The 50,824-nt window shown below is 29.0% G+C and overlaps 2 protein-coding genes and 1 non-coding gene across 8 annotated transcripts; 2 read left to right on the forward strand and 1 right to left on the reverse strand.

The window, feature by feature from the left end:
* Window positions 1–5,064: 5,064 nt before the first annotated feature.
* Window positions 5,065–10,861, forward strand: LOC111036501. Its single transcript, XM_022318528.1, has 8 exons — window positions 5,065–6,021; window positions 6,714–6,823; window positions 6,885–7,079; window positions 7,530–7,706; window positions 8,354–9,027; window positions 9,096–9,261; window positions 9,366–9,443; window positions 9,520–10,861. The coding sequence occupies exons 1-8, from the start codon at window positions 5,457–5,459 to the stop codon at window positions 9,817–9,819; spliced, it is 2,265 nt and encodes a 754-aa protein (XP_022174220.1). The 5' UTR covers window positions 5,065–5,456; the 3' UTR covers window positions 9,820–10,861.
* Window positions 10,862–14,373: 3,512 nt separating this feature from the next.
* LOC111036498 (formin-binding protein 1-like) lies at window positions 14,374–43,990 on the forward strand. 6 transcript variants are annotated; one of them, XR_002604781.1, is made up of 15 exons: window positions 14,374–14,808; window positions 26,560–26,675; window positions 31,656–31,706; window positions 38,212–38,359; window positions 39,019–39,276; window positions 39,846–40,031; window positions 40,645–40,884; window positions 41,841–41,867; window positions 42,484–42,608; window positions 42,675–42,920; window positions 42,980–43,093; window positions 43,156–43,289; window positions 43,374–43,583; window positions 43,654–43,717; window positions 43,788–43,990. XR_002604781.1 is itself a non-coding variant. In XM_022318522.1 (13 exons), the coding sequence occupies exons 1-13, from the start codon at window positions 14,785–14,787 to the stop codon at window positions 43,526–43,528; spliced, it is 1,824 nt and encodes a 607-aa protein (XP_022174214.1). In that variant the 5' UTR covers window positions 14,374–14,784; the 3' UTR covers window positions 43,529–43,990. The 6 variants fall into 6 exon arrangements, 3 of the variants coding, with proteins under 3 accessions (XP_022174214.1, XP_022174215.1, XP_022174216.1); XR_002604779.1 differs by having other exon boundaries at window positions 43,374–43,717; XR_002604780.1 differs by having other exon boundaries at window positions 43,654–43,990.
* A 3,526-nt stretch (window positions 43,991–47,516) lies between these two features.
* Window positions 47,517–47,589, reverse strand: Trnar-acg. Its single transcript has one exon. It is a non-coding gene; the product is annotated as a tRNA-Arg (tRNA).
* Between the last annotated feature and the right edge of the window lie 3,235 nt (window positions 47,590–50,824).

Here is a 50,824-nt window from a genome sequence, read left to right on the forward strand (position 1 = left end):
TGATGGTCGCTTCGAATTTATTTTCTACACGGTGATCTATATTACGTATACGTATATATAAACATGAACATTATCCGTTCTGTGTCGCGTTTTTTTACGTTGCTTGCTCCGACGATTTTTTCGTTTAACCGAGAAATTTCGATTACAAATGTCGGACGATACAATTAGGCGACATAATATAGTGTACGAGCGTCGAAACTCAGCATTCACTTGGCAACAAAAAAAATATGAAATCGTTAATACATCGAAAATTGAGGTGTCTCTACTTATTGGTGATTTCGAAATAATATTAATCCGTACTGATCATACATGCCCGCTAACACGCGTCTAATTGCTATCACCCCAGCAACCGTAATTTCTATCAATTGCAGCCAATCGTCTATGCTTAGTTGGTGCTCTTCATATTACGTTAACGCTCTTTATTAAATATATTAAGTTATAGCGTTATGGTCGCTTTGAATTTATTTGCTGCACGGTGATCTATATTACGTACCTATAGTAACATTGTCACGTCGTCGATCGTTCAGTGGCCTTGAAGAGTTTATGTGTGTTGCAGGTTGCCTATTTTGAGTAATTATTGCCAATTTCGGAGGAGCTTGTGCCACGAATTGCCTATACTGGAAAGCCCGTGCTTCTACATGAGCGGAGCTCCAGAACCGCCCTTTTCATCCTACTCTTTCATAACCACTCCAGCATTCGAACAATGGTCAATATTCTTCTATGAGGGGAATAATGCTAATTATTAACTAGTTTACTGTTATTCTGTTCCACGTACTTCAATAAATTATTTTATTTTTTACCTATAGTTTTTTGTTAGTAACATTTGTTACGTTCCGTGTCAATGTATTATTGTGTTGTGTTTCAATGTTTTATGAAGTTTTAGATTTTTTTATGATTTTTTTTATTTATGTCGACAAGAAGTGTTTGTTTTTCGACAACTTGAAAATGTTATATAAATTCTCCTTAAGTTGTTGTAAGTGAAAATTAGAAAAAAAGTTGATCGTAAAGTCCCATTAATTTTTTATGAGCATTTGAATTTCATATTTTGCGTCATTCTACTTCATTTGTTCTAGTGCGACGTTGCAAATTACTCAGAACATTGATATCGTTTTCTGTGGTGTTTTGGGAGAAATTTAAAATAACTATTCTTGAATACTTTTTTAGAGTATATTATTATATTTTATACACACAGTGACATTTCAAATATAATTTTTTTGTCAATAATTATTTTAATCGATTGTAGTAAGTACTTAATACTTTTGCCTTAAAGTATAATAATTTGCTTTAACTACAATAATATACTATGTAATACACCTTTAATACATCAAATGTACTAAGTAATATTATAGACTGACTGCTGACAGACCGTCTTCGTTCAGAAACGTTACTCTGGTACAATGCTTTGGTATCATTAAAATTTAATACCAACCATTAGACTGATCCATTCGCGGTGGTTTAATTGTCTTTGGTTGTTGGGGCCTTGGGGGGGATTGAATTATTATATACATATGTTTATCAGAAAGCTTCATACAATGTAATATATTTTATCAAATATGAAAGACCATAGTTGTTGTTATAACATTCTGAGTTCACACCCATTTTTGTAATAATACTTTTATTAAAAAACTGAAAACAACTAAGATAGACTTATTGAATATTATTATACTACAACAAGTTATCTTTTAACAATTTTATACAGAAAAATATTAAACTTTTTCATGTTAATGGATTTATTTTGAATGAAAAAATAAAATCGGCACTTGTCGATAGTAATTTGAATCTATTATCAAATATAGGTGTTATAAACTAGAGAGAAAACATAATATGTTGAGACTATAAGCACTAAAATAATTAGTACCAGTCCGTTCTAAATGTATTTTAATAATTCATAAAATCAATAAACCAATATTATTATTAATTTAAGTTTAATTTAACAGCAGAGTGAGAGATCAGCCAACGCCGAAGGACCACTGGAAGCAAATTATTATGTGATTGAATTGCTGCCCAGTGCCCACCTGGGTTCGTTCTGTGGTTAGGCAAGCTGTCGGGAAAAGCGGACGAGAAAGCCAAATTGCAGATCGAGGTGCGTGTGCCCGAATGTGTGTCGGAACCGGAGATGGCGACCTGGGGCCCTATTCTTGAGATCGATCGACAAGAAGTCGTGTGCGACTAAACTTGATTGATTATGTCGTAGTCGACTGCTAAATGCTATTCTCCAAAAGCATTCGACTAAAATTAGTCGCATTCGAGATCACGGTCTTAGAAGATAAGGTCGGGACTCTTTGCTTATAATCATGAACTAAGATATATCTTAGTATATCTTAGTTCATGTTTAGTACTAATTTAATCCACTATTTTGATAGCGCTTCTGTTCCAACTTTCTGTGTTTTTCTATTTACCGGGCATCGGTAGGCGGTATCAGTAACCAGGTAATCTGGTGGCACGGACGCACGCTGGAGGTAAATGGATTTAAAACTGATAGATTTAATTTATAAACATGTTTAAAAGTGAAAACATATACCTGGAGCTGTTTCAATGAAAATCTATCTTTTTAAAAATACCACATATTTCTGTAAGATCAGTTTCATTCTAGAAAAATTATACGAGTTATATTAGAAGTATTATTTATCATATTAAATTACTCTAAAAGATACGTCTGAAGATACCATTTTGCATTCAACATCAAATTTTTGATCATCAGAAAATATTAATTTACGTCGCTTAATATTTTTCACGTCTTGTGGGGAGTTAACACTATTAATAATATTTTTCTAAGAGAAAGTAAATTTAGTGATAAAATGTACTCTAAATGTAATTATAGTAAATAAAAATATGTTTGTATTACTCTTAAATATATGTCTGACGACACCATTTCACATTCAGATTCAACATCATATATTTCATCATCAGATATTAATTTGCGTCGTTGTGCAATTTGGTCTTGTGCACAGTTATTATTATTATTATTATTAATATTCTGAAATATTACAATATATTAAATGCAATTATCATTAATTTATTGTATATTTATAGAGAAAAAAATAATCTGTTGTGGTATAGGTATATCATTTGCTTACTTCAACATTAATAAAATCATTATCATGGCTTGTGTTCACCGATTTACTATCCAGGAGCTTAAACGGAATAGAATTACGTTTAAGCCTTGGTTTAGACAGGTTCATCTGTATAAAATCATGTTTAAAACTGTATATTTTTAAATATCCTTAATACAATATGTGCCAATATTCAATACCATTTTTTGGAAATATTTACTATTTATATGTAGGTCAGAAAATATGAAAACGTTAAAAACATTTTGTAAATTTGATACTCACAGAAAATATAATATTTCCCTTTTGATCCTTTTTAATCACTTGTCTTTCTATATCATTAGAATTAAAATGATTTTCACAAATCACAAAATTATTTTTAAGTTTTATCCCAAGGTTATTTTCCCACTGGGCTTTAAGCTCATCATTTTTGGGACAACAAAAGACAGATAATTTTGAATTTTTATTGCAACCAAAAAAACAAAATAAGTTGGGCATACTAAGTTCAAAGAAACAATTCTTAAAACAAAACTACAATATTACAGTAGTATAATATTATACGAACAACTAACAAATATGTTTGTGAAAACAAAATTCTAAATTTAGTAATTATTAAGAGGATGCCACACCAACATGTGTTGTCTCCGTCTTACAAACGCGTAATATACTCGTATGTTACGTATGTACGAGTTTCAGCGTTTGTAAGACGGAGACAATACATGCAGGCGTGACATTAACATTATTGACATAATTTCGATTTCCATGTATGTATTCAAATTAATTTCTATTTATGGCTCTATATTCTTAGATAGAATATTATATAAATTTTAAATAATATGTCATATATGATATTTTTGATTTCAATTACAATAATAATAATTTATTGTCATATTTATTTTAATTTTCGTTTGCCGCTAAAATATTTTAAATTTTATACATAACCTTCTTCATAAAGTTCTGTTCGAGGCGCCTAATATAATAATAGCGGCAAAAAACTCAACTAAAATGTCCTCTCTAAGCGACCGGATTGTTTAACGTAAATGTTGTCAAATAGGGAAGTGTCCCGACCTTATCCTCTAAGACCGTGGCACTGTAAATGTTCGTTATCAATAACAATTTTTAAAATGACTAACGATTGTTGAATTTTTCATTTTTCATTATGAATTTGATTTGACTCAGGTTAGGTTAGCGTGTACTGTGTACTGTGTTTGACTAATAATTAATTTTTTAAGTACCTAGTGTCTTATAGAGCCCTGTATGGGCCGGGCCGGGCCGTGCTTGGTGTCACCGAAATCGGGTTCGGGCTGGGCCTGGCCCTTCACTTGTATATTTAAAAGAAATTAATCAGGCCGGGTGGCCTGACTGTATATCCAAGTGAAACAAATCGGGCCGCTCCGGGTATCATTGGTAAAATTGTATTTTGGACGGGCTTGGACTTCAAAAGTTAGACCCGTGCAGGGCTCTAGTGTCTTAGTGAAACAGTGCCACAGTTGTGGTACTTTGATGCATATTTCTTTGGGAAACTATAATTAATATTATACAAATATTATACAAATATTATTAATTATTTGGTTTTCAGAGTAAACTACATTGAAGATTATAATAATATGTTGATGTGAGTTAAGATTAGGTATTTATGTTTGAATAAGTAATATATTAACAAAAGCGGCTACAGTTTGTGTTATATAAATTATAAAGTATAAAAATAATATTTGAAATAAAAATTGGACTAGGTAGCGAGCGGAGCGAGCTCTTTTTTTTATATACTTAAAAAGTGTTAAAGTTATAGGGCCAGTCATTATTGTGCCCTACTCTATCAACTATTGAAATGACGCCCCTGTTTTACACCACAGACATGTGTTGTACACAGTTAATCTTGTCTAGTAGTATGAGATCCATGTTTCAAACAAACCTTATATGGCGGGATCACATATCATGGAATAAAAACTGTTGACTGTGATAAAGAATCAACTCTAATCTTCTATTATCTATACTTTTATTGTTTTTTTAACGGACTTTTCTTTATCTCAAGGTTGAATACATACAACTGTCAACTACTACCGTCTAGTGTCTACCAATAACTACCTATTAGCTATTAGTGTCGGGTATACTTGTACTTTGCAATTGCTGTTACTTGAACTTACTGTTACTGGTACTGGAATGCAGTAATACATTACATTTGGATGGATGGAAGCTGAATGACTTTTTATTTAGTTGGACACACGACAAACATTCAATCTCCGAACTCTGATTTCATACGAAATACAAATTTTTGTATTTCTGAATTCGGAGTTCATCTGGCAAGCATAAGAGTTACATTAACTTATAGTGACTTAATTCAATCATTATTATTATTATTATTAATATTATTATTTAACCAATACATAACCGTGTAATTCTTTGGTTATGTCGTGTCCAATTACATATCCTCGTCAAGTATTGCAACGAGTCAGTGACCGTAAAAAAAGGAGACTAGCTATTGACGATTCAGATGAAATATCATTAAACCGTAATTTAGATTTATTCATAGATTCTGAGTTAGAAGTGATCGAAGATTCCCAAACTTCATTGAAGGGACATAGAGACTTGTTTGGTGAACTTATACCGCAAGATAACTTTGTCAGTAACATAAATGATGCTAAAAACAAATCAACTAAAAAGACCCTGGTATCAAAGAAAAATAAACAACAAAATGAAGAAATTGTTGTAGACAGTCCAATAATAAGACCAAAAAGGGTGTTTATTCCTACGCCAAAGTTCATGAAATTAATGAAAGAAGCGCAAACAGAATTGTACTCCTTAATGGGTGTCAACAAGAGTTCAAGTGATATTTCAGTTGTAACAAATGATAGTCTTAATGTCAGTGGAATACAAAATTTAGAAGTCAGTCCTATTACAAGTACAAGAAACGAGTCTAAAACAAATTTGAAAGATAATGATGCTGATAAAGCATCTCGACGAATTCTTGAAGGTAAACCTTCATTACTATACACCAATAATCAAATAATTGTACTACCACAAAATAAGTCCTTGTTCAATAAACCTATTGACCATGTAAGCTTTTCAATTTCTATCATATTTTGTTTAATTCTGAACAAAGTGAGGAGTGGATTGGTTTTACATTGATTTGTTTTCTTTACTAATTTCTCCTACTTATGATAAAATTTTTAGGGTAGAAATATAGAATGAGTGGTGCATTAAATTAAGTGTACCTAGATAATACTTAAAGATTAGGTAGGTAACTGAATTTCTCATGGTTTTATAATATAATGCGTGTAGAAAAGTCGTAACAAATATATCCTCTGATTTTCAACTTGCCTGTTTTAAAAATTTTAGTTTTCAATTTATCAGTTATTTATATTAATTTTGAATAACCATATAAAATACGATGACATTTTTGAAAAAGTCGTATTTTTTGAAGTTCTGTGAGTTTTTAACCGATCAAAAATATTTAAAACTGTTCCCATTATTCTTACATTAAAATATTACATTTTTAACCCATTTTTGCTTGGGTTTAGATTTTTGTATGTCTTATTTTATACATGTAAATAATATATAGAAATTGTTGACTTTATATTTGTTATTGTTAATTGTGTTAAGCCTTTTGCAAACCTTTTTATTTTTATTTTTATGCTCAAAATAATGTATAATTTTATGATATAGGTGTTGTTGCATTTGTTGATTACAAAATTGACAATGATCGCAGTCCTTCGAGCATTATTCATCGCCTCATTGAGTTGGGTGCCAAAGTTGAAAAAACATTCAATAAAAAAGTTATTAAATCAGTTATTAATCCTTAAACAATTTTTTAATATGTCTAATTTTTGTTTTTAGGTTACCCATGTGATATTTTGTGATGGTTATCGTAGTACATACAATAAAGCAATGAAACTTAACATCCCTCTAGTATCAGCAAGGTGGATAGAATACAGTAAATTAGCTAATAAGATGTTAGAACCAGCTGATTATCCACCTGTTGATATGGAAAAATACTCAAAAATAACATCAGTAAAAAATATTAATATTCCAGTAAGTACCCAATTTCAATATTTAATTTAGAACTAAACATTAATACTCACTGCCCCCGTCAAATTAAACTTTGTTCTTGTAAATGTCTATAATACATACTAATATGTAAGATTTAATTTATAATATTATTATAATTTTTTGACTTTTGCAGATATTAATCAGACAAAAATTTTTTAATATTTGATAATTCTAGTTATATAAGCTTAATTTTGAAATAGGTATTTAATTAATTTAAAAAATGTAAAAACATTTTAATGTTGATATTTTTAATTCTGAATATTGTATTATCTAATGAATTTTTAAAATAAATATTGATTGTACTTCAATTAATTTTTTATTCAATTCATACTTTATAGTTTATGTATATTATTATAAATAGTGTATTCAAAATTGTGAACTAATCGGCCAACTACATGAACTATGAAATTTATATACATTATACATTTTCAGATAAGCCAGACATATAAAAAATTTTTAAGACCAAGTAATATTGAACGTGACCTGATGATTAAATTCAAATGTGATCAAATTATGGAAAGATTTAACAACTTAAATATGAGGCAGAATAATGAAAATGAAGACTGTCTGATCATTGAGACTCCCAAAAAAACAATTTTAAACAAACCGGTAAGTCTATGAACCTCATTATAACTACCTACACCAGCGTTTCCCAAAGTGTGTTCCGCGGAACCTTAGGGTTCCGTGGGACTATGTCAAGTGTTCCGGCAGATGTATGAGATTATTAAGAAAATTATGTTTATTAATTATGTTTGTTATTTAAAATATTTTTGATTGAAAATTTTTTTTAACTAAGTTTAATAATGAAAAGTCATTAACAGTATCATTAAAATATTATTTAGACTTGAGAGTTTAAAGAATTGATTTTCATTTTTTTATTTAGAAAAATTGTAGTTGAGTTGGATTAGACATTAGGGTTCCGCGAAACACAAACAATTTTTTAAGGGTGCCGTGGTCGTAAAAGTTTGGGAACCGCTGACCTACACTATATTATATTCATTGGTGCAACTAGAAGGATGCCAAGTGGCCTATATCACCAAGTCCATATGTTTTCAAATTTTTAGTATGTTTTAGAATATTGTAAAGGATTTATCCGACATTTAAGAAAAAAATGACCAAAACCTATAACATTTGTCATCATGTTATTTTTTTGTGTAACATCAAATATTTTTGTTATCATGTTTTTCCGAAATACCAAAGTACCAACCCTTTACAACCGTTAGATGTATATGTTTTAATATTAGTTTTATTTTTAGGACGATCCTTGCAAAACAAATGATATTGTCAATATGTTATCTGATCAATTATGTAAAGTGTTAAACAAAATTGACAGTCCAGTACCAGATGATCAAATTGATGACCTATATATACCAATGTCACTTAAAGTATTAAGAAAATATCTCACACCTAATGGAAAAGAGAATACAACTTCTACAGAACTAGATAGTGAACTAGTTAAAATTGAAGATCGGCTAAATTTAAATTCTCAAGCTAGGCAACGATTTCGTAAGCTATTATTTCCCTCCGATAAGAATTTGAATAACATGAGTGAAGTTAGTGATTTTCCATCACCGTCACCTGAAAAATTGAGAATTAGTGCTCCTTCAAGATTAATTAGTACAAAGAAACAGAAAGCAATAATTGATAATAAAATATTACATAATACCAAAAACTTAAACAGTAATAAAATAACACCATCACAAAAAAATATTAAAATCAATCCCTGTAAGTGGGAAATACCATCAGATCTACGTCCTAAAAAAACTAAAAAAATTACTGCTCAAAAAGTAAAAAGTGTGAAAATAACTCAAACCAAAGACCCTTCTAGTTTAATTTCCAGAAAGTCATCTACAATTTTCCAGACACCAAAAGCATCTTTAGCTAGCCCCGTAATATTGCAATCAATTGCATGTAGTGGGATGACGAAAAGGTGAAATTTAAAAAAAAAAGAATTATATAAAACAGAATATTTTACTATAACATTTTTTGTTTAAGCAGTGAAACAAACATATTAAAGTCATGTATACAAGACTTAGGAACATTTATTTTTCATCCCAAGGTGGAACCTTCGACCACTTATTTAATTACCAAATCTCAACCAAATCGAACATTAAATGTTGTATTTGCAATGGCTTATGGATGTTTCATTGTTTCTGAAGATTGGGTAAGACATGTCACAAAAACAAGTTTAATAATATTATTAATTTTGTGACGTATTTAATCGAGTAAAATACTATTGAGAAAACTAAAAGTTGATTAATTATTTAGGTACATGAATCACACAAAATCGGTAGATGGCTATCTCATCATCAATATTTGATCTCAGATATGTCTGAACGAGTCAAAGTAAAAAATTTTGATTCACTTGTTTTTTTAAATTTAAATTAATATTTATAAATACATCTTTATTTTTATTTTATAGGAATTTCAAATACGTCGTCATACATTTGGGTCATTGATGACATTTCATATATTCGATAATGTTGGCAAGATATACATATCAAATACCTGTGATCCCCCTGCTAAGCTTTTAAGACGACTGGTGCGTGCATGTGGTGGCCAATGTACAAGCACTGAGACTAAGGCTAATGTAGTGGTTGGTTACACACCACAAATGAAAGATAATATTCATGCAAAATGGATTTTGGATTCAATAACCCAAGGGATATTGCTAAATAAAAATCAATATATGATAGTTAATACTAATGACATTATGACCTGAAATAATTGTCATATGTGTTGGCCTTTATATTCATTTTTTACTTTCTTGTTTATTCTAAAAACTAATCTTTATTTCTTTGATCTTTATTACAATTTCCCATTAAAATGTTTTAATATCTTTTTATCATAAATAATTCTAATTAAGTTAACGTATTGAAGGTTATCTATTTTCTATCTGTTTTCTTTTTCTTTTAAATAGTATTAATTATTTAATTCAATATTCAAATCTTTCTTAGAGCAATTATTTCTGACTTTCGTATTAATAATTATTATAAAAAAATGTAAGACATCAAGTTGTTTATAGCTTTATGTACTCAATCCAAAAAGAGAACTCGTCAATTCTGCACATAGAAACTAGTTCCCCTATGACAGGGTGTAGTGCAGAAATGCTCCATAGAGTAATAATATCTATATACTCAGAAAATCTGATTTTGGTAGGCCTACATTGTGTTCTCTCAGTGGCAAATTATAATTATGATATTTTTAATTTTATTGTATACATGTACTAGCTATTTCTTGTAGCTTCACTACGAAATATCAGTTTTGTTATGAGGTAGTAAGGATGCTAGTTTGATACGGCCATGTTCTCTCCTCAACCGTACACACTGCCACTCAGACCTAAGTGGAAGGATACCGAAATTAATATGATAGATCTGGTTTGTTGTAATCTCCATTCACAAGAATCTGGTCTTTAATGGTGCAATTTTCTGTTAAAATAATATTTACTTTGGTTGATGCTTACATCGTCAAGTTTAATATACTGATTTTGTAGAAAATAATTAAAACCAAGTTTTAAGTAAATTTAACTTTGCAAATATTTTTTCAAATCAACACACTCCAAATTTCTATTCATTGACTTTCAATCACATTGGAATTATAATACTTATAATTAAATATATATTCCAAACATCCAATCCTAGACAAAAAAAATGTCTGTCATTTGTGACTCTATATTCGATCAATTTTACTGTAATCTAAAATCTCGATAGTTGGATAACCAAAGAGTGAGACAACAAGTCATGGAAATAATGTTGTTTGAAGTAAATTAATTTTTAGTAATGGATGCATATCGTACAAAACTAAAATAAATACATTATATGATTGAGTTGTGTTAAAAATGTTTGTATTGTAAAAAATATTTTTTATTTAAATTATGCTTGTTTTTTTTTTTCTAACTTCTATTATTATTAATATATAGTAAGAAAGACTAATGAAATACCTTTTGTTCTAATCAATATTTCTTAATTGTTTTTTTTTTTTTATAGAAATTTATTTATTCTTGCACTACATGTATTATGTACAATATAACATTTTTATTTGATAATACTGAAAATAAAAAATTAAAGTCTAATGTAAATGTATTTTTAAACTCTAAATAGCCATTATGTAAGGCATGTAGTTTATTTTTACAGTTATATAAAGGTTAACTCAAGCTGTAGTCCAAGCTAAGCTATCAAATTTTCACACTATAAACAAGAGAAAATTTACTGTACAACATCGTTTTTATTTTTTCGATATCACAAATACAAGAAAAGTTATTCAAGTTTGAAATAATTAATTTATAAGCAGTAAGAACTTTTCTAGTATTTGTGATATTGAAAAAATAAAAACGGTATTGCACAGTAAATGTTCTCTTGTTTATAGTGTGAAAATTTGGTTGCTTAACTTGGACTACAGCTTGAGTGTTTCTCAGTGGCCGTGCCAGGAATTTTATCTGGGGGGAGGGGGCATTGGTGGCCTTTGAAAATTTGGTAGGGCCTAAAAAAGTTCCAATCCGTGGTCTTTTTCCCATTCATAGGCTCAGTATAAGGTAGGGTAATGATTGTGTTACATATACTAAGTTTTCACATAATTATTGGTTTTCGTCTTAATTGATAATAAATATCATATAGGTATAGGTATATTATTTAATATTTACACACTTAAACATTAGATATAATTTTCAACAAACTTAACTTAAAAATTCGTACTTTTTTTTTTACTAGATTAAATAGAATATTTACAATCTGTAATATTTATATTTATATACATACAATAAGTAAATTTGATAATAATAATAAGGAACAACATGAATGGCATGAGGATGGAGGCCTACCAGTGTGGATACCCTCTAGCTTGGGGGAGAGAGGGTTATTATTTTAATTAGTGCAGTTCGGGATTCAGGAGATCGCGACACCATTGTCTTTTTAGTCGACGTGGGGGGTTATTAGGGATGAAGTCACTAGCCAAGTTGGAAATCAATGGATTTGTGTGGTTAGCTGTTTTGGTGTGTACATTTTTGTAGTCGTTTTTGGCTGTTCTAGACTGTTTCAATTTTAAGATCCTTATATAGTGAGAGGTTTGAGACGTACCATGGCGCAGATGTTATTAGGCGAAGAGAAATGGACTGGAAGGTTTGTATATAGTCCGTATTTGGGAAGGATTGGCACATCCCCAAATTTGGATGCCGTAGGCCCAGAAAGCCTTAGCATTGATTTGTATATTAATAATTTGTTGTCAATAGAGTTTGGACTTGAAGGCATAGGCCGTAAAAGGTCTGGTGTTAAGGGTCTTTTTTTAATTTTGAGGTGTGGGCCACAAGTTAGACGAAGCCTCCACAGCTTGCCTTTCTCGCTCGGTGGTTGTTCGATGACTCCTACGTTTGGACGTTATTGTTTGTTTCATCGATAAGATTTTACAGTTTCGAAAAGTTACAAACGATTTATAGTTATTTCACCTGATACTTGCATGACGCAAATTGTGTCGAACATTTCGCCAGGGATCCGTAGGTATATACTCAAGTTTGAAGATGTTGCTTATTTCGTTGTAATTAAAAGACATAATTCATGAATCATGGGAACATAAAATTAAACATATATTATTTACTTTTTTTAGTACACACAATGACATTTTCAAAATATTTAGATTAATTTTAAGAAGATGTCAGGGCACTATATTTTTCTCTTTCAGCTGGCTACTGAGCAACGTCGACAATTTATTTACGCAGAATCATTTTGTTTTCTATTTGAGTAATGTTAAAGAAAAATCACCTATTACAAAAACGATAGAAAATAATAGAGACTTTTTGAGTGGATGACAAATGTATTTGTCTAAATATTGTCTCAAATCAATTTGAATATCATTTAAATAAAATTTTTTATTTATATGAGTCAAATACAAAGTCAAATAATATTAAAATATAAAACCGATGTGTTATACCTAAAAAATATTGTCCTCTATAACTTTTTAATAAGTAAAATCAACAAATCACCCTAAGATTACAAAATCATATTACCTAAATCATTTTAAATGAAAGGGTTTTATCTTTTTTACTCGTGGTTCTGAGAAAGAAAACAAATATTGCGCTGACATCCACTTAAGATATACTACCTATTTATACCATGGATCGATGGATCTGTTCACATTTTTCTGCGGCAAAGATAACCTAGTTTTACATAATAGGTTAGGCACCTAACCTAGTCAATTGGTATTGACTTAAAATTAAATAACAATATTATTATAAAATGTCTTAACCTATTTAGAATTTAGATACCTAAACCTAATGGCTAATACTGAATTTATTAGAAATTAATTTTTTTCTTCAATGGACATACACATTTTCTTGCGATATAGGGTGTAGGTACATAATAGAAAGAACTGACTAATGCAATAACTTTTGTCATAGTGAACATTTTAAAAAAAACATTTTTTTTTTATAACCACTTGCGCTATAGGTATTTATATTTTATACTTTGTTGTATAGGTACCTACATTTAAACATTTTTCATTTTTATTTCTTGAACAGAAATTTAAAATTTAAAAATTTGATTCAAATGTTTTTGGAAAATGTCTAGTTTCCAATTTCTAGTAAATTTTTTAAAATATTATACTTTTCTGAAAAATTCCTACAAATTTAAAATATTTGTCTGATTACGAATATTCAATTATATAGGTATCGTCTAACTCACGGTGCCCTCCCCCAGTTTATGTCTATCCTCTCCAGTCTCCTTAGTGCATAGAATAAAGACTACCCCCATGACAATTTAAAAGTATGTGGGCATGAGGATGACACGTCATCATGAGTTCAGATAATTTTCTATAATATAAAGAAATTCTTAGATTTTTGTTTACAATAATGTCTTGGATTATTAATTTTTATTGCATAATTATTAAATATAAATCTACAATACAGATTGAAAAGTATAAATGTATAATGTATAAACTCGGCTAATTTCTTAATATTTAAATATCTAGATATCTAATTTCACGATCGGACCATTCGGACCACGGTCAGACGGTCTTAGAAGATTCGGACCATCATTTGCAATCTATGATCGAAATTCTAACATTTATTATTTATGATTCCGATTTCCGACTATTCGGAGTATCGGTCAATTCGGTCATCGGATTGATGATAAGCGACAAGTGATAATGGTTCATGGAATAGAAAAAAATAACGGCGGTAGCTGTGCTATGGAAACAAAACTAATGGTGCGGCATTGCTACCGCCAGACGTCGTCGTCGTTTCGCCGCCCGCGGCTGACGTCGTACGTTTTTAACATTTTCTTTTTCTTTTTTTATGCTTTTATCAGTTTGTTCGTCGCACCCGTTTCGCGCACTTGTCTTCGTTGTTTGTTATTTATTTCAATTTTCGACAGTCTAGTGTCTACCAGTTTCCTCTTTCGCCGTTGGGTTTTTGCGGTTAATTTTCTATTTTTTTTGTGCGTCAACGACCGACAATACTATAATACATTTCATTCAATAAAAATATGTCATTTACTCCTCTTGTCATCTGCTACCGTCGGCGTCGATTTCAGTGACGAATTCGGAACCACCTTCGTAGTGCGTCTGCTCACCGTTCGGTTATCTTGTTTTACTCCCAAACCGGGTCGAAGTAAAAAGAATTAAAAAAACCCGTCTCCAATAACTACGTGGATTATCGTCTGTGACACCTGTTTGGTGGTTTGATGTGGAAAAACAGCGAACGATGAGTTGGGGAACGGAATTATGGGTGAGTACTGCACCTGTTAAGAGTACTACACCTAAGTCAGGTCTTCAGGGTAATGCGTAGGCGGTTGTGATTGCATTGCTCGTGTCCAGTGATACGTTATCGCACGATTCAAACAATTTTCCGTGAAAAATGCTTGACTCTACGACCTGCGGGAACTTTGTTTCTATGAATAGATGGTCAATTGTCATTTGTCACCTTAGGTACACTCGCGGTGTTGCTTAACTTGTTGAAAAAACACTATCGAGCTAATATATATTTTATGGCTATTATCGATTCCCGCATGATTCATTTTTTATAAATATTGAAATCATCTCTTAATTTTAAGTTACGAGGTGATTGGTTTGGCACCGCTAGAGTGAGGCCCCTAAAGGCTGTTTGGTTTTACTATTTTTTTTGTAAAACTAGGTATCTAAGTATATCTTATCAATATATTATGATGAATTAATGTATCATGTATGTTATACTTTTTCATTAGGTACTTATAAGTTATACCATACAAATATAAAATAATCTATCATATATTTGAACAATAAGACAGTATATTTTAAAGATGCTGATAAATTTCTATTGTTTTATTCATAATTTCTACCTAGGTATAATATTGTGTAAAAATATATTATATCTATGTATAATATTTATTTAAATAATAAAAATAGGTAGGTACATTTTCATGTAATATTTATAATCTATTTGAAGCTGTGTTTTGTGAAATCAGTAATTTTTGTTACTGTTAATCCAAATTTGAATGAAAAAATAAGTTTTATTCTAAGCTATGTTTTATTTTATGACACTTAGGTACCTGTGGTCAATTTATACTGAGAACATCTGGATAATGTTTATGTATATCTAACATTACTACTCAAAGAAAATTAAAAAAACATAATAAATGTCAACTAAGTACTTCATTAATTAATAAATAAGTTTCACATACCTAAGAGTCATACAGTCTTAAGTACTAGTACCTATAATTAAATATGTAGGTACCAACTACAAATTGTATATTTAAGTGTATTAAAACCTCGATTAAAACGTATTACTTGTAATCACATGTAAAAGAAATCAAATAGGTAATTTCGGTTACAAGAGATAAAAGATACAAACTAAACATTTTATTATTGTATTATATAATGAAAGAAACATTTTAGGTTATTAATTCTAAAAGATAAAAGGTACCTATAAACTAAAAATCAATTTTGTCAACAACTGATGTTTTTTAAATATTCGTTTTTCCCTTTGAATTTGATAAGTTTGTCCTTCGGTTTGTCCCAATTATTAAGAAAATTTGTTAGAATTTTTCACGATTGACATCCCGAGGTGGAAAAATATTGTACTTAAAAAAATAAAAATACACTAGCACGTATTGAACTTAAGACCTCTGCAAATATATTATGGTCATGGTCATTCCCAATTAGACTAGAACAAAATACATTAAGTGGCAGTTGAAAATTTAATAAAATAGGAACTAAAACGTCATATTTAAATATTTTGATATCTAGTCTAGTACAATTTAAAATTCAGGATATGACTAGTAGGCAGGGCCGGGGGGTATGGTGGGTCGTCACACCCTCCCTGTTGAATTTTTTTGTAATTATCAGTCGGCAATTTCAGGGAGCCGTTATCCGTTGGAAATTATACTTTTTGAAAAAAAAAAAAATTTATATAGGAATGGGTCTCGGCAGTTGAGAATTTACCGATTTAGAAATCTAAATACTGCCGACTGATATTGATAGCTAAGGAGTAAGGATCCATATTATAAACTATAATACTATAATATATATTTGTTTTTGTACGTTGTACAACGTTAAGTCCTTCGGCATATCATCGCCATCGCTAATCGGTATTCAGCAATCCCTATCTCAAGTACCCGTGTATAATCTATTTTCTTAAATAACATGATGTACTGCCATCTGCTGTCTGCTAAATTAAAAAAAAATTTTATTATTTACTTAATTTTTTGAGTTATTGACAAACACTGATTGATTTATATTCGTACATGACTTATTTTTTAGATCCTAAAATAGTTCTGACAGCCTTGTATCTTTACATCTGAATGAAATACAATTTAAAATGTTTTAGTTTTATACTTTGTTTTTGTTTTAACTATTTTACTTCATCTTAAAACAGAAAAACCAGGAATTTTTGTACTTCACGTATTTTTTTTTTTAGAAATTTTGAGTCGGCATAAATTAAATTTGAGTCGGTAATACTTGATCTCAACCCCCCCACCTACAAAATTGTGTAACGCCGGCCCTGCTAGTAAGTATTTCCATTAAGTTATTTTTTGAACCACAAGTTTAAATTCGACAAAATGACTTTTAGGCTAGTGACAATATACTATTGGAAGATGGGATGGAGGAGGACTATGAGTTTTTTTAAAAACAAATTTAACTAAAGATTGTACTATCTATATATTGTTGAATTTGAATAATGTTAAATACAAAAATTGACATTGTAGTTAATAGTCATATTGTTGTTTTTAACAGACTATAATTATTGATAAGTGGTTGATAACAATTGATTATGATTTATGATAGTCCTCAGTTGTTGTAAACATAGAGTATTCTATGGTAGTAATCTTTTATTCCTTTATCCTTACCTTGTCTTTTCACAAGGAAACAAATGCAACTACAAATACTATTTTGAAATTTGGACTACCAATGTTATTGACAGTATATTGTAATTTTTGTAATTTTCTTTGTATTAATTTTTATATTATTTAAAGTGAATTGTATTGTTTAAATTATTTTAGTTACTTAACTGTTTAACTAGTTCATTTAGATAAAATATAATAAGTAAAAATAATGTTAATATTATTATGGTTTGGTACAACATTATTATTATTATTATGTTTTCAATATTAAAAATAAAAAGTTAATCTAACCCAGACTGTGTTACCAGATGGACAAAAAAAATTTTAAATATAAAATATTTTTAAATTATTACATTACCAATTGGTTATTTGAGTTATTACCTACATACTTTTATTAATTTTATGTAAGACCAGGTATAATTTATTTTTTGTAAGCTAGTTAAATAATTTAAAATTAATTTAAGTAAAGGTTATCTACTTGTATATAATTATTTATTCACTTTTTAATTCTATAAAAAAATAATTTAAGTAGTTTTCACTTAAAAGTTATAAAAATTATTCATAGTTACAATTTTATTTATAATCACACAACTTACTATTAATAATAATAAGTATCACCCATTTTTTTAAAATCAGAATTAACATATTAATATAAAAACCTAAAGGTACGTTTTACCTGCTTTAGTATAGTCACCACATTCCTGGACGCTGCTAGAAAATGTACCTTAAAATCACCTTTTTTAAATCCTAAAAAATTGTATTGCTTTTAAAGTTATACTGTGATAAAAATTTGAAAATATAACAGATGGATACCTAAACAATATTAAATCTTATTTAACTTTCATTGATATTACAATCAACAGTTATAAATTATCAATAATTAATTAATATCTATAGAAGATAAGCTAATTATAATATAACATAAATCGGTTAGATATTTANGGGGGAGGCGGCTCAGAAGGTTTTAATTTGTATTAGGAATATTTTTATGATAGCTTAAATGATTATTTTATCAGCACTTGAGAGTTTGAGGATTGTTATGAAGAATACTCATCCCTACGGTAAAATTTAGTCAGTAATAGGTACAAATGTAAAATATAAATACTTATATACTTATTATAGCTAAAATAGTTATTAATTGTTTAGAATTTGGATTTTGGGATCCTATTATTGTATGAATGAAAAACTTTGTTATAAATAAACTGCCCCTATTTATTATGAAATAACTATTATGTTAGTTTTTCAGATTCTAGTCCATTTTGAAGACATTTTAAAGTTAAATTGTGATTCATATGAGACGTTATTAAGCTGTTTAGCTAACTTAACTAGTATAACTTAACCACTTATATAGATTTATGCTTACTATGTATGTATATTAATTGCCAATTATTGTAAATTAATAGTTTCAATCATTTTAAATCTGATAAATATTAGGTACAGATTACCTAACAAGGTACTCATTGGGGTATAAATATAACACACGAGCGAGAGTAGTGTTGAAACACTTCCAATATTTCTGATTTTTTTTATTATAAATTGGTTCTTACACCTTTTATTTTAATGTTCTAAAATTTTATATTACTCTCTCCCTAAAAATATCTCTTATCTACACCTATATTGTAACTAGGACAAGGAATAATACCTTTAAATACTTAATAGATATTTTTAGAATAGTGAATAGTCTTGTCTTACTAACAAAATCTTGAAGACAATACAATAATTTATAATATTCATTTGGTACCAAAAATAGTATTGATTAATTTGTTCAACTGAATATTCGGTTAAATTATACGGTTAAACATTAACATATTCGGTTAAATTTTAGCATTAATAAGATGAAAATTATTTGATTACCTAGAATGACTCATTTATTAGTTATTGTTATACCTGCATATTAATTTATAATCCATGCATTATTTACACTTAAATAATTGGTAGGTTCCTAATACTTAATTTTTAGTAAGTGTTTTATTACAAATTTATTTCAAGTAAAAATTATTCTAGTTTAACTTTAAATGTCGTCGGGCTTCTATGTAAGATTAGATTAAAAAAATGCCGGCTTTTAACTTTCTTATGTAACTTTAATTGAGTTTAAAATTGTAATCCTAATTCCTATTCTATAGTTTTTAGCTATGAGCACATGGTAAAACTGTTCTTCTACCATGTATCCATGTGTATAGGTAACGTTGAGTCTTTCTTAGCTTATACAGTGAACCCTTCCTAATCAGACACCTAGAAGCAAACATTTTTTTTAAGAAAAAACTACAAACTTTTTACAAATTAAACCCTTTGATCAGCAGACAACATTTTAGTGACCAAGAGTGTCTAATTTAAATGTGGTTTCATTGTATACCTACATAATATAATTATCTTGACATATTTTGTCAAAAGTTTATAGACCGATAGTTTTAATTATTTACAAATTATAACAAGTCCTTTTGTTATGTTTATGTGCTGTCTGTCAACTGTAATCAATAACTAACAATAACTATTTACTATTTAGTAAACAAAACATTAAATTGTAGTTTTATTGTTGGTTGAGAATCACAATATCATAATTTAAATAGATACTTATAATTGTATTTAAATTTATAAATGTCATTTAAGATTCTAAAAATCTTAACACATAATATTGCTGCACTGCCTACTGTGACCTACTATAACTTATGTTTTATTTAGTGATGTTATTTGTTAGTTGATGCCATTTGTGTACTACCTGTGACCATAGTAGGCGTAAATAGCCCAATTTTTTTGGGGAGACTAAAGCACCTTCAATATTTTTCAAAAATGATATGTAATTAGTATTAAGTACCTACTGACTTTTGAATTTGAGGGGGGGGGGGGTTAGCAGAAATTTAGGGGACTTAGTCCTCCAAGTCCCTCTATTGCTGCCAATGTCGCCTATATTTTATAGTTTAAAATGTTGACAATGTGTACCATTTACTGAATTAAGATAACACTAGAATTTTGAACAGTTGAACCATATTTGGGATTTATTTAATAGGAACAAACATTGTATGACCACTGTAACATGCGGTATATTGATTGTATAGTAACAATCGTATTTATGTTTAATGTTTACATTTTAAAATTTATATTTAAAAAGAGAACTTTGATCATAATTCATAGTTATCTGTTTGCATGGTAAATCTTAAATTATTACTTTTTATGTACTAGATATATTTTTTAGAAAATATTTCATTGTAGAAATGGAAGGATAATAAATTATTTTGTACCATACTAAAGTAAAATTGTTATTTATTGTTGCTGTAAAATACCATTAATATTCTTCTTTACCATATCAATATGATAAATACCAACCAAATACAATAGTATTTATCTAATGACATTTAATACTACCCACCAATATTTACTGTATTTCCTTATTTGTGTTGTGTATTTTTTGAACATAGTTACCTCTTGAAATAATTCTTTTCTTTGTCTTGAGTTTAACCAGTGGAGGCCGATGCCTCGATATATATTTTAAGTATATTGCTAAAATCTAACAGCATTTACTATTGGAGCCACTTCTCTTAAGAGTAACCTGCAATTTTTAAAACTTTTTCATTGAAGTCTCATCAACATTTACTGAATTTTTGTGTCTTACTACTTACTCGACACTCTAAAATAAATGCCTTGCACCTTAAATTTTAAATACTACAATTTTACCTAGGAACTTAGATACTATGTATACATTATTTTTAAATAATAAATCAAAATGATTGTCAACTATAGAACTATATACTCATATAGTACTACCTAATTTAAATTTATTTTATTTTTATACATTACTTATGGCTTTTAATGAAATTAGATATCAGTAAAAAACTTATTTGTTAATAATACATTTATTTATAATTACCATAGTCAAAAAGGCATTTTTTTAAAATTCATTTTTATTTTGTTTCATTTAGATATCTTCATTTACTATATTTCTTAATTTTACTAGTAGTAAGTACTTTTTTTATAACTGCTATTCTTTAATAAACACGACGTGCTTATTTCTGTGCTGTAATAATAAGTTATTAATAGCACTTTAATGAATTAACTTATATTATAACAATAATAACCTTTTTAATTTTATAATTTCTTACGTAACGGTTTATCAGTGAATTTTAATATGTTCTGGTTTGCGGTAACGACTAACGGATGACCAGCTGTGGAAATTACAAATTTACAACACATTAAAAATAGACGAAAAAAATTACCATTAGATTCCTTAGAACTTATTCATACAATAATGATTATTTTAATAATAGGTTTCAGTTTTATATGTATGGAAACCTTGGAGAATAATATTTCTCATCCCAATAATATCGTTTAAGAATAATATTCATCTGGCCATAACGAATTTGGGCTGCTTCACTTTTTATGCTGCATCTACGATTAGAGTCTGCATGGTGCACACGCCCATATCATGTTGACACTTTATACGTAATCACTAATCAATAACAATAAATTCTATATGTAGGTTGCATATCCTGTTTCCTGTATAATACAATATCTAGTAAAACCCGTATAATTAATCAAAGTAACCCTTGTAAACTTTGTGTTTTTATTCGGTTATCTATAGTTAAAATTTAGTTATAAATACAAATTCTTTATGGATAAAATTGACAGTACCTAATCTGTCAACAAGTTCGAGCAAATTTTCTAGTTGAACAAAAAGGTCAAAAATACAATTTAATAATTATTCAATTCACGAAATTTTCTTTTTCAATAGGTGTTATCCCTATGCCAAAAATTTCCAAGTATTAATGTTCATTAATTATTCAATACAAAAATTTAAAAAAATATAATGAATACAAAAGTATGACCCAAGTTCAAAAATATGAGAATGAATATTAGAATTTAAAATATGTTGCGTTTTGTGTAATCAATGACGTATACCCTATACTATTTAAAAATGCTTCTAGTTCATTATTAAAAATGTGTGTACATACATTTTATAATTGTAATGCCTCCTTTGATTTATCTACTCCCAATTCCTCTTGAAGATTGAATATCAGCATCCAAATTGTTGAATGACTGTGTCCTATATTCCGATTAAATGCCCAAACCTATTGTTCCAGCATGCACAAACATTTTTTGTGTGGTGTTTTGAGTAATGTTACCTCGTGTACGTTCCGTGTTTTGGTTGGTTACGTCTTAATTTCAAATGTTTTGGTTTTTAAGATTACCTTTTATGTTTTTTTACGTCCCCACTTTCTTCTCATTATTTCTTAATTATCTAAACATATTAAAGACTAGCCAAGGCCGTAGCTAGAGTTAACTTTAGGGTTCACCCCCCCCCCCATATATTTATGGAAATAAGATTTTATTATTTGTTAAATCAAGATTAATTTAATTTAAATAATATTTTTATATTTTCATATATTATGATATAATATAACATATTTACACTCAAACCCCCCTAAATATTTTTCTGGCTATGGCCTTGCTGGTACCTGATTTATAACTCAAGCAAACATTTGTGGAGGAGTCGAAGTTGTTGATGAAACACGTTTTGCCGTGTCAAACTTCTCTTATTTAACTCATGGATTTGTAAATAATAAATATAGTAGATAAGTAAATCTAAAAAAAAATGTAGTATGTGTTTTAAATTTATGATCTGTTCACAAAATTATCAATGAATAAATAAAAAAAACATTTTAAACATTTGAAGTTACTAAAATGGCTTAGTCCTAAAAATAATTTTTGATGAACTGTACATGCATATCCATTAAAAACAATTTTTTTTTTAATTGTATATTATTATAATCACCTCCACAGAAGCGAAAACTTATTAAAACGTCTCACGAGTCACGATACTAGGACTGAGTGACAAATTCTGTTTATAATCTACGTTCCCCATTTAATAACATCAATGAGTTAATAAGTGTATACCAATGCGGCAATACCTATACAATATACATATATCATATCATACTATCTAAACCTACATAGTGGTAATATTATTGATTATAGCCTTTTGGTAATCTTATGGTAGATACGTGTATAGACAAACAGTCGCGATTAATATTAGATTGATAATATAGTAAGCTACCATTTACCAAGTAAATTTCCGTTGTGTTTTGACTTTTTGTACAGTTGTAACTTGTAATTGTATTGGTTTAAGGAATGATAATGAAATGTAAGTAATATTATAAAAACAAATTATACACCTGTATATTTTAGTTATTTTTTAAAATTTAAATTTTATGAATTGAATAATTTTTATTTTACGACTATTCATCGGACTTTTTTGGAGGATCGCCGAAATCTTAATTTGGTTAGTATTAATCAAGTACTTCAGGATTACGCAAATAAAATTGACATATGGGATTAACAATGACGAATCAAAATTATTATGGACAAATCTGCGGAAGTCATGGATCATTTCAAAATATTTCCTTTAGAATGTCCTTAACTAATGATGAACAACACTCCCATCCCTGTCCGAACTAAAATGTAGCATTCCGGGATTAGATAACAAAATTTAAGAAAATCATCCAGTATCATAAGATTTCATATATATGTAATATTTCCACCACCCTCTCCCTAAGTTCGAAAATACCACTTCATAGTTCATAGAAAACTTCTAATTTACTATACAATCGTAATGATCTGTTTAGCTCAGTGTCTTATCGGAAATTAAATTCGTACAAATAAAATGGAACTGAAGAATGCATAATATACTTTGTTGCGGCATGTACCCGCTGACAAAGCTTGTCTTAATAGTTAAGTAATGTTCATTTCTCAAGTCATCAATAATCAATTACGTATTAATCAACAACTGAAAAGTGAAGACCGCACATGATCATTTTTAAGAACAACCGTCATGAAAGTCACCGCATTAACTAGAATAACTAAAACGCTTGATAATTGTATGCTGTGCTTCAACTGAACAGTCCTTCAGTTTTCAACCATACATGACAGGATTTACCTGAATGCTTGATGACTGTTCAAGTAAAACGGAAAATGATACGGATCGTGTTTCGGTCGCTATAAGGGCTGTTTTGTTTTATGGAATTGCAATCTGGGGTGCTGCCAAGCCCATTAATAGTAAGGACAATTCAGTCGTTCCAATCGATACAGACGTTACGTGTCAAAATCAAAAACAAATAAAAGTTCGACGATTTAGACATAATATATTTACCAAAAATTAAATGTTGTTACACCAATTGTTGGTACTTGTATTAATTTTTAGATAATAAATGTTATTTATATTATTTATATTTATAGTATACCTTTATTATGTATTATTGTGTTTGTCTTACTATATTAAATTAGTTATCTAATACACTATATCTATCTATATATATTGTATAAAATATCCTAGTCATGTTAACAAATTGTTTAATCACATTCTTAAAAAAAATCTCCTATTTTAGAAACAGCATTTTGGTTTGTAAACTGCACCGGGAGTTATTATTATTAGTGTCTGTGGTGGTTTGTCTGGAGAAAGTAGAACAACAGGTTTTTCTTGTACGAATCTTGTCTGAATTAATTGCAATGATCGACGTGATTCTACCCCTGCTGATAATTCCAGGCAAAATCAGAAATCATTTTTTTTTCTCAATAAACCGGAGTTTAAGTATAGACCTAACTATTTATACATTTGACCATTCTTTCAAACTCGAAGCATCCTTGTTCCGTGTTTGGAATATCAAACCTTTATAATTTATATTCTATAACAATAATATCGTCGAGACTGGTAATTTGTACACAGGTTTTTATGAACATTGAACGTAAAAGCTTTTTTAATGGCTGCAAAAGCCTAGTTTATAGTTCTATTCTCCTCCATATTGTGAAATTCTGAAGTGATCTAATAATAATTAAATCCATTATTTAATAATTCATTAAAACATTTTGAGTATTTTTAGTCATGGTATTAGTATTTTAAACTTTTAATTTATCGTTTTGGTGATAAATAATGATTAATTTTATGTTTATACAGTATACCTTTATGTATATACCTTAGTTTTTCTATTTTGCAAGCTAATCAATATCCTTTCTCTAAAGTTTATGTTTACATTTCAATGTAATATCTAAATATAATTTATTGTCCCAATCTTTTAGTTAGTGATATTTAATAATACTGACATAAATATGGAAGATTACAAGTCATCTTAAACAAGTAGAAAGTTCGTCGGTACGACTCTTTATAGTTTAAAAAGTAGTGTTGGCAACCTTGACATCGTCATGACCAAAAAAAAACCGCACAAATACTGGATATTTTCCACATACATTCACGCGTTTCTTACAAATTCTAAATGATTTCATCCCAACTTCATTCATATAATTGAAAAGTATAAAACGAATTTACATATTGAAAATTTAAAATGTATGATTTATGTTTATGTTTATAGAAGTAATACTTATAGGCTGAATGGCAAGTTTTACAAAAAAAAAAATATTTTATGTGCTTGGTATTATTTCATTATTTCTATTTTATTTTCCCATCATAAGTGTTAAGATAATTTTTAATTATATCCTATCGTGATTTTATGCATGTATTAACTAATAGGTAGGTACATTTGAAAATGAAAGAAACATTCTTTTATAAAATATTTAATCAAATTTTGCTTTTGATTATTTGATTTGTTGATATAATATATTATATGACATATTTGTTGGGTAATGTTAAGCCTTTTATTTTCGCATTCTTGAAACAACAGATCAGTGCCCATAGTGAAAGCGTAAATATGTAGGTACTGTAAGAACTCTGGAGTCCGTTATTCGAACGTTTGTGTTAATTAATGGAAAAATCGTTTATAGAACGGAAACAATGTTTCATGTATGTTGGTATATGTGTTCTTCTGTAGTAGAATAGTATGTATCTAAACCATTATCTATAATCATTTTAACTTCCTCATTTTTTCCATTACAACGATTCCTCTCCTTTCGGTATGCGTGCACGTGCCATTCAGGTATGCGCGATGGATGAGTTCGAAATAATTAAATCGACTTGAATAAACTGTTTTTAAATTCAATATTTGCCAATATTTTAGTATTGGCATACAGTCAAATAAAAAATGTTTATTATTCTAAATGCATCACATGCCTATATATTTATAAATATGATATATCATATATACCTAATGTATCTACATTCTACGCTATTCTACTGACCTTGATCTTAACCTTAAATATAACGGCATTTTTTTATTATATTTTAGGACCAGTACGATAATTTATCGTTCCACACTCAAAAAGGCATTGATTTTCTTGAAAGATATGGGCACTTCATCCGCGACAGATGCCTCATTGAAATGGAATACGCTGGCAAACTCAGGTATGTAAACATTATGTAAATATTATGAAAATATAATACGTTTAACAGCTAATAAAATTTAAAGGGGGGAAAGGGAAGATCACTGATTTATAAATAATACGCACTTATATTGTAAGTAATTGCCGCGTTTGACCTTCGTGATATTATAAATATTACATTTTCCAAAATTTTTAACAAGCTTTTATAGGTACAATGTTTTGTTAGGATTTATGTTAAAAGTATATATTTTTTACTATTTATAATATATTTTGTAGTGTCGTTATTGTAAATTTTTTTTCGGTTCCACACCGTATTCTATATTAGTAATAATATAATATTACTAAATAGCTTACATTAAATGATTTACGCTTGATCTCGTCATATTTACATTTCTATATTTAATTTTTTTAATATAAAATATAATTTTTTACAAAAGGAAAGGGTGCAATTATTGTTTATATTTATATTATTATGAGTAGAAAATATGAAGAAACAATATTGAAGTGTATTTATTCAATTATAAGTAAATATTCAGCTATCAAGGAAATATATAATTTCGTAGCAAATACACCAATATTTGAAATATATTAAATATGTATTTAATTTCAATTCTAGTATTGATTGTATTCGTTTCAGTTATCAATTATGTGTTCAGAATATTATGTAGACAAGTAGTTATAAAACTATTTCAGATTATAATTAAAATTTTAAGGTTTTGTTGTGAAGTCCTATTATAATTTCTTTATTTAACATTAACCACAGTCTTATGCTGACGTAACACAATAGTGAAACTTATTATTTATATTCATCGTCCATCCGTTTCACATCCAATGATGATATTACGATAAAATTACACAAATAATGTTTGTTTTTGGAAAGACAGGTGACCACCTCGGATGTAATATAGTACATTTTTGAGGGTACGTGTCATGTGTTATTTTCCTTCTCTATAAATTAAACTAAGTAAAGACAGGTTTTATACTAAAATAAATACATAAGAAAAATAACTTCTACGCATGTGTATATAATATATATATATATATATATATATATATATCAAATATTGAGTAAAATTAAGTAATGAAAAAAACAGGATAGGATACTGTAGTGACTGGATATGATCCTCGACTTACTTCATTTACTCCGGGCAAAGATAGTGTCTTATATAATAAATTTGAGTAATGCGAGGGTAAAACATCGCATTTGAAAAAAACGATTCTGAGATTTTCGGCTTATTGTAGTGTTAATAACAATAGGTTTAATTAACCTCTGGTTAAATACTTAATCAAATTTTGGTTAATTTATTATAATATTAGAAGTAATTATATGCTTACATGTACTATTTGATATGCGCAAGACGTGATAAGTATTAAAATATGTATCACTTGAAATGAAATATTCAAGATTATTTCAATTCTTAAATATCACATACACATTTAAGTAATATACCTAATAATATAATTTTTTTTTTTAACGTCCCCAAATCAAACATTTTGATTCGATTACAATTCAAACAAATTAAATATCTGTGTGTAATATAATATCAGAATATATATCATTCAAAATAGTTTTAAAATATTATGATAAGAAAAAAATGTTTAGACAGCGACTAATAAGCATATAATATTTACATGGAATTGATCGCCGATCGGATGTTGTCCTAAAAATATTTATTTAATTTTCTGTTTTTTCACCCTGGCAACCTGACGCGTTTTTATTTGTATATACAATACTCGTATATTTGTTATTACTTCTTATAATAATAGAAAAAGTATCATACAAATTTATTTATCTATTGAAATATGTGAATTCATAAAATATACAGAGCGATTGTTTTAATGCAGAACAGCTCCCGTATCCCAAATTAATTTTAGTGCTTTATTTAATTAATTCAATTCAAAGAACTTAGGTTCTCAGTTCATTTTTCATTTTTTTTCTATCAATGTTGATTTTTTTCATTTTTTAATTTGCATAAATTCATAAATTATGATTATTGAAACCTATTGAAGGTTAATGAGAGTAATGGGGGTAATTAAAACCCATAATCGTTTAAGCCCTATTTTTATATTTATTTCATATGTCATTGACCTATTAACTGATTGATGTTAATTATATCTTATTCCTTAAAATTGTTCTATTTCAGTTTTTAAATAAGGTTCGTTTTTCCTGCAGCGTTTGGACGTGACATCTAGTACCACATCGGTCCTGGACAATGGTCGGCGTCTATGACTGTTCCACTGTCTGACGCGGCCAGGAAAACGCACCATTAGGCTTTAGTGTAAATTTCTGTTAATATTGTGATTTATGAGTTAGATTATAAGTATAATAAAAAATGTCCACTTTATATCAACTATTAGTTCTCTAGTCTAAATGAAAACAACTATAAATGACAAAGTACCCCCTTAAAATATTGGTCAAAAAGTTCCTAACATCTGGTAAATAAAATTCTCATTTAAATATTTTAGTATTTTACCTGGTTAAAGTTTTTTTAATTATTGTACTAATATCTTCATTAGTTATTTGGTTCAATATTTTATTTGAATTTAGAAAATTAGGCACGGCAATATTAATTAGGATTTAAGTAAAATTGAAAATGTATTCCTAATAAATTTATTGTATTTACATGTTAGTTATTGCAATTTTTGTGTATAGTTTCTGTATTGAAGCATACATTTTATAGCATATAAATTGCACACTTCGTAGTTCGTTCATTTTATGTCGATGAATTGATGATAAATATTATTACAATACATATTTCATTCTTTGGACAAACAAGAATGACTTAATATTGACAATGAGTAAGAAATGATTTCTGTTTGGCCTGATAAACCTAATAAATAATTATTGTTTTATAATAGGTAGTTGATAAGTTTATGAAGTATGTGATATGCAATATGCTCTATTGATTTATGTCGTTCTAAGAAATAATATATTGCCGATATTTTAGCCCACGGTAAAATGTACATAATATTATATAATGATATGCAGACAATAAAAATAAAGGAATGATATTTTTTAACTGTGACATTAATCCAATGATTTGTTTTCATTTAATTAAATCCGAATAAACTGAAATATTTGTATATTTACTTACTTTCATTTTTGTTATAGTTGAAATGTCCACATCAATATTTATAAAATGTATTTATTTTCTCGATTGCCAAAATGGATAGGAATTAGGAATCGTATATAACTATATAAGTAATAAGTATATAACATCTCGTTTTGTATATTTTTATATGTTTTCTCCAGTGTAAAATTAAAAACGATTTCTGTTTAATGCGCTTTTGAAAACGCGACAAAAATATTATTGAATAATTTTTTCGCTCTTCCGAGGCGAAACTCGAAAGTCTACGATTTGGACAGTGCTTTTTCAATCGCGAATCATTATTTATCGTTTTACATTAAATATTTAAATATCGTTTGTAAACAGAATAATTTTCGTGTTACGATTTCGTGTTTGTACGTAGTTACTGTATGACATTGTATCTTATATCCTGTGTCGTAGCCCGTAGGTATTGTTTCGATAAATGCTAGTCAAAACCAACACTAACACTGCAAAAAGAAATGTTCTAAACACTATTGAAGTATAGAACATAGTTTCTTCTTGTCCGATTCCGGATTTTCTCGGTCATTGGGCATGACATTGTATTAACGGGCCGCGTTTATCGGTTTCCAGTGCTGTCATTGAACCGAAAAATAACCATTCAAATACTATATTACACAATGTGGATGGACAGTTTATTAGTATTGGCCGTTAGGTATAATAAACATCAAAATGTATTATTCAATAAAAAACTATAACTCAAGAGAACCTAAAATATGTTCAGTACGAATGCTAATGATGATGAACATCGTTCCGAAAATATTATGTTATAACAAAATGGCTTGCAAAAATAGACCAATACTAATTGTTTATTTTGTCAATCTGAGTCGTCAATGGTCTGTGTTTATTTCCGATAGTTATTACTCGTTATAATAATATAGTTTAACACACTCACTTATCGATTTTTAATCAATGACTAACGACCCCTACTTGTTCCTGTCGAACGTTTACAAAATCGTATAAGTCTATCGAATCGGACACGTTTAAAAGCTAACCTTACCTATCGCTGAACAAAATACTAAAACACTCGTTACTGGCTGCTACCTCGTGTACGAATATTATGCGTTTCAAAACATTTACGACGTACCAATACATACCTTACTGTCGACGTCTTGTAGAAATCGGATAGCCATTGCTGCACATACCGCCTTCAATTGTATGCAGCCGATATTGTAATATTATGCAGGTACAAACAGTGTTATCGGCATAAATATTAATGACCCCGGCTATCATATTTAGTACACGATTAAATGCATTAAATATGTACACGTCTATAATAGTGTATTTTATTTTTTGTGCCGAAGTAATATTTTTCCCGACTATAACATAAAAAATCGTGCTGTTTATTTAGTTAATTAAATTAATTGATGTGTCGAAACTCGTAGATTATATACAGAGTGTGTACACGAAGATCCAACAAACACAAATGAAATAACCAGTGTGTAAAATGATCAGATCTTTGTGCTATACTTAAATACTCTGTATAATATAATATATTAAATCAAAGGTCCAACCTTGTGGCCCTAGCGTTAATTTTAAAACTCAATCATTTTGAATCATAACGTTCACAAAAAAAAGCGATTTCAAATTATTCGTTCATTTTTGGTTTTTTCCCGTATTTTTCTACTTGTAATCTATAAAACCGATATTATGAAAGGATCTTTTTTTTGCTTTTTCCACATATGTGAATTGTATGAAAATACGGCACAAGACAACTTAACTTATTCACTTAATATGACCCAGGCCTTCCAAAAGGGAGGCAGCCCTGATTTATATTGTCCCAATGTTAACGTGATTATAACCAAATAAAATGGGTTTTTATTTTACATGTTTGACTTTTATGAAATATGAACCTTACTTTATTATTGTAATTATGTAATCTCGTTTTTTTTCAGGCGATTGGTTAAAAATTATCAACCCAAAAAAAAAGAAGAAGAAGAATATCAGTAAGTTGCCGCCTTTATCACTTTAAAATATAGGGTTTCGATGGACGTCTGTTGTCTCAAAGATCAAACTGAAAAACTGATCTTATTTTACTATACAATATTCGATATTATATATTTTATTATTTTAAATATGCAAACGATTGATATTAGTAAAGATTATTGGTTGCCGAAACAACAGAACCTTTTTATTTACTCTAGACCCGGAGTCATTGATAAAAGTGCGCGAATCGTGATCCATAGTCCATACTCAATATAATGAAAATATTACGAAGAGCAAGGAATAAATAATACCTATTATTAGATTAGTAAAAATGTTAACGATGTTTGGCCACCCCTGATATACACCATAATTATTATATACATACGCTATCGGATGCATCCGATACTGTTTACAAAAATGTGCCCTCTTCGCATTTCCAACGTCTGAGAAGCCACTGAAAAGAGGATGTTATTCTTGTACGTGGCTCATTGAAAAATCGGATCTTTTGTGTTGTACTAAATGTAACGATATCAAACGTTTCAAAAATTCCGAACTAAGTATGATAAAATACTGGTTGATTAAACAAAAAGGCATCTTCGTCTTAATTATCTAATGAATATTTATTTTTCGTCTGAATAGTTATTGTAAATGTAAACAAGTGCCAAACACCAACTTTCTGATGAAATATATGAAATTAGAAATTACATTAGTAATGATAACCATAACCTACCCTTTTGTAAACCATTTTTTTCATCTAAAATGCAAATTCTAAGTCACTTTTAAATTCTCGTTAAAAATCTACAAAATAATGATGTTTTAAAAATTATTGCTTTGTTAATAATATTGAATAATTGCTTATTTTAATCCATAGTACACGTGTAGTTTGTAGTTGGTAGTTACATTAGTATTTCTAATCACCATAAATAGTATGGAGTTTGAACTTTGCAGTGAGTACTTTTGTCTTTTGTACATAATATTGTTATCAAATTTAGACCAGTATTATATTAAAATATAAAGGTAAAGGGCGTGAATTTAATGTACTAATGATATTCATATATATGTGTAGATGCAATCATGACGTACACTATAAGAAATAAAATAATACAAATCTACTCGAGAGTCGAAGTAGGTTTTTCTTAGAGAAAAGCAAAAACAATTATACACACAATTTGTGTATAAAGTTAACGTTGGTATTAAGTGTGATACCAGAATAAAATGTATCTACATGAATCGCTTGATGGGAGGGGGGGGGAGTCATCCATTAGTAATACTCAACATATTGTTAGGGTTACGATCCCAGTATTTTTTTAATCTGCGAAAGAGGCTCATCGGGGATACGATTTGAAGTAAGGATTGAATACAAACGAGAATATACAAATTTAGTGTAAGTTTATTATGAAAACGCTTATAATGCATTTTTACTAGTTAATTTGGTGTTTTTAAATGTAGAGGTTTGGTCGTTAAAATTACATTGGGTACTTGTAATTATAGGTACGGATTGCTAAGTTTTGAAATGACTAAATGGGAAGAATGTTTGAGGTTGTAGTTGGGTCAGAGTGGTATAAGGTTGTACACAGCAGAAATTTTAAAGAAGTTTGAAAAAGTTAGTCTAATTTGCCCTTTTTTCTTATATTTTTGAGGCAAAAACCCCTAATTAGAAGTAGGTTCAACTAGTTTTAGGTTATTTTTGTTTTGTTTGAATAAAATATTTTGTTGAAAAAAAATGAAATCTTCCTTTTTCTTGGTCACTGGTGTCAAATAAATTTAATTTCCGACCCTTTTACTCGTTGTTTTATATTATACAAAATACACAGATTTTTAATAATGTGTTTCATCAATAAAAATTGTGAAGCTTATTTAACTATTTTTTATTCATCTACAAGCACTTATGATATTTCCGACAACGACAATCTAAAAATAATTTGCTCGGGGAAATAAAAGTAAAATTATTATTAATATCCGCGTTTGTGTATAAATAAAAATAACCCTGGGCTATAAGGTTTTTGCTTTTATTTTCAAAGATGAGCTATTTTTAGATTGTTTTTGTCATTTATAATAATAATTATTATTGTTATTTGTTATAGTGCTTTTCGATAAAATTACGTGGCTAATGGTTTTGATTGTTATCTTCAAAAGTTAAGACGTAGAAAAGTAGGTTATAAATAACCGTTGGGGAAGCAATAAGAAATTAGTTCCTCCGGCGTCGTCGGTACAAAAAAAAAGTTATTAATAATAAAACTCTGGGCCTAATGATTTACAACCAATGTAATATTGACGGAGATTAATTTAAAACATTTTTTTAATTGTGTTTACTAAAAATTTATTAAGCATATTTTTAAATGTTCCAAAGCTGAAAATTTGCATTCTCAATAAACAATTTTATGTGTCATAATATGCGCATTGTGTAGCCCCTATGATCAATTATTTCTCAACTCCTTTTGAACTTGATCATTTTATTAATTATTTTTTTTTAAATGTTAACTACATTTAACGTAGTTAATGTTAAAAAATATTATAATATTATAATACCAAAATAGTGACAACATTCTAATATTTTACCATCGACAAAAACATGTATTCTCAATAAAGTCCTGACGAACTTCAACGTTTACACGACAAGTATAACGCTTATTGGACCTAAAGACCAAAGTCCAATGGATAAAATATGTAATAAGTAATAACTAATAACTAATAACTAATAACTTACTATAATCTGATCGGGATCGAGCTACTATCCGATATGATCTACTATTATTAAGACTTAAAATTGTCAATTAAATATCATAAAAGAAATATATTTATTTTCAATCAGAAATAATAATATTTATTTCTGGTTCATCCAATTTTAGGGAAATGCGTGGGACTCCCTTATGAACATAAGTATTTTTTTGTTATATACGTTCATAAACTACGATTAATGATATATTTAAAATATTTAAATTATTTCTATTTATTTCATATTTTCTCTTTTACATTATTAGTTTTTATTTTCAAAATGTCTTTTCATTTTGTAGTTCCATTTGTTAATGAATATTTTTTAATACAAGCGTTACGCAGCTATATACAGGTCATCATCATACAAAATATAAATCGGTTGAAAATGAAAAAAAATACAGGTTTAATGTTGCCGTCTCGTGTTCTGAGACTAGATCATAAAAATACGGTATTTAATTTGGCCATCGTCGCCGATAGCGTATAGCACTATAGTTTGTAAAGTTCAATATACTCTACTAAATGCCAACTACTAACATATGATCTCTCAATTAAAATAAACATCTTCTTCCTATATAGCAAACGGAGTACAGACATACGGTGGTCAGAAATGATATCATAATCTATAGGTATTCGATCGTTCAAAGATTATTAAATCAAAACCAAAAATTAAATGCTTAAGAGGACGAACGACACATCCGCATATGTTTTCTCCGTCTTAGTAATGTACAAATCGTATGATAAGAATAATAGAATAATCCATTTACTCTTATTATTTCAATATTAAAGTGAATTATTATTATTAAAGTTATAGGTAAGAATATCATCAAGTCCGATTCCTCCTAAATCAAGTCAAAAATAATTTGCGACTGGGTGTTAAACCTACTCCATCCCATTTCTGCTGGTATTTAGTTGTAGCAAGTTCGAAACCAAAATCAAATTGCTAAATGAATAATAAAAAATTCAATGTCGCGGTCATCGGCGTCACGTATTTTAATTTAATTTTTTACCTCGGACATTTCTGTCGCACCTGCATTCCACCTATATGATGAATCATGTTTTTAGTTTTTACTTCGAAGAATTCTGAAATTTCCTCACTAGTTTATCTATATGATAATTGTGTTGTTGGAAGACAATTTTGTTCTGACAAAATAATCGGTCAATACACTAAATTAATAGTTTCCGAAAATGTTGGGACATAATTATATAATTTATTATCATATCACGGATTGCGTGTATGCGTTTATAAATAAACATTTGAATATTTTGAACGCTAACGGCTCAGCAAAATGCGATTCGATAAAATAATATTATACTTTTATACTATATAAAATTTACTCCAATGTCCACCACTTCTAGGACTATGAGCCTGTGACATTATTGTGTATGGAATTTATGGTCACACCTGTTGACCTATTACAACAATTCAAACTTGAAATACACTGTTACTCGAAGACAATATTTTAATTCATTATCTTAGTACCTATACGCAAATATTTCATACTCCCAATAATAAGTTCAATGTGTATATTGTTGTTAGGGTATTCACATCCTGCAATGTACTTTATAGTAGGGGTATATACCCACAATGTCCCTTAAATTTCAAAATTGTTTATTCTTTGTGCCTATTATTATTATATTATTTTGGTAAACACTATTCTAGTATTCTCATTGTAGCAAACACAGCCAAAAAAGAATTTTTGATACTTATGTTTTTTGAAGAAGTATTGATTAACAACACTTCGTCTAAGTTAATATCCATTGTGTATCTTTTTTAATGTTTAATCAACACAAATTATTTGCATACATAAGTATTGTTATTTTTCTAATGAAAATAAGTATTTTTTTCGTCTTGTTTTTATGTAAACTTGACAAAAATTGTCAAATTATTATTAAAAATGTCCCATGATTTCTATTCCCTTCGGATCTACAAGATGGGATTCGTTTTGGAGCCTTAGAGGGTTTGTACTGTTTATAGTGGATTTGATAGTTTTGTATCTTTTTCCCGTTCGAGGTACAGTTTTGTTCGTGTGGGGGAATCTTTATTTTTTTTTCACGACCAAAGCTCGCGTGAGTCACGATAGCTATAACGATGACGTAACTACTCGCGGGGATCGATACTGAAGGGGGACCTTCTATTCTCTTCCTTGCCCGTGTTCAGTCAATTAAATTTATCCTATATCTACTACTTTAATATATGTATATATATACTCATATCCTTCAGGGTCAAAGTAACCTGGTGTTATTAATAATATAATAATTTTACTACTACGACAACGAGGGTGGTGCATGCCGATTATTGAAAATGAAAACGGATTAACATGTTATTTTATTTGTAATTCGGTCATCCGTTTGTCCTTGGTTGTCGTTTACGAATACCAATATGATAAATAATATATCCATGGATAGGAGCATCGTATTGTATATTATTATTATTATTCATACGAACCATTTCGTACTAGTACCCGATGATTCGTAACAAATTAAAAAATGCTCTTCGCCGAAAATCGTTTAAAAACGTTATTGTAATGAAAATTATGCTATTTAAAAAAATAATCGGTACAAATGTACAATATTGTATTATATGACAAGCGCAATACATAAACAAATAACTTGAATTAACATAACTCCGACAATGAGATTTTTTCCCAGATAAATAATATAATATGATTGATCTTATCAAATAAACCAAAACAATTCTCTGTTTTTTTTTTTTATACAAGTGTATTAGTGCAAACTGTCGTACCACTGTATATATTATAATATTATATTCTCACGTTTTCTTGTAAGTCTCGAAAGTCTGAGAAAACGTTATTCAATCAAATTCGTTAAAAATAAAACTTGCCGTTGCATACAATTATTTTCTTTCAAATGTTCTCACTATCTTTATCATTATTAGATGGTATGTTTTATTCTGAAATTAAGTAACGAATACTTAAAAAATATTTAGATTAGTTAAAGATGCTTATTAGTTATTATGTATATTATTTAACTTTTTTAGTCTCGTAAGTGAGAGGGTGGCAACCTCGTTAATATACATTTCATTATCTCGCTGATAGTTATATGTAACTTTGAGGCCCTCAACTTTATTCTCATATTTGGTCCCCAAAATGTAATCAAACAATATAGTAGTTTATTTTAAATTTCTCTTATATATTATCTCATCAAGTTAAACACCTAAATAAAAATACAATACTAATACGAAATGTTAAAAATCAAAGTTAAACTGTTACAAATGTTTTTATAAAAATTGTAACTTGTATTTCATATAAATAAATTATTATGTATTGAGTTTTCTAATATTTAAAATTTGTCTTAAAGTTTTCGTTAAATATTTTACAAAACAATTAGCTATAAATGTAGTTATGACTTAATGTATTTTGAGCCTGTAGTCATTAGTCGTGTAAAGTGTTTCCACATCAATGCAAATTATACGTATCCAAACTTTCTAGACATCCGTGCAGTATACCATTATACACAAAATTACCAATTGTTTATCAATTTCGAGCATGTCTTTTTTCTCAAAATGGCTGTATAGAAAATTATAACAACGCCTCTCCAATACTTGAGTACAACACACGTGACCTATATATTACGAAAAACGAATCTATAAACATAAATATATTATATATGTGTATTATATATAATATATAGTAAGGACATTTTCTTTTTACGAAATAGTCATATTCGTTACCTATTGTTGTTGTTTTATTGTTAATAATCTTTAGTAATCGATTGCTTTATTATTATTATGATTATTTATTGTTATTCATCTTAAATATTTTTTTATTTGATTTTGTGTATGTATGCTAGGTACAGCACGTGTAAAGCTTTCAAGGCGATGTTGTGCGAAGTGAACGATTTGGCAGGTCAACATGAGGTGATCGCTGAAAATCTCCAATCCGACGTCATCAGAGAAATCAATTATCTAGTGAAGGACATCAAAGAAGAGAGAAAGAAGGTACGCCCATCTATTATACTCTTTTTGTATATGGGTTAAAAATAAGAATAAAACAATATTATACGACCAGCTAATTTTCCGTATGTATAGGTACACTCACATGTCCAGAGGCGTGCTCAGGAATTTTCCGTGGTAGAGGGACATATTTTTTTACATATCCTATGTTAGAATAAAATATTGATAACAAACATAAAAGTAGATGATTATACATACATATTTAAAATATTTTTTATAGTTTAATTGATTGTTTAAAAATCAGACAAAATTTGATATAAGTAACTAACTTTTGAATGTATGACACAAAAATCGATAGTTTAATTGTTGGTTAAAAGAAGCATTAGATATATTATGGTATAGCTACACTAACACGATTATATTTTTCGGGGTCCTTAATACAAGCGTTATGTACTTACTTTCAAATTGTATTTTATATTTATGTATATAACATCAGATATTTATATTTACTGTTTCCATTATTTGATACTGAGAATTATAATACATGTCATGTTATCTATCAATGTTCCTTCATTGAACCCTCAGGTTAAAATATCATGACCCCCACCATAGTGAGCACTCGTAGTACACATTTCTTGCTGTTATGGCAAAAATACCAATAACCCTAATTAATTTTTTGAAATGCGTTTTCATTTCTACCGCAGTTGCTCCAGGACAGTGCGAAATATGTGGCGATGATCAACAACCAGGTGGCGTCACTGGAGAGGTCGCGGAAAAACTATGAAAAAGCGTTCAAAGAGGCAGAAAGGGCTCTGGATAACTTTCAGCGAGCCGACGCTGACCTCAACTTGTCCCGAGCCGAAGTGGAAAAGCAAAGGATGAACATGGCCATCAAAAACCAGCACTGTGAGGAATCAAAAAACGAGTATGCCAACCAGCTGCAAAAAACCAATGAGCTTCAGGTACGATTATTTAATCGTACAAATTTTGTTCTCCAATAACGGTTAAAAATTCGAAATCGACGGGGGAGAAGGGTCCGAATTTGATTTTTGTATAGGAATATCATATACAACTCTCTTTGTTTCGAAAAGCTTCAAATTATTTGGAAAATGTTATGATCGTGTAATATTTTTAGTATACTTTATATACCACTCATATCTTCATTTTTCCCAAGGATAACTTATAGCCTATACATTTTTAATTATATATATGACTAAAAACAGAATAATATTTGTCAAATCATTCGTCGTATACACACATTTCCAAAAAATGAAATATGTATAGTTACCTGCTTTTCGAAATAACTAGAGTTCTCGCTATTAGAAGGATCGCTCTGTATACAACTCAATGATCTCGGTGTATATGTACTATATTTACACTACTCTCCCAACAATAATAATAACTTGGACGCGTTCAACTCCTAAACGGAGCCACTGCAAGACTCGAGCACGTCGTTAAGTCGCATGCGTGTTTGTGCGTGGTTTATATGCACTTAATTTGCTGTTTACTAAGTCGCTATGTGTCCGTTCAGAGCCAACATTACAAAGCGCTGATGCCGGAGGTGTTCAGGCAGCTGCAGGAACTCGACGAGAAACGCATTCGAAACGTCAGGCATTTCATGGCCCATTCGGCGGACGTGGAACGCAACGTTTTCCCGATCATAAACAAGTGTCTGGACGGCATCATAAACGCTGCCAATCAAGTGAACGAGAAACAAGTGAGTCGAAGGCGATAAATCCGCAACAATATAATATATTATTATAAGTTTGCACTATGCAGTTTACAGTGTGATTTGCCAAGTATGCTCACCCCAATAAATATATCCTTTAATAATGCATTTATTCAAATTCTGACTTTTGGAATTTATTTATAGTAAATAAAACTGCCAAAAATCAGTATTTTAATAAATTGATTATTAAAGGAAAATATATGTGCGAGACATGTAGTCTCGCTGCACTCTGTATAATGTATTTGCATAAATAATATTGAAAACCTATCAAATTGTATACAAAAATGCTGCTTTTTTTGCCGTAAAATTTAAACGTCGACGGTTTCCAGTGGATTTTGTATTATATTTTGTTATGCATAAACTCAACACCCGCTTTCCAAACAATTTTTTATTGCTCGTATATTTTAGTAACCGATTTCCCTCTGAGACGAAAAAATAAAAATCCTATTCAAAAGTCTGAAAAAATATTTTTTAAAAATCGTAAACCGAAACCAAAGATCACTGTGGTTGGTTCACTTCGTTCGCCGCGATAAACACGCGGCTACTATATTGTTTAACATTTTTCATCATGCATTTGTTTTACTCTTCGTTCGACTTTCAGGACACGATTTTGGTGATAGAACGGTACAAGTCTGGTTTCGAACCACCCGGAGATTTCCCGTTCGACGATTTAAGCCGCGGCGGCGAATCCACGCCGCTCATATTGCCCGGTAGCGGCAACACTTACGTGTCATCGGGCGTTGGCGCCCACAGGTCCGAATCGATGACCGTCAAGGGCACCATGTCGGCCGGCAAGCTGAAAAAGCGTGTGGGCCTGTTTGCCATATTTAGCTCCAACAAGGTATATATTATGCATAGACATTTTTTACAAAAATCTATGACGATGATAATTATAACATTTAAAATATATTATTATGTACCTTCCATTTGATTAAATACCATGGTCGTTATTTTAACGGATTTTATTTTTATTTTTTTTTCCGATTATGTTTCGCAATGAAATATAAAATATGCTCTTCTTGAAAAATTCTCAATACCATCCCAATTCTTCTTTCTGTAAGTACATCATTTCCGTGGGGAAAAAACGATTATAGTGTCGTTATATTATATTGGTCAAACGTTAACGTTTTCTAACGCCCCAGAAATACTCATCCGACCGCGATAATGATTTGTTGACTGTAATAAGAGTTAAGATTAACAAATAATAATGTGTTTGTAAATATATTCCTAACAAAATATGAGAAAACCGTTATTGTTGTATATCTCGGGTCGTTCACGTACGATTCATTCATAAATACAAACGTTAAGCGGGTCAGTATTTCTGGAACACACGACGAGACTGAGCTTAGTGAACGACGCGCCTTATATTTGTTTTTCACCGCATTCATGTTTTGAGCTAATAGCGATCACAATAATTATTAATATATTTTTAATTTTATTTGAACGCTACTATTCCGAGTGGTGTCCATAGTATACACTATTTTAACCACAAATTACATTTAATATCCTGTTTTCTTTAATACCTAACACGGTTTCTAGGTTTCCAACATGAATCATTAAAACATCGTTTACTCACAGAAATTAATCATATCGTCACTTCACTAACTTTTATTAACGACTCGAATTTTTTATAATTTTGAAAGAATCAACTCAATCCCATAATTGTAGGGTTTATTGTACATTATGTTGTTTTATAATATTTTAAAATGTATATATTATTATTTTTATTACATTGTACTATTTACTAACTGCATGGCTAATCACGCTCGCTTTATATGTTTTACATGCACTTGGAAGCTAATGGACGTATGCAGTTCTGTAAAGGTATTAAAAAATATTTTTTTAAGTGTGTGATTAAATAATATTGTGTTTGACTGTTCACCTCTAAAAATCAGAAAAAGGATGATTATTAGAAACTTAATAAAATATAACAAATTAACAAAAGTTACCTTTATATTTTTATAAACTAAGAATAATGAAATTAAGATGACCAAGTTGGGATTTTAATTATACACTAATTTTAATGGATATTTAACATTTACATAAACGTAATAACCATTAACTTAATTTCCATATTACATGTTAACTCACTACTTTTATAATTATTAATTTCATATATTATAATTTATAACATTACTAACAAAAACTAATTTCAACTAATAATAATATTAAACTGACGAGTTAAAGCTACCACTCAAAAATGTATATTTATGTAAAAAAATTGAGTATTATCCTATTGACAATTTTAAAAGGCCCCATGTATTATACAATTATTTTGCTTGTGGAATAAAAGAAAAGCTTGAATAAAATAATTAAATGTTTATTTTGTTTATGTTAATCATTTCTTTATTTGTTTTTATAACAGTTTTAATAATAGCATGATACATTATTTTGAAATAATATGTTATACTATTTTATTAATTTAAATTATTTATTATAGAATAATCTTTCATCTTCGGGCGATAAGGATGACTACAGTGAATTACCGCCAAATCAACGTCGAAAAAAGATCCTTCAAAAATTAGATGAAATGCAAGCAAAATTACATCAAGAAATAGCCGCCAAGTACATAATTTTTAGATTTTAATATGAAATTTTGAATTTTATATGATAAGTGTTTTATTTATTTAGAGACGGCTTAATGAAAATGAAAGGAGTATACGAATCTAACCCGGCCCTAGGTGACCCAATGTCCACAGAAGGTCAACTGAATGAATGTTCCCAGCGTATCGATAAACTCAACTCTGATATAGCGAAGTACCAGGGACTTTTACAAGAAGTCGAATGTAATGTTAGTCCTGCGGGTACGCGTAAACATGAATTGGCAGAACATAATGGTATCGGCAATGGTAGCACTAACAACCTATCCAATCACAAGTAATATTATAACTATTTCACATAAATTTGAAATTTATATTATGTATTGTATCTTATAGTAATAGAATAAATACGTCTTTAACGGATGGACGAGCTCCTCTTGGAGAAGATGAATCTTTGAGCCGTTCAGCGTCTGATTCCAGTGTTTCTATACCTGCTGTTGGATTAAACAAGTAAGGTTTTAAATATTTAAAATTGTTCACTTATAATATAACATCAACAATTCTATTTACAGTCGATACTCTGGTGAGACTGTAAGTCTGGGCGCTTCGCGTAACTCGTTGGCAAATGATGAAGATCCTCCGCCTTATTATGATATTCACGATTTGCCACCACTGGGAACTTGTACTGCTCTCTATGCGTTTGAAGGTAAATACGTCTTGTCAATTATTAAATGTTATAATTTATGTTATACTTATAACACAATGTTTACACTAATATTGAACATTACAGCTACAAGCGAAGGGTCAATACCAATGTTTGACGGAGAGCAACTGTTAATCATCGAACAAGATCAAGGAGACGGTTGGACGCGTGTTAGAAGACAACCTCCCAATGTTGAGGAAGGTTTTGTACCTACGTCCTACATCTCCATACACTCCAGCTGAACAGAGGCATTTATTTTAAATGTTTACGACACCCTATGACATTAAAATCAATTGTGTATATACTAAACTAAAACACCCTATCCATAAATAATTTTAGACTTATTTTTTTTTTTTTTATGTATAAGGTTGTGAAAAGTGCCAATTTTTTAATGAAAATGATATTTAATCGGTCCGAGCTCAAGTTGTCATGTAGGATTTTTTTTAAGTTAGGAATTTTGTTTTTAATTATTATCATTATTATTATTATTATTGCTTTCAGATAATCAAATTTCTTTAACCAATGTGCAATTGAAATGGACCAGTGGCAAATTATTCATCTTGCTTGACTTTTTATTTTTCTACTTCAGCCACTGTGTCTTATTGTTTCCCGTCGTTTAACCCGTTGAAAGCCAAAACGAGAATGTAATAAGTTTTCAACTTATAAAGAGTTTCCGTCCACCTTTATTTTGTTTTATTAATCGTAAGTTCTTTAGTTCCAAATATTCTTTTTTTTTTACACTGTTTATTTATTATTTTTTTTACTCGATTTTCCGCCTTTCAACCTGAATATTTAAATAACATAAGTAACAATTTTGTCAATTAATGATTCATTTGTGTATTTTTCTAAAACAGATGTCTAATATTTTAACTTGAAAAATAGGTTGTGTTTGTTCAAATTTATTATAAATACCAGACGAGTGTTAATTATATATAAACCTATATATATTGTAATGGTTAAAGATTAATTATGTATATTTTTTTTATATAAGTTGTACTAAAAAAATAATAATATTAATAATAATAAAACCATTAAGTTATTATTGAATGAAATAAAATAAAATAGTAATATTTATGAAACATAAGCGAACAAAATTAACAAACAGACAACACTTTTATGAGCAGTTGTAATTTTTTTTTGTTATTTTATTATTATTTATATAATCCTAATACTTATAATCAGCGTTTTTCATTTAATCCCAACTCTATGCTTATAGTGTATCAGTATAGTCTACAACTGATTTGTACAATATATATATACTATATTAAAACGCCTTAAAAACATATCACTATTTATTGTTTCAATATATTGATTATTAAACTTTACTCTACTAACCATATTATGTAAAAAGTAAATAATTACTAAGATTATTATTTGTTATTTATGAAACTGTTTAAAAATTAAAATGGATACGTTTCCTTATATTTTAAAAGTGTTTGGTCAATTTGAAACAATCTTAGGATATAATCTTTATCATTTTATCTGGAATATTGGTCACTAATGGAATATAAAAAAAATTGTATTTTTTATGAAAATTAACCATTGTAATAATTATTATATGTTAGTGGATTGACACAATAAGCCAGTAGCTAGACTGTGAAAAGGTCTTATTTTCTTACTTTTCCATTAATCTCAACTCTATCAAACATTTATTGGTTGTCTTATTCTTATACAAAAACAACTGACTTAATGTTATATGAAAATGTGAGAACGCTAAAGATTGATAGATCACAATGAAATCACATTATTCTTTTGTTAATTAGCGCTGATCTTGTTTTTTACAAAACATTTTTATATTTTGAGCTACAATTACTAACACTGTATAATGGCTATGCTCCGTGAAAATGTAATATAAAATAATGGTTTTGTGTGCTAGTTGAATATTTAAATTTGGCAATATTTGTTTTCTTTTATTATTATTAATACTGCTGACATAATAAAGTTGGCACGAAATTAATGATAGAGTGCTTAGACAAGCCACAAGAAGTACAGTAAATTAGGGGAAAATTGCTAAGTACTTAATCTGTCCTAGCTGGATACATATAGCATGAAATAATTATTGTCTAAAACCCAATTCCATCAGTCCATCTATGTGATAAAAATTAAAATGCAGGGACATCTAAAATAATGGATAACTTATACCGAGATGATATTATAAAAATGTAAAGTTTCATATTATATTTTAAAATTAGTAGTACTATACAGTATAGGTACACACTAACTTTGTCGTATTTATTAATATAATATAAATTATTAGTAGTAATATTGTGTTTTTGGTGCCTCAAAGACTAGCCACTGGGTATGCTGCACTTTGAATATTTTGATGTATTAACTTTTTTGTGTTGATACTGAATAAAAATATGATTTTTTTTTTAAATTTCTTAAGTAAGAACTTACTTATCAGCAATAAACAGCAGATTAAAGAAAACAAGACAAATTTTAATTTAAAATTTGAAAACATAATCAAGCAGTTGGTTATTTTGACGGTACTATCTTTTGAACCCTCACCATTTAAACAAATTATTTCATTTATTTAAAGTTAAATAGTAAATAAATTAAATTCAAATAATAATTCATGCAAGCGAAAGTGAATATTACCAAGAAAACCTGATTGTAATAAATACAGAATTTATATTTATTGTGATTATGTTATAATTTAATATTGATATTTTCAACCAAATTTGTTTTGTATATTAATCATACTTTACGAATTTATAATAATTTTGCTCTTTACACAAGCGCCAAGTGGGAGAGTTGTTCTATAATCAAAACAATTCCTTGATAAACCATAAAGCAAGAACATTTGGCTCTATGAATGATGATGGACGTAAAAAAAGATACCGAAATTGACTGAGAAAAATGTTTTGACAATGTGATAAACTCATCAAATTAATTAAAAGGATTAATAATAATGTATAATATATAACGAAAATAATAATTAAAATGTATGACTTTACAATTTACTTCTGTTTATTTATTTTTATATATTAATTTAGTATGTAAATATTGTATATCTGTATGAATATAATCATAATTATATTTATAACAATGAATGTAATTATATTATTATATTTGATTAATACCTTCTTATTGTAATTATTATTTTTTTTTTATGCAATGAAAATCTGCAGCAGCATTATTGGGATTCAAAGTTTTTAATTGTTTATGTATCGCATTTAACTATGTAAGCTTTACTTACCACACAAGAGCTAACAAAAAAAAATGTAAACGAGTATTTTTGAAAGGCTCTTTGAAAAATTTGCTTCCTAGGCCTTTTATAATTTTAGATCCTAGTACGACACTCGATTTAAAGATAGAAATATTTGCAACTAAATAGTGCCCACAATACATGTGTTGTACTGTTGTATATTAGTAGTATTTTATTGTCTTTAAACAATAATTATGTAACTATATGTAAGTAATATGTGATCAAATCAGAAATGTTTTAAAATAAAAAAAAATTTAGAATGTTTCAGATCTGAAAATGTATTTGAAATTGTTCATTATATTAATATAATAATATGTAAAGGCATAGCCAGAAGAAGGAATTACAGTACTCAAAAAGAATGCAATAATTTTAAGAAGAAAAGAGGAAACTTTTTTATCATTTTCAGTCTAAAAGGGGGAAGGTCATTTTTGGGCGAGGGGTGCCGAGTACTTACAATGGTATTTCTTATTCGATTAATCTTTTTTCCAAACATTACCTGTATTTGTCTGTTTGACCTTGTGTTCCAGATGCTCATGTGGTATAGAAACAGCACAGATCGTCTCCCTTCCCAACTAGCATGTACCTGCATGTGGGAAATCTCAACAGAAAAAAGTCTTAAATAATGTATACTCACATAATGGATTAGGTGATTGAATTGACGGGTGATGGAATATTGGAATATTTCTTTTTAAAAAATATTTTGTCATACAAGGGTTAATCAATAAAACATTTGAATGTTCAGGACGTTACTACGCAAATTAATTTTACATTTTTGCACCCCCTCCCCCTACAATTGTTTTCCAATTCAAACACTGCTCTCACCGGATGACAAACAAACTAACAAACAACTTGGGATAATAACTACATTATCCTTTATTGGTGGTAAACGTGTTCGATTAATACTAAAATATGATATTGAAAATCGTTCGTGTATATTGTTTGAGATAAAAATTACAATGAGCCTCCATCGGCGGAAGGATACAAATGGATATCGACCTGAAAAAAAGTGCAAAAAATTATTCCGACCTTGCCAGGATTCGAACCTGGAATCTTCTGATCCGTAGTCAGACGCGTTATCCGTTGCGCCACAAGGCCTCGGTGTGTTGACGTGGCAAAACGTGAACATATAAACGCGTTTCAAGTAACTCGGTTGGTTAGTTCCACGATGTCCTATAATGATAGTGGACATCGGCCCCCCGAGATAACAGTCATTGTTCATTATTTTAATAATCACTTAAACCGCAAATGGGAAAAACTGAATAGCCTATAACTCTGTACCAGCATCGACTAATTAATATATTTTTACTTACTCATATTTAATCGATGGTACAGAATAAATAGCACATAGCCCGGTCGCCACATTATGTAGGTCGGGCAATGTTTACAAAATACGGATGTTATCATTCCTCGTGATATCAATTAATCAAAATTCAAATTGCGTTTTGCTTAACGATAAACAATCGTGACTGACTCGTCAGTCGTCTTGTGTTTTGCATTTTGCTGGAACATGACTCGAGGTGCTTTGGTCTGTTGTAAAATTGTACACATGTTGTGAATAATTGTTTATTTATTGTACGGTTTTTATACTTGTACGCATTATAGTGTGCATTTGTGTACAAATCCATGAGACAAAACGTTAGTGTTTGGAAAAAATTGTCTTGTGTATGGCTAAATATGATGATCTTGGGGTTCGGACCGTCTGGACATTTTTAAAAACAGAAAAAAAAATGTTTATATTATTTAATTATTTTTTTTGTTTTTGTGGTTACAGTGATGGTATACAAATCATTGGTTTATTTCTGTTTGGCATCCATTTTTTTGGAATTTTTTTTTTAACGTATGTAAAAAAAAATTTACAAAGAACATGTGGTACCTTGCCAAAGTCCTATCATGCCGAATATTAACAAATGTATTGTTACCGGAGAAATTTCAATTGCTAAAAGATTAGTACTCTTTTAGAGAAGCAATGTAGGACAATATCTTATATTATTTCAATGTTATTCAACATATTATTGAAAACTGATGAAAAGAAAAAATTGCATGAAGCATCTTTATCTGTTTCAATCAACTTGATGTAGATAATTTAGGAACGTTTAAATATTTATTAAATTCATAATTACTATCTATTATTATACTAACCTTTTTTCATCAGTAGTTATAAATTAATAAAATATGAACTTTTAAATCTATACCTACATTTCTAACAATAAACCGTCATATTGATTTAGCTGGCGCTACTGCATTTGTGATTGATTGAATGATGGGATCTTTTTCAGCAGTTAGATAATTACAGACATGGAAATTCAAACACTTAAAGAAATCAATGAAATGCTGTAGGTTTCCATTAGCTGAAATTCTAATGAAGTATAAGCATCTGAAGGTGAACATTTAAAAACTCTTTTTAATTAAAATAATTTTACTATATAGTCTTTTAAAATAGATAAAAATCTCTCAAATTTTATATTCACTTATTATTACAATAAAATTACCCTTCAATCAAATTACTTAAACCTTTGCTGTGATAATATTGAACGTCAGTGAAATATTCTAGAAAATTAGGATAAACTGATGTATATCATATATATATATATCAATTAAACTCTAAAAATGATAGAAGGTACCTACAATAAACTATGACTAAATAGATCTATTGAATAAAACCGTATGCTGTTAAATTTTTAAGTGTAAATAATTTGATATTACAAAGTGTACCGACTATTGAGTAGACACAGGAGTTTTTCTGTTAAGACTAATCACATAACTGATGTTTTTGACACAAATATAAATAATATTATATTTTATATTAATGCGTTTTTTTGTTCAACTTCCAAATAATAAAACAATAATTGTTATTTAACTTAGCCATGTGTGAACTTGTAAACATATTTAGTCTTTGAACTATGCATTTTTAATATTATAAAGCACTGTGAGTGAACTATTAATTTATGTTCATAAAAACTGTATACCTAATAATATTTCAATACATATTTTTTTTTTAATATAAACTCATAAGACCAGTATTATTTGTGTTTTATATTTATTTTTTATTTCTATTAGTAAATGATATTTCAAAAAAAGTTATAACTGGAGTAGATACCTACTTTGAAGTGTATAACCTATCAAAGAATTTTTAATGTTAATTTTCGTAGTGTAACACATAATTCTACACGTAATTGAATCGATGGGATGGAGAACAGGTTACATTAAATATTTAATTCAATTTACTTAACTACTTAAGTACTTTTTCCTCCTTTGCCCCTGTATATAGACCATCATTGTTTACACAATATATTACAAATACTATTTATAGAACCTCAAGTTGTAGAGAGGAAAGATCGATCCAATTATGCCACCCCTCCCCACAAATAACCGAAGCTAGGTACACAGTAAAGGAGAGCTATATACTTGAATATTTCTAAAATCCTTTGGAAAAATTCAAAAATATAACTTATTGGAACATAAAATTGAATATTTTATTCTGTTCGGCCCTGTGATAAGAAATTATAGCCGATAACCGTAATAAAGAGTTTATTTAGTATTTAAGGGGTTCGGTGGCGGACAGTTATTATAGTCAAAACATACCAAACTTTTGTCCATCACTCATTCACTCCATCATACTGTTCAGTGTTTGAGCTAGTAACTCGATAATATTTCAAAAAATTGATTTGAATTCGTTATTAGGTCTATCTGAGATCGTCCATTCCACTTTTTCCGATTTAAATCCCCCAAGCGCCAACTATGAATTAAGTTTGAATATTTTGAAATTTCGGAATTTCCAATCGTTGATTATTCAGAATTTAAATCAGAAATCTTTAAATGTGGACTGACCGATCTGGAGCAGACATTATGACAAACTCAGATCAGTTTTCTGAAATATTATCGCATTATTATGTCGATTGGTAGGAATGTAGGATGGACAAAAAGTACGCACAAATGAGCAGTAATTGTTAGGTACTGTCCATGCGCGCATCGCCGGGGCGGTGACTTGTAAATGAGCGTGATTGAGCGCTCAAGGATTGCCTAACTCGAACTCCTTAAAAACTGTCAGCCACCGATTACAAAAACCATAGTCTTGGAACCAGTGGCGTCATTTGGGGGGGGGGGGCAACTTGGGCATTTGCCCTAGTCTAACATTTACATCAACCCTTAAGTAGGCACATTTACAAATCATAAGAAGTCTTATTTTTAACTACTATATTATAATCTATGAGTCCATTGTCATAAATCTGAATATTGATATTTTATAAATAAATTATTAATCATTTTGTGTAACAGTTACTGACTGATAACCGACCGACTTGCAAGTGGGCAGTTGGTACTTGGCTGTCAT

Source organism: Myzus persicae, unplaced genomic scaffold (genome assembly GCF_001856785.1).
Source record: "Myzus persicae strain clone G006 unplaced genomic scaffold, MPER_G0061.0, whole genome shotgun sequence".
Classification (NCBI taxonomy): Eukaryota; Metazoa; Arthropoda; class Insecta; order Hemiptera; family Aphididae; genus Myzus; species Myzus persicae.

What these genes read in the sequence shown, in the direction of transcription:
- LOC111036501 (XM_022318528.1), top strand. Translation starts at nt 5,457, where the DNA reads ATGTCGTGTCCAATTACATATCCTCGTCAAGTATTGCAACGAGTCAGT. An exon ending in TGTAGTGGGATGACGAAAAG is followed by an intron (nt 9,028 to 9,095) that starts GTGAAATTTAAA and finishes TTGTTTAAGCAG; the next exon opens with TGAAACAAACATATTAAAGT. An exon ending in TCATTGTTTCTGAAGATTGG is followed by an intron (nt 9,262 to 9,365) that starts GTAAGACATGTC and finishes TTAATTATTTAG; the next exon opens with GTACATGAATCACACAAAAT.
- LOC111036498 (XM_022318522.1), top strand. Translation starts at nt 14,785, where the DNA reads ATGAGTTGGGGAACGGAATTATGG. An exon ending in ACGTATGCAGTTCTGTAAAG is followed by an intron (nt 41,868 to 42,483) that starts GTATTAAAAAAT and finishes TATTTATTATAG; the next exon opens with AATAATCTTTCATCTTCGGG. An exon ending in TGCTCTCTATGCGTTTGAAG is followed by an intron (nt 43,290 to 43,373) that starts GTAAATACGTCT and finishes TGAACATTACAG; the next exon opens with CTACAAGCGAAGGGTCAATA.